General features: G+C 41.0%; 1 protein-coding gene across 1 annotated transcript; it reads left to right on the forward strand.

Annotated features, from left to right (window-relative positions):
- The first annotated feature begins 8,567 nt into the window (after positions 1 to 8,567).
- CYB5B (cytochrome b5 type B) lies at positions 8,568 to 48,336 on the forward strand. The gene is made up of 5 exons (XM_007993808.3): positions 8,568 to 8,831; positions 31,754 to 31,882; positions 32,717 to 32,746; positions 43,294 to 43,322; positions 46,951 to 48,336. The coding sequence occupies exons 1-5, from the start codon at positions 8,658 to 8,660 to the stop codon at positions 47,039 to 47,041; spliced, it is 453 nt and encodes a 150-aa protein (XP_007991999.1). The 5' UTR covers positions 8,568 to 8,657; the 3' UTR covers positions 47,042 to 48,336.
- Positions 48,337 to 59,145: the final 10,809 nt, after the last annotated feature.

A 59,145-nucleotide genomic window follows, 5' to 3' on the forward strand; every position in this document is an offset into this window, starting at 1 on the left:
GGGAAGGGCTGTGGAAGGGATAAACAAAATACAAGTGAATTGTATTTATTACCTATTAAAAATAAAGTAGTAAACACTGGAAGGAAGAACAGCGAATGTTCTGAAGCCAGGAAAACCAACCCAGGGTGGAAAGCATCCTTGCCAATGGCTGTTTGCATCAGCCTATAGTTTCTTTCACTTCTAGAAGCTGGGCTGGGCTGGTGGGGGTTGGGCCTCACTGACATAAGACTGACAAGATGTTCTTGGGTGAAACTCCAGAAGAGGCCACCTAACGGGCCAGGAAGATCTGGCTGACTTGGGGGTGGGATCTACACCAGAATGCTGACAACCAAACACCCTCTGAGGCTATACCCTGGAGGATATAGGTTCCTAACTTTGCAAGGAAGCCTAACTTTCCTGAAGCCTCCCAAACACTGGATGACTCAGGCCTGGCCCTGGGAAGGGAAAGAGTGTTGGAGTGTTGGAGTGTGACAGCTTTAGAAGTTTGTCTTCCCTCTGGCAGGGGCAAAGAGTAGGTTGCCAGAGAACATAATATCTTGAGAAGGGCAAGAAAGATTGGAGGGCCATCTCATTGTATTTCATTCCTAGAAGAGGAAAAAGGAACATTCCTCTCCGCTGCCACCTCAAAAGGGTAATTGAGAACACAGGGCATGCCTGATGACTGCAGAAACTGGGACAGCAACCTTGCTTCTTGCTCTGTTCTCAAAGAGCATGCACAATGTTTGCCTTGACCATTTCCTGTTTATACAAAAGCAGTAAAATGAGCCTGCAAGGTAAATAACAACTCCAGGCCAGGCGCGGTGGCTCACACCTGTAATCCCAGCACTTTGGGAGGCCGAGGAGGACGGATCACAAGGTCAGAAGATCGAGACCATCCTGGTTAACATGGTGAAACCCCATCTCTACTAAAAATACAAAAAAATTAGCCAGTCATAGTGGTGGGCGCCTGTAGTCCCAGCTACTTGGGAGGTTGAGGCAGAATGGCATGAACCCGGGAGGCAGAGCTTGCAGTGAGCCAAGATCGCGCCACTGCACTCAGCCTGGGGGACAGAGCAAGACCCCGTCTCAATAAATAAATAAATAAAATAAAATAAAATAAATAAAAATAACAACTCCAGTGGAGCAGTGTCTCACATGCTAAGGTAGTGTTATCTGAGATAAGTTACAGAATACACACTGATTATCATCCAGCCTGGGGAGAGGATTTTCTAACTTGTAAAAACAGCAATAGTACAATGTTCATGTTAAAATTGTTTTATATGGTAAGTGCCATCTTCCTTGTAATTTTCCTTAAGAACTGGGTTTCATTTTTCAGCATCTAGAAAGAATAGCCCCCAAAATAGCCAGCATTTACTGGTGACTCTCTGTGATAGGCAGTGTGCTAAGAATTTTGTTTAATTCTCATGTCGCCATAATGCTTTACTGTAGCTACCCAGTAAATTTTTGTCAAAGAGCTTGAAAAAATCTATCAAAGACCTTCAAGAAGAGAAAATTACAGACCAATACGCTTCATGAATATAAATGCAAAGATCCTTTTAAAATATTAGCAAATTGAATTCAATAAATGAGATTAGCATCATAACCAAAGTGGGATTTATCTCAGGAATGCAAAGATGGTTAAGTTTTTTTTTTTTTTTTTTTTTTTTTTTGAGATGGAGTTGAAGGGGTGGCCTGCCCCTCCAAACCTGTGGGCGTTTCTCGTTAGGTGGAACGAGAGACTTGAGAAAAGAAATGAGACACAGAGACAAAGTATAGAGGAAGAAAAAGTGGGCCCAGGGGACCGGCGCTCAGCATTCAGAGGACCCGTGCCAGCACCGGTCTCTGAGTTCCCTCAGTATTTATTGATCATTATCTTTACCATCTTAGAAAAGGGAAGTGGCAGGATAATAGGATCATCATAGGGAGAAGGTTAGCAGTAAGACGTAGGAATAAAGATCTCTGACATGAAGAAGTTTAAGGAAAAGTGCTGTGCCTTGATATGCACATGCAAACATCTCCATAAACCTTTTTAGCCTTCTTTCCTCTATTACTAATCCTCCTCAGCACAGACCCTTCATGGGTGTCAGGCTGGGGGATGATCAGGTCTTTCCCCTCCCATGAGGCCATATTTCAGACTATCACGTGGGGAGAAACCTTGGACAATACCTAGCTTTCCTAGGCAGAGGTCCCTTCGACCTTCCCCAGTGTATGTGTCCCTGGGTACTTGAGATTAAGAGAACGGTGATGACTTCACAAGCATACTGCCTTCAGGCACTTGTTTAAAAAAGCACACCCCGCACAGCCCAAATCCGTTAAACCTTGAGTCACCACAGCACATGTCTCTTGCAAGGACAGGGTTGGGGGTAGGGTCACAGATTAACAGCATCTCAAACACAGAACAAAATGGAGTCTCTTATGTCTACTTCTTTCTATATAGACACAGTAACAGTCTGATCTCTCTTTTCCCCGCAGGAGTCTTGCTCTGTCACCCAGGCTGGAGTGCAATGGCACCATCTCGGCTCACTGCAACCTCCGCCTCTCAGGTTCAAGTGATTCTCCTGCCTCAGCCTCCCAAGTAGCTGGGACTACAGGTGCATGCCATCATGCCTGGCTAATTTTTTGTATTTTTAGTAGAGGCGGGGTTTCACCGTCTTAGTCAGGATGGTCTTGATCTCCTGATCTCATGATCCACCCACTTCAGCCTCCCAAAGTGTTGGGATTACAGGTGTGAGCCACCAAGCGCGGCCAGATGGTTAAGTTTTTGAAAACCACTCAGTGTAGTTCACCATATTAACAAAATAAAGGAGAAAAAGAATATGATCATTCTGATAGGTGTATAAAACATATTCAACAGGCCAGGCACAGTGGCTCATGCCTATAATCCTAGCACTTTGGGAGGCTGAGGTGGGTGTATCACATGAGCTCAGAAGTTTGAGACCAGCCTGGGCAACATGGCAAAACCGTGTCTCTACAAAAAATACAAAAATTAGCCAGGTGTGGTGGTGTCAGCCTGTGGTCTCAGCTACTTGGGAGGTTGAGGTGGAAGAATTGCTTACGAGCCCAGGAGGTCGAGACTGCAGTGAGCCATGATCATGCCACTGCACTTCAGCCTGGGCCACAGAGCAAAATCCTGTCTCAACAACAATAACAACCAAAAAAAAAAAAGCGAAAAATATTCAACATGATTCAACACCCTTTCTTAATAAAAACAAAATAAAAATAAAAGAAACTCAGGAAACTAGATCCTCAAGATCCTCAAGCTGATAAAAGGCATCTACTGAAAAATTCTATTTAATTGTGAAAGACAGAATGCTTTCCTCCTAAGATTAGGAACAAGACAGGGATGCTCACTTCACCATTTCTATTCAATACTGTACCGAAAGTTCCAGCCAGTGCAATAACGCAAGGAAAAAAGCGGCATACAGATCGGGAAGAAAGGTGGAAGCAAAGCTGTCTCTATTAGCAGTTGACATAATTATTACATAGACAATTCTAAGAAATCTACAAAATAATTACAGGAACTATAAGTGAATTTGGCAAGGTATAGGATACTAAGTCAATGTACAAAATCAATTATATTTATCTAGACTGGCAGCAAAGAATTGGAAAACGAAGTAATTTCATTTATAGGGGCATTAAAAAACAAAATATTTAGAAATAAATTTAACAAAAGAAACTAAAGATATCTACATTGAAAACAAATTTTAAAAAACTGACGTAAATGGTTTATGAAATGTAAGGTTTTTAAGATGCCTTTTTTTCTGTAAATTCATCTATAGGCCCTTTTGTAAAAATTAAGAAGCTGACTTTTTTTTAGAAATAGGGTCTCACTCTGCCAGCCAGGCTGGAGTGCAGTGGCACAATCATAGCTCACTGTAGCCTCCAACTTCTGGGTTCAAGCAATCCTCCTGCCTCAGCCTCCCAAGGAGCTGGGACCATAGGCGCCCACCATCATGCACAGTTAATTTTTACATTTTTTAAAGAGATGAGGTCTTGCAGGCCAGGCGTGGTATCTCACACTTGTAATCCCAGCACTTTGGGAGGCCGAGGTAGGCGGATTGCTTGAGATCAGGAGTTCGAGACCAGCCTGGCCAACATGGTGAAACCCTGTCTCTACTAAAAATACAAAGAAATTAGCTGGGAATGGTGGCGGGTGCCTGTAATCCCAGCTACTCGGGAGGCTGAGTCAGGAGAATTGCTTGAACCCAGAAGGCGGAGGTTGTAGTGAGCCGAGATCACACCACCGTGCTCCAGCCTGATTGACAGAGCAAGACTCCATCTCAAAGAAAAAAAAAAAAAAATAGATGAGGTCTTGCTATGTTGTCCAGGTTGGTCTTGAACTCCAGAGCTCAAGCAATCCTTGTGCCTCAGCCTCAAAAGTGCTGGGATTACAGGCATGAGACACAGTGCCTAGCAAAAAATAATAACCTTTATTTTTATAATAATTTTAATTTATAGAAAAGTTGCAAAAATAGTACAGTGAGTTTCTGTATACTCACTCAATTTCCCATAATGATAACATTTTACATTACCAAAATATGTTTGTCAAAAGTAAGAAGTCAACACTGGTACCTTACTGTTTTATTTGGATTTCTCTAGTTTTTCCCTAGTGCCCTTTTTCTGTTCTAGGATCCTGTCCAGGATACTACACTGCATGTAATTGTCATGTCTCCTTAGTTTACTTGAGTCTGTGACAATTTCTCAGTCTTTCCTTTTTTTTTTTTTTTTAATGAGCTTGACAGTTTTGAGGAGTACTGGTCAGGCATTATGTAGAATGTCCCTCAGTTTGGGTTTACCTGATGTTTTCCCATGCTTGAACTATGGTTATGGGTTTTGTGGAAGAATGCCACAGTGGCAACATGCCCTTTTCATCACATCACACCAGGTGCTGTCAACACGATTTATTATGGAGATGTTTTAATTTGATCACTTGGTCAATAAGCTGATTTTAAATAGTATGTGGGGCCGGGCACAGTGGCTCATGCCTGTAATCCCAGCACTTTAGGAGGCTGAGGCGGGTGGATCATCTGAGGACAGGAGTTTGAGACCAGCCTGGCCAGCATGGTGAAACCCCCTCTCCATTAAAAATACAAAAAACTAGCCGGGCGAGGTGGCGGGCGCCTGTAGTCCTCGCTACTCGGGAGGCTGAGGCAGGAGAATGGCGTAAACCCGGGAGGCGGAGCTTGCAGTGAGCTGAGATCCGGCCACTGCACTCCAGCCCGGGCAACAGAGCAAGACTCCGTCTCAAAAAAAAAAAAAAAAAAAAAAAAAAAAAAAAATACAAAAATTAGCCAAGCGTGGTGGTGGGGTCCTGTAATCCCAGCTACTCGGGAGGCTGAGACAGGAGAATCTTTTGAACCTGGGAGGTGTAGGTTGCAGTGAGCTGAGATTGCACCATTGCACTCCAATCTGGGTGACGAGAGTGAAAAAAAAAAAAAAAGTATGTGGAAATACAAAGAATGTAGAATAGCAAAAATAATTTTCAAAAGTTAAGAGCAAAGCCTTAAGACTTATATTACCTGATATAATGCCTTACTACAAAGTTACAGTAATCAAGACTGTGGAACTGGCATAAGGATAAACAAATAAGTCATTGGAACAGAATAGAAAGTTCAGAAAGAGAACCACACTTAAATGATCAATCAATTTTCAACAGAGACAGGAAAACAATTCAAGGGGGAATTGTGTTTTCATCAGATGGTGTCGGAACAAGTGGGTAGTGGGTATCTACATGGAAAAAAAGAGGCTAAGAAACCTGCCCAAGGTCACCAAGTCTGTGAGTGGTAGGGACAGGTATTCCAAGCCAGACTTTCTGGCTAACATGTGCTATAAATTGTGAATATAAATTTATGACCAAAACATTTAGGTCACAATAATTTTTCAGTGTAAAATTCAATTTGAGGCTATACTATTTAAAAATGTCAATGTCATGAAAGCAAAAGCAAAGTTAAGGAAATGTTCCAGATTAAAGGAGACTCAAGAGACTTTGCTAAGTGCAATACATGATCCTCAACCGGATCTTGGATCATACAGACACACTAAAATTCCACAAAGGACATGAATGCAATAATGGAAAATAATACGGAGAGTATGTTAGAGAATAGTTTTGTGTGAATGTTAAATTCTCTGAATTTGAAAATCATACTGCAGTTATGTAACAATATGTTATTTTTAGAAGATACACGTAGAATTATTTGGCTGTAAAGGGTGGGTGATGTCTGAAATAGTTCAGCACTATTAACAACAACGATCAAAATATATATGGAAAAAAATAAAATATTGAAAAATGTTAACAATTGGTAAACCGAAGCTAAAAGTATACGGTCATTCATTGTGTTATTCTTGTAACTTACTTGTTAGAAATTCTAAAAAAAACATTTCAAATAAAATGCTACATGTATATATCACTTAAGTGCTAGACTTTGTAATTTTTTATTTTTTATTTTTATTTATTTGTCTTTTTTGAGACAGGGTTTCGCTCTGTCATCCAGGCCTGAGTGCAGTGGTGTGATCACACCTCACTGCAGCCTCGACTTCCCAGACTCAAGCCATCCTCAGATCTCAGCCTCTCAAATATCTGGGATTATAATTGTGTGCCACCATGCCTAGATAATTTTTGTATTTTTTGAAGAGACAAGAGCCTCACTAGTTGCCCAAAGTGGTCTTGAACTCCTGGGCTTAAGCGATCTGTCCACCTCGGCCTCCCAAAGTGCTGGAATTACGGGACTTGAGCAGTCGCATTCAGCCTGTAAATGTTTTTATTTCTTTCAGAGATTTTGTTTCTTATGTTATCTCTCTACTCCCAATGCCTATCCTAAGACTTGTAACGGTAAATAGTAAACGTCTGGAATAAATGTAAATATTTGAATCTGGAGTTTGTGGAGGATCCTAAGAATCTTGTGAAATTGCTCTCATCGTGTCAGTCTACTAGGGAAGTAAATTCTGTAAAGTTAAAATTTACAGATGCAGCAGGTTTCCCAAAATAGTAATATGCTTTTTTAGGTACTACAAAGGAATGGAACCACTGGAGCTCAGAACGGTAAGAGAAGAAGTTTGAAAATAGAAGAAACTGAAGAGGAACTTGAAAAGCCAGTGGCGTTGGAAGGAAGAGGAGTCCTTGGGACAGCAATTGCGGGTAGAGCGTGGAGTATCCCATGTTTCTACCACCATTCAGAATCCGATTTTCGAACGAATTCTGTGATGATCAGGATCAATCTGCATTATTTTCGTCTCTCCGTGATCTGAAATTAACTTGGTGGACCTGGAATGACCACAGATGTGGTTTTAAACCAGCAGGTTTCGGAGTCAGGGCTGGTGCAACAGGCTTATAAAGGGAATGGTGGAAAATATGATATGTTAGTGAAAGAGGTTGCGAATGGATTGTGGAGACCTCTGAATGGTAGACTGCGAGAGTGACAAGATGAAAATGACATTATAGGAAGAGCAATCTGTCAGTTATAATGGCAGTTAAAAAGTGGCGCACAACACTGCACCTTAACCAAATTTGGAATTCCAAAGTGCCGGGACCTCTATTGGAGAGCAGTTAAATTCAATTCTATTTTAGATCACGTAGAGACTAAAATAGTGCAGATTGATCCTGATCATCACAGAATTCGTTTGAAAATCGGATTCTGAATGGTGGTAGAAACATGGGATACGTGGCACGCTCTACCCCCAATTGCTGTCCCAAGGACTCGGGACAGCGATTGCCTCTCTAATTGGCTACCCTGTTTAGCGATTACTATGTGCCAAGCGCTTACAGGCACGCTCATTAAAATAGGCAAACCGGGCCAGGCGCAGTGGCTCACGCCTGTAATCCCAGCCCTTTGGGAGGCCTAGGCGGGCGGATCACCTGAGGTCAGGAGTTCGAGACCAGCCTGGCCAACATGGTGAAACCCTGTCTCTAGTAAAAATACAAAAATTAGCCGGGGTGGTGGCGGGTGCCTGTAATTGCAGCTACTCGGGAGGCTGAGACAGGAGAGTCGCTTGAACCTGGGAGGCGGAGGTTGCAGTGAGCCAAGATCTCACCATTGCACTCCAGCCTGGGTGACAGAGCGAGACCCTGTCCCAAAAAAGAAAAAAAAAAAGGCAAACCCATTTGTAAGAGAGAGCTTATCAAGCCCATTTTACTGATGGAGAAACTGAGGAGAGACGGGATTGGCCAGACCACGACCTGGAGGCAGCAAAGATGTAAAATCAGGGCTGGGATACAAGCTGTGCCGGTAGTGTAGGGGAAACGAGCTTCCTGAGACTCAGGAGAAAGCCACAGCGATGGGAAGGGAAGCGGAACACTGGAGACCCTAAAGGGCCACAGGCTGAGCGAAGGGGAACCTCTCCTGAGGTGACAGCTGACAGCACATCTCTTTTCGGCGCCAGTCCAAAAATCGCGGTATCTGATTGGCGAGGTTGGAGGGGCTGAACGACCCTAATTGGTTAGTTCGACCTCGAACCAGACTTTCACCTGGAGGATCTGGCGAGGAGTGGGCGGGACTTCTAACTGAGTCACTCGTTTCATTGGTGAAAAGAAAACGAACCAGGCACTATTCGGAAGTGTGATTGGCTGTTGCTAGGAACCGTCTCAAGGCCTTATGGGCCCTGGTTACGGAAGCCGAGGAAGGCTGAGAGCGGGCTCTCCAGGAAAGTAGTCGCGGAATCTCAGTTAGCGGTGGAGAGGCGGTATGTCCGGTTCAATGGCGACTGCGGAAGCTAGCGGTAGCGATGGGAAAGGGCAGGAAGTCGAGACCTCGGTCACCTATTACCGATTGGAGGAGGTGGCAAAGCGCAACTCCTTGAAGGAACTGTGGCTTGTGATCCATGGGCGAGTCTACGATGTCACCCGCTTCCTCAACGAGGTGGGGCCTGGGAGGTGGGAGGCCTCTGGAGCTGCTGGGGCGAGGGGTGAAAAGGCTGTGTGGAGGGTATGTGGGAAGGAAGGGAGGCTTGGCTGGGGGCGATAAGGCGTACGAAAGGGATCACGACCCTCAGAGGGAAACTGGGGTGGGATTGGGGGGAGGGCTTTAGTTTGCATGCATTTCCAGTCAGCTCCGAGTTCTGGTGCCTTATGTAATATCATGTATTACTTATGTGTCGAGCACTTGCTGTGTGCTCAGCTAAATTCTAAGCCATCATTATCTTTATTTTACAGAAAGGGAAACTGAGGCACACAGGTTGAGAACTCTCAAGGCCATGCAGTTAACGGCCTAGATCCGTTGAACCTAGGTCTGAAGTGCACCCACGTCTGTGCTTTTCCAGTGTGCCTTCTGAAGTAATACCGTTTTTGGTTTTTGTCTTCTAGAGTAGAAGCTGAGATTTCTCTCCAGACGCTCCCCCATCTTGATTATGCCTTCATTGTCTTTTTTCCCCCCTAATCTGAGTTGACCTTGAGGCCAGAAATTCATAAATCAACCTTTTTTTTTTTTTGTCATTGGCTCATGTTTTGTCATTTTTCTTAAATACTCAAGCCTGTTTTATTTAATCTTCAAGCCTGTTGCATTAGATCTCATTTTAAAAATTATCTTTGAGACCATGGTGCAACTAATTTTTTTTTTTAATTAAGGAAACAGGATAGACTTTTAAAAATTTAAACTAACTTTATTGAGGTGTAATGTACATACGTAAATTGTGCCTAAAATGTACATTTTGCTGAGTTTTGAAAAATGTATTCATCCATGTTAAGACATAAACCATTTCCATCACTCTAAAAAGCTTCCTTTCCCTTTGCAGTCATTCTCTCCCAACCCCAGGCAAGTAGTGATATGCAACCACTAAAGATTGGTTTGAAGCTTTGATTGTGTGTGTGTGCGCGTGTGTGTGTGAGATCATTTTATTTTGAGCAATAGATTAATGACTTGTGAAAGTTCACTTCTATTTCTCTGAAGCAAATATACTAGTGAAATAGTTTTTCGATTAATTTGGGGCCTAAAAGAGAAATCTCTGCATCCTGACTTTTAATTCTAAAAACTTTTAAAATGTAAAAGTTTCCCCCAAAGAGCATTATTTTAAATAAATCTTAATAGTGAATAATAACAAACTCAGAATTTCGTAACTTCTTGCATTTGTATGGTGTATGGCATTTTATGCTTTTAAAAGTGCTTTCCGGCCGGGTGCAGTGGGTCACCCCTGTAATCCCAGCACTTTGGGAGGTCGAGACGGGCGGATCACGAGATCAGGAGATCGAGACCATCCTGGGTAACACGGTGAAACCCCGTCTCTACTGAAAATACAAAATATTAGCCGGGAGTGATGGCGGGCGCCTGTAGTCCCAGCTACTTGGGAGGCTGAGGCAGGAGAATGGCGGGAACCCGGGAGGCGGAGCTTTCAGTGAGCTGAGATCTGAGATCACACCACTGCACCCCACTGCACTCCAGCCTGAGACTGTAGTCCCAGCTACTTGGGAGGCTGAGGCAGGAGAATCACTTGAACCAGGAAGGCGGAGGTTGCAGTGAGCCAAGATCGCGCCATTGCACTCCAGTCCGGGCGATAGAGTGAGACTCCAAAAAAAAAAAAAAAAGGGAGGGGGGCTTTCCCATTATTTCATCTTCAGAACAACTAGTCGAGGGTGACTTGGATAGTGGTGATTTTTATTTTAACAGAGGTATGAGTAATAGGTTCAGAGAGACCCTGGTCATACAATCAATTAATAGCAGATTTGACAGATCCCTTGATTTCTCTTGTCTGCATAGCATTACTTCAAAATTCTAGCCTTAGCTATGACTTCTGGTATTTGCTTCATAATAAGTTTCATGCTAAAGCATGGTTCATAATGGGTAGAAAATAAAGTTTTTTGGCCGGGCGCAGTGACTCATGCCTGTAATCCCAGCACTTTTGGAGGCAGAGGCGGGCATATCACCTGAGGTCAGGAGTTCGAGACCAGTCTGACCAACATGGTGAAACCTCATCTCTGCTAAAACTACAAAATAAAGCCAGGCGTGATGGCACCTGTGATCCCAGCTACTTAGGAGGCTGAGGTAGGCGAATCGCTTGAACCTGGGAGGCGGAGGCTGCAGTGAGTTGAGATGGTGCTGCTGCACTCCAACTTGGGTGACAGAGCGAGACTCTGTCTCAAAAAAAGAGAAAAAAAAAAAAGAAAATCATGTTTTTCATTTGTGGTTTTATTTCCCCCCATTTTTTTTCTTGATTGATTCAGAATAGATGGTGAGCTTGGAGGGAACACTCAGCCCTTACAGAGAGAATTAATTCAGTCTCAAGTAATAGTTGCTACCTGTTTCTTTTTTTTTTTCCTCTGTGAAGATTCCAGAAGTAACCTGTTTCAACCACATGCTGATATAGCCAGAGACATCACTAATGTGCCAAGGTTTCCCTTGGAGCTTGAGCTGCAGATCTTTACCTGCAGTTTTGTTTTTTTATTTGTTTTGTTTTTTGAGACAAGGTCTTACTTTCACCCAGGCTGGAATACGGCTCCCTATAGCCTCAGTCTCCTGCGGTCAAGTGATCCTTCTATTTCAACCTCCCAAATAGTTAGGAAAAGGTGTGCACCACTGCGCCTGGCTAATTTTTTAAATTTTTTGTAGAATTGGGGTCCCACTATGTTGCCCAGTGTGGTCTGGAACTCCTGGGCTCATGGGATCCTCCTGCCTGGGCCTCCTAAAGTGCTGAGATTACAGGTGTGAGCCACTGCACTCAGCCTAATTAGCTATTCTTATTTATTCTGTTTTCTTGTTCATTCCAAGCCTACTCATTCATTCACTTATTCAAATATTTATTAAGCCTTTACTGTGTTCCAGACACTGTTCTAGGTGCTGGGGATTTAGTAGCGAATAAACAGGTATGCCCTCATGGAGATTACATGGCATAGGAGGCAGACAATAAGAATAAATAACTAAAATATATACTGTGTTAGGTAGTGGTGAGCACTAAGAAGAAAAATAATACAGAGGACTGGACACGGTGGCTCACGCCTGTAATCCCAGCACTTTGGGAGGCTGAGGCGGGTAGATCATGAGGTCGGGATCCAGAGCATCCTGGCCAACATGGTGAAACCCCATCTCTACTAAAAATACAAAAATTAGCTGGGTATGGTGGCATGTGCCTGTAGTCCTATCTACTCGGGAGGCTGAGGCAGGAGAATCACTTGAACCCAGAAGGTGGAGGTTGCAGTGAGCCGAGATTGTGGCACTGCACTATAGCCTGGTGATACAGCGAGACTCCATCACACACACACACAAAATAATGCAGGGAAGAGGACTGTGGAATGTATATGTGGTGTGAGGAGGAGGGTTTGAAATTTTAGCAATGGTGACGAGATAACTTTATGAAGATGACTAAGTAAAAGCCAGGAGCAAAGTGAGGGAGCTAGCCATGAGGATATCTATAGGAAGAGCATTCCTGGCAGAGGAAACAAATTCAAAGACCTTAAGATGGGAGGATGTCTGGTGTGTTTGAGGAACAGTGAGGGAGGCCACAGTGGTTGGATAGTTGCAGATGAGATCAGAATGATCAGGGGAGGGCAGATCACATGCAACTTTCTTTTAGGAAGGACTTTGGCTTTTATTTTGAGATGGGAAATCACTGGAGCAGAAGAGTGACATGATGTGACTTAATGGCTTAATGGGATCATTCTGACTACATTGTTGTGAAAGACTGAAGGAAGAGTGTGTCTGGAGTTGGTTCCTTCTGGTGGGTTCTTGGTCTCGCTGACTTCAAGAATGAAGCCACGGACCTTCACGGTGAGTTGTTACAGCTCTTAAAAGTGGCACGGACCCAAAGAGTGAGCAGCAGCAAGATTTATTGTGAAAGGTGAAAGAACAAAGCTTCCATAGTATATAAGGGGACCCGAGCAGGTTGCCCCTGCTGGCTGGGGTGGCCAGCTTTTATTCCCTTATTTGTCCTCACCCACATCCTGCTGATTGGTCCATTTTACAGAGTGCAGATTGATTCATTTTTTACACAGTGCTGATTGGTGCATTTACAGTTCTTTAGCTAGATACAGTGTTGATTGGTGTGTTTTTACAGAGTGCTGATTGGTACATTTACAATCCTTTAGCTAGACACAGAGCACTGATTGGTCCGTTTACAATCCTCTAGCTAGACAAAGAAGAGTTCTCCAAGTCCCCACTCGACCCAGGAAGCCCAGCTGGCTTCACTGTCTTAAGAGGACAAGGGCAGAATTGAGGAGCCTGGTTAGGAGGCTGTTTTAGTAATTAGGCAAGAGATAGTGGGTTGGACCAGAACAAGTGTCAGATTTTGGATGTGTTGTGATGGAAGAGCCAATAGGATTTAATGGTGTGCCAGATTTGGGGAATGAAAGAAAAAGGAGTCAACGATAACACCAAAGTTTTTGGCTTATGAGTCTTCAAGAATTGGGTTGCTATTAGATGAGAGAGGGAAGACTTACAGTGGTGTTCATCCTTCTCTTTCCACTCTGATGTCACTTTGGGGCCCCTCCTTTAGCAAGGGGTTGCTAATCTAAGTGTCCTGTGTCTGTAGGTTACCATTTTTTTTGATTGATGACTGGTTAGAGTGTGATACTGGAGTTTGAATGTGGTAGTTTAGAATTGGTAATATAATTGAATTATCTTTCCCTAGCAGATTAATTTTGCATTGTTTGAATCAGTGCATTCATGAGTTGTTGAAATCATGAGTGAAAGTAGTACACATCATTATCTTTCCACTATGTAGTAGTTTAGAAAAATCACATAAAAATGATTATAATATTTTATGACATTGAATAGAAAATATCAAAGTGCATCTCTCTTATCAAGGGTAAAATTTTGTGAAACTTTGTTCAGTTATATATAATGTCTTTTTTTTCTTTTTGGAGACAGTCTGGCTCTGTTGTCCAGGCTTGAGTGCAGTGGTGCCATCTTGGCTCACTGCAACCTCTGCCTCCTGGGCTCAAGCAATCCTCCCCACTCAGCCTCCCGGGTAGCTAGGACTACAGGCATGTATTACCACACTCAGCTAATATTTTTTGTATTTTTTGTAGAGATGGAGTTTCATAATGTTGCCCAGACTGGTTTCAAACTCTGGGCTCAAGTGATCCTCCTGCCTTGGCCTCCCAAAGTGTTGGGATTACAGGCATGAGCCACTGTGCCTGGCCTATGATGTCTCATGTATATGGTATTTACTGGATTGCAGTGTAAAATTATTTTCTTACTGGGTATTACAAGTGAAAATTTGGAAGCCATTGTCTTGTGTATAAATAACCATTTGTCAAAAGAGTAACTTGAAATAACATTGTGATATTTTTTAACTTTTTTTTTTTTTTTTTGAGATGGAGTTTCGCTCTTGTCACCCAGGCTGCTGTGCAATGACATGATCTCGGCTTACTGCAACCTCCGCCTCGCAGATTCAGCAATTCTCATGCTTCAGCCTCCTGAGTAGCTGAGATTACAGGTGCATGCCACCACGCCTGGCTAATTTTTCTATTTTTAGTAGAGATGGGGTTTCGCCATGTTGGCCAGGTGGGTCTTGAACTCCTGACCTCTGGTGAACCACCTACCTTGGCCTCCCAAAGTGCTGGGATTACAGGCGTGAGCCACCATGCCCAGCCCTATTTTAAAACTTTATATGCATATTTATTTATTTATTTTAAGATGGAGTCTTGCTTTGTCACCCAGGCTGGAGTGCAGTAGCATTACCTTGGCTCACTGCAACCTCTGCCTCCTGGGTTCAAGTGATTCTCCTGCCTCAGCCTCTGGAGTAGCTGGCACTACAGGTGCCTCCCACCACATCTGGCTAATTTTTATGAGATGGGGTTTCACCATGTTGGGTAGGCTGGTCTCGAACTCCTGACCTCAAGTGATCTGCCCACCTCGGCCTCCCAAAGTGCTGGGATTACAGGTATGAGCCACAGCACTGGCCTATATATGTTTTTAGAAACTATCACCATAAATGAGAATATTACTTTAGGACCCATCTCGTAAATGGGATAACATTTTATTAACCCAACAAATATTTGTTAAGTTCTGTGTAGTGGTAGGCCCTGGTGGTGTATAAAAATAAACATGGAACCCCAGCCTGGGTGACAGAGTGAGATTCTGTCTTAAAAACAAAACAAAGCTGGGTGCAGTGGCTGACACCTGTAATTCCAGCACTTTGGTAAGCCAAGGTGGACAGATCACTTGAGCTCAGGAGTTTGAGACCAGCCTAGGCAACATGGTGAAACCCCATCTCTACAAAAAATACGAAAATTAGATGAGCATGGTGGCATGAGCATGTAGTCCCAGCCACTCAGGAGGCTGGGGTGGGAGAATGGCTTGAGGCCAGGACATCGAGGCTTCAGTGAGCCGAGATAGCACCACTGCACTCCAGCCTGGGTGACAGCGAGACCCTGTCTCAAAACAAACAAACAAAACAAAAAAATCCCATGATACTGCCTTCTTGAAGCTACCATTCTAGAGGAGTCAAAACAAAAACAGACAGATGAAATAATTTTAAATCATGGCACTTTTATGAAGAAAACAAACGAGAAAGAAAAATCAGGAAAGATTTAATTTAATAAGAGTGATCTGGGAAAGCCTCTGTGAGAACATAATTTTTAATTGAGCTGATGGTCATGAACCTGATTTGGAAAGAAGACAGAAAAGAGCATTCCAGCAGCATTTGAAGTCAAGCAAGAGTTTGGCACATTAGTGGGACTGAAAGAAGCTGTGTCTATAGTGAATGAAGGACAAGAATGGCCAGAGAGCTAGGCGGGAGCCAGGACATGCAAGGTCTGGTAGGTAGTTTGGATTAGATCCAAAAGATAATAGAAAACCACTGACATGTTTTAAGATGAGGGATGGCATGGAAGCAATTTACAGACTGTCCCTGACTTACTATGGCTTGACTTAAAATTTTTTGACTTTACCATGGTGTGAAAGTGACATGTTAGTACCCATACAACCATTCTGTTTTTCACTTTCAGTATGGTATTCAATAAATTACATGAAATATTCAATACTTTATTATAAGTTAGGCTTCATGTTAGATGATTTTGCCCAACTGTAGGTGAACGTAAGTGTTCTGAACACATTTAAGTTAGGCTAGGCTAAACTCTTTCAATCCCAATAATTTGACTACATCTTCCGTGCATATACTTATATGTACAAACATGTATATACTTATATATACAAATACGTACAAATATATACAGAAATAGAGTCATAGTATTCTGTTAGTTGATTTACCCTAGTAGTCGTCATAGTATTTATTGGGTGCTTATTATTCTAAGTGCTTTACATGTAATTTCTCTCTTAAGCCTCCCAAAAACCCATTTTAGAGATGAGAAAACAGGAGCAGAGGAGGAACTTTCACAGTCATAAAGTTAGGTGACATAGGTGAGGTTTGAACTCCAGCACTGTGACCCTATAGCCTGTACTCTACTCTTTTTTTCTTTTTTCTTTTTCCTTTTTTTTTTTTTTTTGAGACAGTCTTGCTCCATCACCCAGGCTGGAGTACAATGGTGTGATCTCGGCTCACTGCAACCTCCATCTCTTGGGTTCAAGCGATTCTCCCTGCCTCAGCCTCCCGAGTAGCCAGGATTTCAGGCACCTGCCACCATGCCCGGCTAATTTTTGTATTTTTTTCTTTTTTTATTATACTTTTAAGTTCTAGGGTACATGTGCACAACGTGCAGGTTTGTTACATATGTATACATGTGCCATGTTGGTGTGCTGCACCCTTTAACTCGTCATTTACATTAGGTATATCTCCTAACGCTATCCCTGTCCCCTCTCTCCACTCCATGACAGGCCCCGGTGTGTGACGTTCTCCTTGGGTTTTGCCACGTTGGCCAGGCTGGTCTCGAACTCCTGACCTCAGTTGATCTGCCCGCCTCAGCCTCCCAAAGTGCTGGGATTACAGGCCTGAGCCACCACGCCCAGCCTATGGCCTGTACTCTTAACCATACCCTAGGATCTGCCTCAATGTTTTTCATGGCTGCAGAGTATGGAATTAGGTCTAATTTTTAATTTTTTTTAATTTTTTTTTTTTTTTTTTGAGACGGAGTCTCGCTCTGTCGCCCAGGCTGGAGTGCAGTGGCGCAATCTCGGCTCACTGCAAGCTCCGCCTCCTGGGTTCACGCCATTCTCCTACCTCAGCCTCCTGAGTAGCTGGGACTACAGGCGCCCGCCACTGCGCCCGGCTAATTTTTTTCTATTTTTTAGTAGAGACGGGGTTTCACCATGGTCTCGATCTCCTGACCTTGTGATCCGCCCGCCTTGGCCTCCCAAAGTGCTGGGATTACAGGCGTGAGCCACCGCGCCCGGGTCTGTTTTATAGCTTTGTTCACATTTTAGATACAATTTGGAAGGATTGGGAATGTGGTATAGGGAGTTAGAACAGTTACCCCTTTCCTGGAACCTAGGTAATTTTTTCATTTCTTAAGTACGTCAAACAGGTATATAGTGAAAAGCCACCTTCCCCTCTGCCCAGGTTCACCACCTCCTTAACTACTGCTGTTTGTGTACCGTTGTTTGTGTAGTTTCTTTTTGCATATACAAGGCAAGGTGAATATAGTTTCTCTTTTTTTACACAAAAGATAACATACTATGCACACTGATCTGTGTCTTGCCTTTTTCACTTAACTGAATATCTCAGGGATCTTTCCATAGCAGTAACTGGCATCCCTCCTCCTCCTTCACCACAGCTGCATAGTATTTATTGTATGGATCATAATTTATTTAAGCAGTAGTCTATTGATAAACATTTGGGTTTATCAATCTTTTGCTGTCACTTTTTCTCTAAATCAACTTAATTGAAATCAAATGTAGGGACAATAAAATGTACAGATTGTGACTGTAGAGTTCAGTGAGTTTTGACAAATGTCTCATCTGTATAATCACCGTCACAATCAATATACGGTCATGGGTCACTTCACAATGAGGGTACATTCTGAGAACTGCATCATTAGTTGATTTTAAACCATTATGAGCATCACAGAATGTATTTACACAAACCTAGGTGGTGTAGCCTACTACACACCTAAGCTGTATGGTATAGTCTCATGTTCCTAGGCTACAAACCTGTACAAACCTGTAGGCAGTTGTGACACAGTAACAAGTATTTGTGCATCTAAACATAGAAAATGTGCAATAAAAATATGGTATTATAATCGTATGGGACCACCATCATATATATGGTCCATTGTTGACCATATTGTGTGGCACATGACCATACAGAACATTTCTACCAGTGTTGTCCCCATACACACTGATTTTATTTCTAACACTATAGTATGTACTCTTCTGTCTAGCTTCTTTTGCTTAGTATATCTGTGAGATTCATCTATTTTTTCTGTATTATCAGTGATTTGTAACTTCTGATTTCATTGTGTGAACATGCCAAGATTTGTTTATCCGTTCACCTGTTGATTGACATTTTAGTTGTCTCCAGTTTGGGGCTATTATGAATAAAGCTGCTAGGAACTGTCATGTACAAATCTTTGTGTGGCCGTATGATTTTATTCCTCCTGGGCAAATACCTAGTAGTAAAATTGCTAGGAGTGAGATTACTAGGTTATGTGTCTGTTTAACTTTTTAAGCAACTGCCAGAGCATTTCCCAAAGTGTTTATATCATTTTATACTCCCACCACAATGTAGGTTTTCCAGTTTCTTCACATCTTCATTGACACATTGTATTTGTCAGTTATTTTACTTTTAGCCATTCTAATGGGTGTGTGGTGGGCCAGGCGCTGTGGCTCATGCCTGTAATCCCAGCCCTTTGGGAGGCCGAGGTGGACAGATCACGAGGTCAGGAGATTGAGACCAGCCTGGCCAACTTAGTGAAACCCCGTCTCTTCTAAAAATACAAAATTAGCCACGTGTGGTGGCGCATGCCTGTAATCCCAGCTACTTGGGAGGCTGAGGCAGGAGAATGGCGTAAACCCGGGAGGCGGAGCTTGCAGTGAGCTGAGATCCGGCCACTGCAGTCCAGCCCGGGCTACAGAGCAAGACTCCGTCTCAAAAAAAAAAAAAAAAAAAGCAATTGTAATGGGTGTGTAATGGTATATAATTGTGGTTTTAACTTGCATTTTCCTGATGACTAATGATGTTGTATCTTTCCATGGGCTTATTGGCCATTTATATGTGCCTTTTTATGAAGTATCTGTTTGGTCTTGCCGTTTTTAAAATTGGGTTGTTTGTTATTTTTGACTTGAAAGCGTTTTTTTTTAGTGGCTGGGTGTTAACTTTGGGGTCCAAGTGTCTGGCTGAGCTTTCTACTTTACCACTTAATAGTTGTGGAACCTTGTAAAGGGCTCTGTAAAGGCCCTTTTCCCTCTGTAAAATGGAGATAATAGCACATACTTCACAGGGTAGTTGTGGTTGTGACAAGTAATTTAAATAATGCATATATAGATTTACTATGGCATATTACCTGGCTTAAAGAGCTCAGTAAGTGTTAGTGATTATTTTGTTTTTAATACAAAATTGCATTGTTTCCTGCAGCATCTTTTGAGTACCAAGTGGCAAGTGCTTTGAAGGATTGGAAGATAAATTAGATGACTTGGATTTGCAGGGAAGATCTGTGCCCAAGCAATTGTTGTGTGAGGTATAGAGTGGCCTTGCCTTAAGACTGCTGGGAATGCAGGCTGTATTTGGTACAATCCTAGGGTATTTCTTGAAAGCTTTGGAGTTTGACTAATAATTCCTGCTGGATTTCTCCAAGGCTGGTCAAAAGAAAGTTGATTGTTGCCTGGCCATTGGAATTAACATTATAATTAAATTAATTAATTAATTTATTTTTGAGATGGAGTCTCACTGTGTCTCCCAGGCTGGAGTGCACTGGCGCAGTCTCTTTACAACCTCTGCCTCCCGGGTTCAAGCAATTCTCCTGCCTCGGCCTCCCGAGTAGCTGGGATTGCAGGTACCCACCACCACGCCTGGCTAATTTTTTGTGTTTTTAACAGAGACAGGGTTTCACCATGTTGGTCAGGCTGGTCTCAAACTCCTGACCTCAGGTGATCCTCCCAGGTCAGCCTCCCAAATGCTGGGATTACAGGAGTGAGCCACCGTGCCCGGCCTCACATTATAATTTTATAGAAAGAATGCTCTCTGCCAAGAGTGGTTCCAAGTGGTTAGTTCTAGGGAAGGTGAGAAATAAGATGAGGCAGAATTTATTTATTTATATTTATTTATTTATTTATTTATTTATTTATTTATTTATTTATTTATTTATTTTTTGAGATGGAGTCTTGCTCTGTTGCCCAGGCTAGAGTGCAGTGGCACGATCTCAGCTGACTGCAAGCTCCGCCTCCCGGGTTCACGCCATTCTCCTGCCTCAGCCTCCGGAGTAGGTGGGACTACAGGCGCCCGCCACCACGCCCGGCTAATTTTTTGTATTTTTAATAAAGACGGGGTTTCACCGTGTTAGCCAGGCTGGTCTCAATCTCCTGACCTCGTGATCTGCCCACCTCGGCCTCCCAAAGTGCTGGGATTATAGGCGTGAGCCACTACGCCCGGCCGAGGAGGCAGAATTTAACCTCTACCACTGCCCAGGTGAGGTGACCTGATCAAGGAATCTACTTTCATTTATGTATTCATTTTGCCCAGGGGCATGGCATGCACTTTAACAGTGTTAAAATACAAAGCAAATCCTAGAACACACAAGTGTGTGTTCGCACTTGTGAGCTGTGTGTGTGCTCACTCCCTAGCTCCCATTATGTTCCAGGCACCATGCTGTGTTCTAAAACAGCCATGAATGGGACAGATGTGGTGGTCTCTGTTCCCAATGGAGTTTATCTAGTCTGACGGAGAAGAAAGATACTAAATAAATAATTGCAACTGTGGTACATAAATACCATGAAGGAACCTATGGCATTGTGAGAATCAGTGCAGTGGGACCCCATCTGGTGGGGATAAGGATGTCAAGTTATGTTTGGATCTGCAGACCTGCACTTCAGACCCTGCCAAGGTTATACCATTCCTGGCAGGCAGCTGGTTTGCCTCTCTTAGGTGACAGCCTTTTCTTATCAGGCTCATTCTAACCCAAATGCAAATACCTGTAGACCTGCACCATTTCCTCCTGTTCGCCCCCCAGGTCTGTTATCTTTCTCTGCCCTGCAGACTGTTTTTTAGGAAGTAGTTTTTGTCCTCTCCAAAATTTTAACCTCCATGTTTTATTTTGATGAGGTAACGTGTTTGGCTAGAGGAACCCCCTTTTCATCACCAGGCCTAATTTTGCACTTCCTCAATCTTAATGTTTCTAGATTTAATTTTCCAAGTCAGGTGGTCTCTAGTATATCTCCATTGTTATATTTTTATTACATCACTATGGAATTTCCACCCACAGAGAATTTGTGTAATTTTTTTTCCAACAAGATTTTTATTCTGTAGCTGCCATTCTTCACATTCTCCTCTTTTCTGCCCATTAGTCCCCTATTTCCGTAGAATTAGTAATCTGGAAGTATTATTTTCCATAAGGAATTTGTCCTCTTTCTCTGTTGAAACAGATTTTCTGTCTGCGTTCCAATAGTACTTAGTAAAGTAAATGAACTTAAGGAAAAGTCAATAGATTTCCCCTATTCCTATCACATATTCTTTGGACAGTTGAACTGGATAAAATTTTTCACAAGAGGACATTGCGACATTTCCTTTGTAGCTGTAAAGTATTTCACTTGATTATTATTGCTTGACTTAGATAGAAATGAATAGATCGCAATCATTGTTTTGTCTCTTTTGGCAGTTTATAATCTCGTTGGCAGTATAGTTTATTTGAAACATTTCATTTGTAATACTGTGTAACTGTGTACATAATATTAAGTAGACACAGAGTCCATTAGTGTTAAAGTACAAGGCTATTCAGGTTAGAAGAATGTTTTTTGCAAGTTCACACGAGGTTTAAATACAAAGCAAATCCTAGAAGAAAATGGGAAATATCTTCTGTCTTACTAGGTTTACTTAATAAAAAGTAGGGAGGAATTTTTGAGTGTCTAGTGGATTTGAATAGTATAGACAGCTAATCTAGACTACTGAGCATAAAACCTCCCATATACTTCTGTCTTGTTACGATTCAGACAAAAGCACATTTTTAGTTTATATTAATTGTAGATATATAAACCTAACTTTCTCTTTTATTGTGGTGAAATATAGATAACAAAATTTGCCATTTTAACCATTTTTAATTGTATAATTCAGTGGCGTTAATTATGTTTACACTGTTATGCAGTCATCACCACCATCTATTTCCAAAATTTTTTCATTACCCTCCCAAACAGAAACTCTAACCATCAAGCCATAACTCCGTATTCCTCTCCCCAAACTCAAGCTAATGTCTAATCGACTTTCTGTCTCTATTGAATTTGCCTTTTCTAGGTACCCCATATAAATGGAATCATATAATATTTGTCATTTTGTATTTGGCTTCTTTCACTTAGCATAATGTGTTTTGTTTTATTTTTATTTGTAAAATATATATAACATAAAATTTACCATTGTATTAATTGTTAAGTGTACAGTTCAGTGGCATTAAGTACATTCACATTGCTGTGCAATCGTCACTACCACCTATCTCCAGAATTTTTCATTACTCCAGACTGAAACTCTGTACCTATAAGTCCCTATTTCCCCCTCTTCCAAGCCTCTGGTAATCACAGTTCTAGTTTTTGTTTCTATCAGTTTGACTACTCTAGGATATAAATGGAATCAACACTATTTGTCCTGTTGTATCTGGCTTATTTTACTTAGCATAATGTCTTTAAGGTTCATTCATGTTGTAGTATCAGAATTTCATTCATTTTTAAGGCTGAATAATGTATATACCACATTTTGTGTGTCTATTCATCTGTTTATAGGCATGGGTTGTCCACCATTTGGCTGTTGTGAACAATGCTACAGTGAACATTGGTGTACAAGTATCTGTGTGAATCTGTTTTTAATTCATTTGGACATATCTAAGAGTGAAATTATTGGGTCATATGGAAATTCTATGTTTGGCTTTTTGAGGAACCTCCAAACTATTTCCCACAGCAGCTGCACTATTTTATATTCCCACCAGCAATATACAAAGATCCCATTTTTTGATTTTTGTTTAATTGTAGCCATCCTAGCAGGTGTAAAGTGGTGTCTCGTTATGGTTTGATTTTCATTTCTCTTTTTTGGTTTGGGGAGTCCCTTTCTGACAGAATTCATTTCCTTAATGACTACTGATATTGCACATCTTTTCATCTTCTTATTGATCACTTGTATATTTTCTTTGGAAAAATGTCTACTAGAGTTCTTTGCCTTTTTTAAAATTTGCATGTGAGAAGGAGAGAGTGAGAGAGCTCTTTCTCTGCCCACTTTTTTTTTTCTTTTTCTTTTTTTTTTTGAGACGGAGTCTCCCTCTGCCACCCAGGCTGGAGTGCAGTGGCATGATCTCGGCTCACTGCAAGCTCCGCCTCCGGGGTTCACGCCATTCTCCTGCCTCAGCCTCCCGAGTAGCTGGGACTACAGGCGCCCGCCACCAGGCCCGGCTAATTTTTTGTATTTTTAGTAGAGACAGGGTTTCACCGTGTTAGCCAGGATGATCTCAATCTCCTGACCTCGTGATCCGCCCGCCTCGGCCTCCCAAAGTGCTGGGATTACAGGCGTGTGAGCCACCGCGCCCGGCTCTCTGCCCACTTTTAAATTGGAGTGTCTTTATTGTTAGGTTACAGTTCTTTATATATTCTGGATATTAATTCTTGATCAGATATATGATTTGTAAATATTTTCTCACATTCTGTAGATTGTCTTTTTACTCTTAATGTCTTTTGATGCTCAAAAGTTTTTATTTTGATGGAGTCCAATTTATCTGTTTTTTGTTGTTGTTGCCCATGCTTTTGGTATCATATCTAAGAATCCATTGCCAATCTCAAGGTCATGAACATTTACCCTTATGTTTTCTCTGAGAGTTTTATGATTTTAGCTTTTATATTTAGGTTATTGATCCATTTTGAGTTAATTTTTGTAATATGGTGTGGGATAGGGGTTCAACTTCTTTCCTTTGCATGTGGAAATCCAGTTTCCCAGCATCATTTGTTGAAAAGACTGTTCTTTCCTCCACTGAATCGACTTGGCATCCTTGTGAAAAATCAACTGAGAGCTCGATCTCGGCTCACTGCAACCTCTGCCTCCTGGGTTCAAGCGATTCTCCTGCCTCAGCCTCCTGAAGAGCTGTGACTACAGGTGCCCACCACCACACCTAGCTAATTTTGATATTTTTAGTAGAGATGGGGTTTCACTGTATTGGCCAAGATGGTCTGGAACTCCTGACCTCATGATCCGCCCGCCTTGGCCTCCCAAAGTGCTGGGATTACAGTCGTGAGCCACTGCGCCCAGCCTATTTCTATTTTTAATTGTATTTTACTTAAAAGTTTATATTATGGTAAAAACAGCATGACATCTACCATCTTTTTGTTTTGTTTTTGTTTTTTTGAGACAGTGCAGTGGCGTGATCTCTCCTCACTGTAACCTCTGTCTCCTGGGTTCAAGTGATTTTCCTGCCTCAGCCTCTTGAGTAGCTGGAATTACAGGTGCAGGCCACCACACCAAGCTGATTTTTGTATTTTCAGTAGAGATGAGGTTTCACCATGTTGGCCAGGCTGGTCTCAAACTCCCAACCTCAAGTGATCTACCTACCTCAGCCTCCCCAAGTGCTGGATTACAGGTGTGAGCCGAAATCTACCATCTTAAACATTTGTTTGTTTTAAACACACGGTCTTGCTCTGTCACTCAGGCTCGAGTGCAGTGGTGTGATCATAGCTCATTGCAGCCCCGAACTCCTGGGCTCAAGCAGTCTTTCTGCCTCAGCCTGCCAAGTAGCTGGGACTACAGGTGTGTACCATCATACCTGGCCAATTTTTTTTCTTTATTTTTAATATAGATAGGGGTCTTGCTGTGTTGCCCAGGCTGGTCTTCAACCCCTGGCCTCTACTGATCCTCCTGCCTCAGCCTCCCAAAGTCCTGGGATTATAGGCCTGAGCCACTGCACCTGGCCTATCTTAAACATTTTTAAGTGTACAGTTCAATTGTTTTGAATTTTGAATATTGAATATTGTTGTGAATCAGGTTCTTCAGAACTTTTACATCTTGCAAAAATGAGACTATACTCATTAAACAAATTCCCATTTTTTCCTTTCCCCAGCGCCTGGCAGTCACATTCTACTTTGTGTTTCTACGAATTTGACTACTTTACATACTGCCTATATTTTTGAGATTTAGCCATAAGATGTCACTGTAGTAAGTGAGCACACTTGTATAACCACCATCTGGTTCTCCCTCATCCCCAGAGGTACCCACTGTATTACCATAACAGCATAGATTCATTTTGCCTGTGTTTGAACGTTTTATAAATGGAAATTTCACAGTGTATATTCTTTTGTGTCTGGTTTCTTCAGTTCAACATATTGCATTCTCATGTGTTGTGTATGTGGCAGTGGTTCATTCTTTTTCATTGCAGGTTAGGATTCCATTGTATGATTATATCTCAATTTATACATAGTCTGCTGTAGACGTTTGGGCTATTTCCAGTTTGGGACTGTAATGAATAATGCAGCTATGGCCTGTGTGTTGTGTGTGTGTGTGTGTGTGTAAATACATATATCTGTTACACATTTGAGTATATATTTAGGGGATCTCATTTGATTTTTTATTTATTTTTTTTAAAGAGATAGCATCTCACTTGTTGTCCAGGATGGTCATGAACTCCCAGGCTCAAGCAGTCCTCCCACCTTGACCTCCCAAAGTGCTGGGATTACAAGCATTAGCTGCCGTGCCTGGCCTTCATTTGGTTTCTTTTTTAATGGAAATTTTTATTGAGATAATTATAAATTCATATGTAGTTGTAAGAAATGATAGCGATCCTTTGTACTCTTCTCCCATTTGTAACATTTTGCAAGACTTTAGTACTGTATCACAACCAGGATATTGACATTAATACAGTCCACAGATATTCTGATTTCCCAGTTTTACTTCTCTTTTTTTTTTTTTTTTTTTTTGAGATAGAGTCTTGTTCTGTTGTCCAGGCTGGGGTGCAGTGGCACGATCTCGGCTCACTGCAACCTCCGCCTCCCAGGTTCAAGTGATTCTCCTGCCTCAGCCTCCTGAGTAGCTGGGACTACAGGCACATGCCACTATGTACAGTTAATTTTTTGTGTTTTTAGTAGAGACGGGGTTTCACCATGTTGGTCAGGATGGTCTCGATCTCCTGACCTTGTGATCCGCCCACCTCAGCCTCCCAAAGTGCTGGGATTATAGGCATGAGACACCACGACCGGCCTTGCTTCTCTTTGGTTTGTTTCTTAAAGAGAAAGCGAGGTTGTTTAATTTGTAGTCAAGAGTCACTTCTTTCTTGATTACAGTGCTCATTATACAAATTTCATCTACCTGTTGATACATAAATGGTACCCTGCCACTTCCCTGGACATTTATTCCAGACAGAAAAATTCCTGTACAACCCCCACCTATATGTCTGCCAGCAGTTGATCTCTTTGCCTTCTTAAAAAGTTATGTAAACTCTTATCTAGAATATTTGGGGTTTTTAGTTCAACTGACTGGACATATACAGTATAGAAACTCTTTTTTTTTTTTCAGTGGGTTTGATAATATTCTCAACTCTAGATCAAGAACTTCCCATTACTTAACCTGTCTTTGATGGTCCTGAAAGTTCCCTAGATGGGAAATAGATCTAGCAGTATGTCAGGGTCACTAATTTTCCCTGGATAGTATTAATGTATATAGAAGGTTTGCTACGTCTCCTGGCCCTGGATAATCTGTCTGAGAAGAGTTTGTGTGAATGAAGTTTTCACGTATTTGCTCTTCATGTCATCCTGTAGGCTCAAAATGAACAATATAGGGAGATTCATTTTGCTTATCTATAGTTTCTAAATTTTTGATAATGAAAATTATTACTTTTGTAAAGAAAGTTATAAAAATACTAACACAATTAAATATAAAAATGCAGGGTGCTTGGATCCTAAGAAAATAAGAGCTTACTGTCATTAAAAGTCAGACTGCATATAATAATTAGTTATAATTAATAATGCTTTTTTTTTTTTTTTTGAGAGAGAGTCTTGTTCTGTTGTCCAGGCTGGAGTGCAGTGGGGCAGTCTTGGCTCACTGCAAGCTCCACCTCCTGGTTTCTTGCCATTCTTCTGCCTCAGCCTCCTGAGTAGCTGGGACTACAAGTGCCTGCCACCACGCCCGGCTAATTTTTTGTATTTTTAGTAGTGACGGGGTTTCACCATGTTAGCCAGATGGTCTCGATCTCCTGACCTCGTGATCCGCCCGCCTTGGCCTCCCAAAATGCTGGGATTACAGGCGTGAGCCACTGCGCCCGGCCTTTTTTTTTTGGTTTCCATGAACTCTTTCAGAAAATAATAATGCTTTTTCAAAGATTGAATTTTTGGTAAACATTTATATTTTGGCTAGCTTAACTTTTCCCCTTTCTCTGCGTTTCCTTTCTAGAGTCACCAGAAGGAAAATGTAAAACATTTTTAAAATGGCACTTTGCCTATAAATCATCCAGCACACACCCTTCATTTTTTCTAGTTTCAGGCATAAAGGGAAACCTGGCTCAGATAAGAATGATCCTTGCTGTATGCTGAGAGGCTCATATATCTTTCTTTTTAAATTATTATTTTTTATTTTTTAATATTTATGTATTGTATTTTTAATTTTTTTAGACACAGGGTCTCGTTCTGTTGCCCACAGCCACAGTGGCGCCACAGCCTTGAATTCCTTGGCTCCTGGGTGATCCTCCTAATTCAGCTTCCTGAGTAGCCAGGACTATAGGCCACCATGCCTGGATAATTTTTTAATTTTTAAATTTTTTTTTGTGGAGAACGGGGTCTTGCTTGGTTGCCCAGGTTGGTCTTGAATTCCTGGCCTCAAGCAATCATCCCGCCTTGGCTTCCCAAAGTGTTGGGATTACAGGTGTGACCCATTGTGCCTAGCTATCTTTTCTTTTTTTTTCTTTTTTTTAATTCTGAGAGGCTCTAGCTCAAACACAAGTTAGCAGGTTAAGGTCTACTCCAAGTTCTGGCAGAGCTAATCTTTACTGCTTGGTCTTCAAAAAATAGAGGTTTGTAACTCTTTATTTATTTATTTATTTATTTATTTTTTTATTTAGTGACAGAGCTTCACTCTGTTGCCCAGGCTGGAGTGCAGTGGCGTGATCGTGGCTCACTAGCAACCTTCACCTCCCAGGTTCAAGGGGTTTTCGGAATAGTTGGAATTACAGGCGAGTGCCAGCATGCCCAGCTAATTTTTGTACTTTTAGTAGAGACAGGGTTTCACCACGTTGGCTGGACTGGTCTCAGACTCCTGGCCTCAAGTGATCTGTCCTCTTCAGCCTCCCAAAGTGCTGGGATTATAGGCGTGAGCCATGGCACTTGGTCTTGTAACTCCTTTTTGGACTTCCTTCAAAGTGAAGGTCTTTGCCCATGAGCTCTTTGACATCATCTGGTGTCCACTGGTAATGCGTCAGCTCCAAAACTTTCTACTTTGTCTTGGAAGATTTGCTGGTGTCTGTGGGCATGGGCATGGCTGCTCTGGTTATCTGCTCCTGCCTCATTTCTTATTGGTCAATTGCCATTATCTTGGCCCAGAATCACAGTAAATTCTCTGAAGCCCAAATATGTTGAGGAAATACCAGGATACAGAGCTCATTCAGGGTAGATCTAATGTGAGTAGTTTGATAACTTGCTGCAGGATAGGCTTAAAACCAGAGGGTCGGCTGGGCGCAGTGGCTCACGCATGTAATCCCAGCACTTTAGGAGGCCAAGGCGGGTGGATCACCTGAGGTCAGGAGTTTGAGACCAGCCTGGCCAATGCGGTGAAATCCTGTCTCTACTAAAAACACAAAAATTAGCCGGGCATGGTGGCAGGCACCTGTAATCCCAGCTACTTGGGAGGCTGAGGCAGGAGAATCACTTGAACTTGGGAGGCGGAGGTTGCAGTGAGCCGAGATGGTGCCATTGCATTCCAGCCTGGGCGACAGAGCTAGACTCCGTCTCAAAACAAACAAACAAACAACAACAGAAAACAGAGGATCAGTGGAAATAGGACCTTGGTTGCAACAATGCCTGAATATGTCATGTTGACCCATTCACAAGTAATCATAGGGATGACATTTGTTATATTTCCTTTCATCATGCCTGAGAGCATAGTGGGAGGAAGTGGTGATATTTTTATCCTCTGGGTTGTCGATGTAATATTCTCATGTCAAGAAAATACTTTTTGGGAATGTAATTTCCATTTTCACTGAAGGCTCTGCTTCAAATTAGGACTTAACTGTTCAGAAACTTGCTCCTGGGTGAGCTTCTTGTCGCTCTGTACCAGGGTGAACATGTAGTGGCAGATCATGTCTGAGAAGAAGGAGATGATAAATATGGGCAGGACCATCCAGTGGCTGATGCTGGAGTTGAACAGTAGCTCCTTCACTGAGAGTTGGTCTGGCTTCTCCTGGGGTGCTGGGGCTCTTTGAGTTCTCCTCGATGCCTTCTCATGCTCCCTCAGCCTGAGTATTATCTTGACCTAAGACTGGCCAGGACCCTACTACAGCCTTGGGCCTAGTGCACTGATTTCAGCTCCTCCAGCTGGGCTGCCAGTGGCCCACGGCAGCCCTCTGTCCGTTTGATTTTCACTCACTATGTCTGGAGACTATGGAGTTCTAAACAGAAACCAAGAGCTCCCTGACATCTTTTTGCTTGTTCTAAGCCATCTCTATTAAGATCACATTTTAGAGTGAAAAGTTATTAAACCAAAGAATTTTGTTTGATCACTCTGACCCCCACTTGCTTCAGTGAAAAAAAAAGCAGGCTATAAAACATTATGTACTATATGAATTCGCTTTGTGAGAACACAAAAAACTTCTATTTATTACTGCCTACCACACAAAATAGCAAGGATTCAATAAAACATTGTAGACTAATGGCTGAAATGATTGAAAGAATACACAGGAAATGAAATTTTATGCACCAAATTGTTAACTGGACTTATTTCTGTTCCAGGACTCTAGTTGATTATTCTTTTTTCCAGATTTACCACAGTGAATATATAATTTTTACTTGATATTTTTAAAAAGTGTTGTGATTTCTCTTTTTTATAAGTGGCGAGAGATTGATGAAAGTGAAAGTACTTTCTAGAAAGAACTGTGTAGCAAGTCATAAATTCAGTCATTCCCTGAAATGTCGTAATCTACTACAGAGCTTTGTTGTCCTTTTACTTTGAAAGGCAACACAATAGTTGGGATGTGTCAAAATGAAAAAATATCGTTCATAGTTTAGATATATAGAACAAATTGGGACATAATTCCAGAACTGATGACTTAGTTCCACAACAAAGAACACACCACACCTGAGAGTTTCAGATATAATAACAAATGAATGGTAGCTGTCTTACTCTTGCTTTAAAATAGCATTCTTAAATACTAGGATGTGAGACCCACTCATTGGGTGGAGACCTTTTAGGAGATAAAAATAGAAGTTATCCTTATCCTCAGGGAGCTCATTGGCTAGTGACTGTGACTGGGAAGTAACATTTACAGTTTATTTATTTTTTATTTTATTTTATTTTATTTTATTTTTTGAGATGGAGTCTCGCTCTGTCACCTAGGCTGGAGTGCAGTGCCTCCAGTGTGGGCAACAAGAGTGAAACTCCGTCTCAAAAAACAAACAAACAAACAAAACACAATTTCAGAAAAGTATGTGGTTAAGTCTTCCTTCTACCCTATCTCCCAGCCACTAGGTTCTTTCACCATTTCTAGAGATATTTTATGCAGGGGTATAAATATGCATATATGTATCTACATTTAAAAATCGTAGATGGTGTTATATTATGCTCTTCTGGAGTACAAAGTGTTCTATATGCTTATCTCATTTAATATGTACAATAGTTGTCAAGACAGGTACTCTTACTAACATTTCCATTTTATAAGTAAGGAACCAAAGACATCTCAATTTCTCAATAACTTGTGCAGGGTCACATAGCTGATAGTTATAGAATCTGCTTCCTGAGGCACTACTTTATATGGTTAACTTATCTATTTCTTCACTTATTTTGAGTCAGAGTCTCGCTCTTTTGCCCAGGCTGGAGTGTAGTGGCGTGATCTTGGTGCACTGCAACCTCCCCCTCCCAGGTTTAAGCAATTCTCCTGCCTCGGCCTCCTGAGTATCTGGGACTACAGGCACCCGCCACCACCACGCCTGGCACTTTTTGTATTTTTAGTACAGAGAGGGTTTCACCAAGTTGACCAGGCTGGTCTCGAACTCCTGGCCTCAAGTGATCTGCCCGTCTTGGCCTCCCTAAGTGCTAGGATTACAGGCGTGAGCCACCACGCCTGGCCTAGTTAACTTTTTAATTTGAAACAATTTCAAAGTTACAGAAAAGTTGCAAGAATATAATAAAGAATTGCATATACCCTTTGCCTGGAGTCCTCAGTCAGGTTTCTGCAGTTATCTTAATAATATTGGCAAAAGGAACCAACCTAGGATTGCACATTGTTCCCAGTTGTCATGTCTCTCTAGCCTCCTTCAATCTGGAACAATTTCTTCACTCTTTCTTTTATTTTCTCATGATGGTGGTATCTTTAGAGATCACAGGCCAGACCTGTCCAGAGAGATTTTGTATAATATTTCTAAATTTGTGGTTGTCCTAGGTGTCCTCACAGTAATCCCCATATTATGCATTTTTGACCACAGTATCACAGAAGTTATGCTATGTTCTTCCCATTGCCTCTTACCGGGCAGCACACAGTGTCAATTTGTTCTATTATTTCTAATAAAGGGAGAAAGGAAGAAAGGGGTATGGGAAAGTAACTCGTTGGTTTGCTTTTTAGAGAACCCTCGGTTCAGTAAATATATTTTCCTTGTAGCACCCTGGAGGAGAAGAGGTTCTGCTGGAACAAGCTGGTGTAGATGCAAGTGAAAGCTTTGAAGATGTAGGGCACTCCTCTGATGCCAGAGAAATGCTAAAGCAGTACTATATTGGTGATATCCATCCGGTAAGAACTATCAGTGCTAGCAACCCTTATGCAGAGAAAACTACTCAATAGCTGCAGAACAGGATGAAGAAATGAATTATTGGCCGGGTGTGGTGGCTCACACCTGTCATCCCAGTACTTTGGGAGGCCAAGGCAGGCGGATCACTTGAGGTCAGGAGTTCGAGACCAACCTGGCCAACATGGTGAAACCCTGCCTCTACTAAAAAATACAAAAATTAGCCGGGTGTGGTGGGGCACCCTTGTAATTCCATCTACTTGGGAAGCTGAGGCATAAGAATTGCTTGAACCTGGGAGGCAGAGGTTTCAGTGTGCCAAGATTGCACCACTGCACTCCAGCCTGGGCGACAGAGTGCAACTCTGTCTCCAAAAAAAAAAATAAAAAATAAAAAGATGGAAATTCATTCAACCTAGCCATCAGGCTAAATTTTCTCCAAAATTATCCAGTCTTACTGTGTTAGGATATAGCTTCTTTGCCAGGTAGCACATGTAGTATCTCTAAAAAGCTAAGGGAACTGATTGTGGATTATTTTTATGTGTTGATTTATTTTTGTAACGCAGTTAATAGTACCTCTACCTAAAATAGTGGTTTGCTTGTTTTTGCAAGCTCCTTGCTAAAGGTAGTAATTATGGACTTTTAAAACTGTCTGTATATACCATGCTAACAAGGGACCGTGATATGCTCAGAGTAGGGGTATCTTTCTATGATCCTCAAGTCTCCCAGGGAATTCACTATCACCAGAATATAGTCTCATATTCCAAAGTTAGAAACAAGCATATAATGAGAATTCATTTGGATATGTCTTAAAATATTATTTGTTTTCCTTTTTTTAACAGAGTGACCTTAAACCTGAAAATGGTAGCAAGGTAAGAAGTCATCGGTTTGTCTTCTGTGCTTATATTTCTGTTTACTCAAGTAGAACTGCTTTTTGAAACATTTTTTCTTAACAAGAGAAGTTACAAAGTATTTACTTTTTCCCCAAGCAAAAATCCTATTTTTCAGGAATTTGGACTTGGTGTCATCTCAGGAAAAAAGAATAGCTGAGTCTTGAACAGCAGGAGACATTTTGCTAATGCTTCTATACGCTTTTTTTTTTAAAAAAACTGAAACTCGGCCGGGCGCGGTGGCTCACACCTGTAATCCCAGCACTTTGGGGGGCCGAGGTGGGCAGATCACAAGGTCAGGAGATTGAGACCACGGTGAAACCCCGTCTCTACTAAAAATACAAATGAGCTGGGCGCTGTGGCAGGTGCCTATAGTCCCAGCTACTCAGGAGGCTGAGGCAGGAGAATGGCATGAACCCGGTAGGTGGAGCTTGCAGTGAGCCGAGATTGTGCCACTGCACTCCAGCCTGGGCGACAGAGCGAGATTCTGTCTCAAAAAAAAAAAAAAAACCAAAAAAAAACTTGAAACTCCAAAGCTATGCCTTGTGTGGTTTTGAAAGACATTAGTTTATGGGTTTAGTTATAGAAAAATACCTTACTTTTACATTATGTAGAACAAGTGATAATAATTGTTTCTGTGTTGGAAAAAAATAATTTCAAAGTTGTTTTGTTTCTTATAGTTTATCTTCTTTATCTGTAACACAGAGGCCTTTCTGTACTTATTTTCCAAATTTAATTCTTTTATCCTGTAGGCTCAAATAGGCTCACACCCTTCCCGGTTACTTAGTAATACAGCGAAAACAAAAGACTAAGTATTTGAGTGTTTGAAAACTTTAATGTGTACTGCATTGCATACCAGGAAGAAAATATGGAACCATTTTCTGCCTCCCACATGCTAGATGGTTCATTTCCCTTATTCCCTAACACTTTTCCTTAATTTCTGTCCTTCAGATAGCTGTTACACAGCACTCTAATTTAAAGGGACAGCAGTTTAGGTGTCGCCTAGAACATAGGAAAGTGATGCTACCTCCCTCCCCTTTTTCTCCTCCTTGCTGCTTGCTTCCCATTCCTCATTGAGCTGGAATTACTGAATAGGTTTGACACAGCAATTAAAGTTGGCCTAGACACAAGAATTCTATTAACTCAAGAGATTGCTTGCTTAACAGTGTCTGCCATCTGTTGCCCTGCAATCCAGAGTGTTTGTGTAAATTAACTCTTCCATCTTGGTAGACTGCTACTCTGAACTATTGAATTGTTTCTGAAAGGGGAATGAAATGGTTCTTAAAACACTTTGTAACAACTGTTGGTTGTTTGTCCTCTCCTCCTAACACATGTATTATCCATTCTTGAATCCTTTAAAAAAAATATTAAATAGTTCAAAACAGTATTCTGTAAAAAGTTTCCTCCTATCTCCAGCTCTCAGTGTCTTAGTTCCCCTTCCCTGGAGGTAAGCAGCTATCATTTTTTGTTGTTGCTTACTCTTAATAACTTGTGTTATTATGGTAAAATTTGAACTACGCATGGCCTTGATATGTATATCGAACATGTCCAGAAAATACCACTCTCAGAGGTCAACATCTGATTCAAGGGATATAGGAGCCGTAACACATTTCTGCACAGCAACTATGAGAGCATCTTTTATATTAAAACAATAGAAAAAATATATTTGCAATTACAATGTCTTAGAAGTCTACAAATTGCATCTTATTGCTGTTTTTCTTTCTCGGTAGTATAGTTAAGACCATTCTTAGGAATGTAGAACAATGTTCTCCAAATTCTGTTCTTGTATCACCTCAATTGGAATCCTTGGCATGTACATGAAAATATATAGGAAATGTTTATTTCTTGGGCTTCCACTCCTACTGATTTGGAATCTCTGGAGATGGGGTTTAGGAATTTGCAGTTTAAGTAATCTAGGTGATAAGTAGGTAGCTAAGCCCAAACTTTTTGTTGAATGATATACCCATCTTTTCATTTGAAAACTTAGGAAAATTTAATTCTCTTCAGGGATAAGCATTGTCTGCCTTCTATAGGCCAAAGAATTAGAAATTTCTCAGCTGAATTAAAACTATTGAGCCATCCAGGTGCAGTGGCTCACGCCTGTAATCCCTACACTTTGGGAGGCTGAGATGGGAGGATTGCTTGAGCCCAGCAGTTGGAGACCAGCCTGGGCAACATGGTGAGACCCTGTCTCTATTTTTAAAAAATCATAAAATTAGCTGCGCATGGTAATGTGTGCCTCCAGTCCCAGTTACTGGGGAGGCTGAGGCTGGAGGATAGCTTGAGCCCAGGAATTTGAGGCTGCAGTATGCCATGGTAACACCATTGCACTTCCATCTGGGTCACACAGCATGACCCCATCTCAAAAAAAACAAAACAAAACAAAGAAACCAAAACAACTATTGAACCTTAGATTTTTTTGTAAGAAATATAGAAAAAGCATTTAAGCTCACCGAGTTCTGTAATAATTTAGAAGTCTCCAAATGTAGTTTAGCCCCTATCTGGGTTAAAAAGTGACTAAAAGCAGTGTTTTCAATCCAGTTTTCCTCATGTCACTGTACTCAGGGGCCATGTCTTCATCAAGTAAAGAGTCTGGCTATTGTGTCTCTAGTCACTCTGCTCTACTTTAGGCAGATCAGGCAAGAAAGGCCTTTTGGAACATTTTCAAGACCACCTACTTAGGTTTTTATAGAGCGAATATTCCAACCTGACTTCAGTTCCAGGAATAAATTCTTGATCTCTCACATTTATTTCTTACAGAGGTTTAAATAGGCACTTGGTGTCTAGGATGTAGCTGTCTCTTCTCTTCATATTTTATCTCTGGTTTAACCATTCATCATTAAGAAATGGAAGTGGAGTTCATTTCATTGGTTACCTTCCTTTCTCTTCGTTCAGGGTTTCTCAATCTTTATGAAGAAGTGATGTTTAAAAGTCGAATTAAAGGTATCTTCAGCCTATGGGGGGGAGTTTTCATTTCCATTTTCCTTCTTCTCCTTTCCTCTATTTCTACCTGTCTCCTCTCCCACCTCCACAACCCCGTATCTACTTCCTGTCTGAACCGCACTTTCCCTACTGCCCCCCAAGAAACACTCAAAATGTTGCTATTCCAGTGTTTAAGTCAGTAACCATTCCCTAATTCTTTTAGAAAACACCTTTCATATTACTTTTATAACACAGGTAAATAATTAATGGTCACCATTGTTTTATTGTTAGATGGATAGTACCTGAGTTGAAGGCCCAGAATTATTATACTAAAAACCTAAAGACTTAAAAACTTAAAGATCTATGAACAGATTTTTGTTTTACCTGCTTCAATAAAAAATAACTAACTAGAATTAAAAACCATTTGTCTTTGTGAATCTCTTCCTTGCTGGATTAACCCTCATGCTGAGAGCCGTCAATCTTCTACTTATATTTGACTTAACATTTTTCTGGTCTGTTTTTGGTTATGGAAACTCACCTTAGAAACAGACTTAGTGCTCTCTGTGCCAGTTTGCCTGCCTACTTGCCTGCTCTTTAGCAGGTAACCTATAAATATTCGTGGTCTGTGAATTCTCTCTTTTGATGATGTATTTACTTCTTGGTTAGCTGTTTTATCACTTAAGCTGCCATCAGTTCAAGAGATAAAGTGCATACAAATCCTAACCTGACTTAAAAAGTGGGCACCATTTCATTCATTTATTCAATAGATATTATCTAGATAATAGTTCAACTGCTTTACTAGTCAAATCTTGTAGTCAAATAGGTCTAGTAACTTGACCAGTTCCCCAATACATTTTTTTTGAATGAGTAGTTTAAAATGTACATGGTAAAAAAAAATTTTAATAGTTCGAAAGTATACTATAAAAAACTTTGACCAGGCGTGGTGGCTCACGCCTTCAATCCCAGCACTTTGGGAGGCTGAGGCGGGCGGATCACGAGGTCAGGAGATCAAGACCATCCTGGCTAACATGGTGAAACCCCGTCTCTACCAAGAATACAAAAAATTAGCTGGGCATGGTGGCGATCACCTGTAGTTCCAGCTACTCGGGAGGCTGAGGCAGGAGAATTGCGTGAACCCAGGAGGTGGAGCTTGCAGTGAGCAGAGATCGCGCCATTGCACTCCAGCCTGGCGAGAGAGCGAGACTCTTGTCTCAAAAAAAAAAAAAGATCTTTCTCATTTTTTAAGTAGATATTTAGTATTCCATAGATGAAAGTGTTGATGTGATGACATTTGCTTTCAAAGGATTTGATCTGTTTTTTTAAAACAAAGAAAATTGTCTCCATAGAGGCTTAACGTGTTTTTTTTTTTTTTTTTTTTTTTTTTTTTGAGACGGAGTCTCGCTCTGTCGCCCAGGCTGGAGTGCAGTGGCCAGATCTCAGCTCACTGCAAGCTCCGCCTCCCGGGTTTACGCCATTCTCCTGCCTCAGCCTCCGGAGTAGCTGGGACTACAGGCGCCCGCCACCTCGCCCGGCTAGTTTTTTGTATTTTTAGTAGAGACGGGGTTTCACCGTGTTAGCCAGGATGGTCTCGATCTCCTGACCTCGTGATCCTCCCGTCTCGGCCTCCCACAGTGCTGGGATTACAGGCTTGAGCCACCGCGCCCGGCCGGCTTAACGTGTTTTTTAAACTTCATTTTTAACTTAAGAAGCTTAACTTTTGGAATCTGGTAAATTTTACATGTTAGAAGTAGTCTATTAATTGCATTTAAAGTTATATTTTCTTCTCCCAGATGCTACTGAATTTTATTATACATACAGTTTTCTGTTATATAATGTATTATGTAACATACAGTTTACCTCTTTTATGGGAGAGAAACTAAAAAGAATATATTGTTTATAATTATGAAATATAGTTGATTATATTAAATTAAAATTTTTATTTTTAAGAATTATTTAATATCCCTTCCATACCTACTACCTAATTTATTAAAGTTTGGAATAGGATCCTAATGCCCTTTAGACAAGCAGTGATTGCTATTTACCAAAGAATTTTGTCTGGTTATTTCCTGATTTCCTGTGCGTTGTGTTGGGTTGTTTTGTTTTGTTTTGTTTTTGGTGGGGGAAACGGAGTGTTGCTCTCTCACCCAGGTTGCAATGCAGTGGCGTGATCTTGGCTCTGCAACCTCTGCCTCCTGGGTTCAAGCGATTCTCCTCCCGCCTCAGCCTTCTGAGTACCTGGGATTACAGGCGCCCACCACCATGCCTGGCTAATTTTTGTATTTTTAGTAGAGACGGGGTTTCACCATGTTGGCCAGGCTGGTCTCGAACTCCTGACCTCAGGTGATCCGCCTGCCTTGGCCTCCCAAAGTGCTGGGATTACAGGCCTGAGCCACCAGCTACTGCGCTTGGCTTATTTCCTGTTTTTGTATAACACTTACACTTTGTAACATAATCTTTTGAAAGAAATCGTAGAATGTGATGACAAAATTACTCTTAAAAGACAAAATACCCTTTGCTGAGAGTTCTCAAGGACTAATGTCTTCTATTGGTAAAGCTCTACTTAGAAATGATGTATAGTTTTGCAAAACAAGGGATCAGAAGGGCAAGGAAACATTCTTTTCAAATCAGTCCTCCAATGTTAAATTTTTCACTTCTTAAGTCCCAATAGAGATCATCCTGTGAATGTGTTAGTTTTTTTTTTCTTGAGCGAGGTGTTACATATTTTATCACAATGAGTTCTTAAGAGAGTTTATAGCAATTTGTTTTAGGAGCTGTTTTTCTATCTTTGAATTTTGCCATATCTACAGGGAAATTTTTTAATATAACCGTTCGACTCTAGGATTACATGCTTTGCAAGGCAGTAATTGTTAAATTATATTCATATCCAGAAAGAAATGTTTCTTATTGACTTGTATATTTTAGTATATTGGAGCTTGATGAGAAGGCTGTCCTCAAGATCCATACCACATGACTGTGTCATAGTTGGGACTATAAAATGCTGAAATCATATACCTTCAATACTCAAACTTTTAGGTGGTAAAATGAACCTAATGTTAAAATTCATATAGTGGTAGCTCATACTGTAAGGTCCATGGTATTATGGGGGGAAAATCCTTTCCAGTTTAGAATTTGAAGCCAGAAGTTCCCAACTTGTTTTTCATAAGTTACTGGCTACAGAGATACCAAAGTGTTCCAAATTCAAAGCTACACAATCTCTACCAGGCCACCTAAATACCCATTAAATTTGCCAAAGATGTCCTGTGGCTTAAAATCTGCTTTTTCCAATTTTAACTACTTAGAATCCTCTTGGAATAGCAATGTAGGAATTAAAACATAAGGTCTTTATATATACCTCATATTTTCCTTTTAAACTTTTGAAAGCCTAAATGTAAGCTGTATAGGTTGAAGGTATAATGCCCTGTTTTTTTGTTTTGTTTTGTTTTTTGTTTTTTGTTTTTGAGACGGAGTGTCGCTCTGTTGCCCAGGCTGGAGTGCAGTGGCGTGATCTCGGCTCACTGCAACCTCTGCCTCTCGGGTTCAAGCTATTCTCCTGCCTCGACCTCCCTGCCACCATGCCCAGCTAATTTTTTTGTATTTTTAGTAGAGATGGGGTTTCACTGTGTTAGCCAGGATGGTCTCGATCTCCTGACCTCATGATCCGCCTGTCTCGACCTCCCAAAGTGCTGGGATTACAGGCATGAGCCACTGTGCCCGGCTGCCCTGTCTGTCTTAATGCATCATAATCATGATTCTGGTTCATTCTTTCCTACATTTATGTCCTGATGACAAAGTATACTCCATTCCTTAAGTGTGTGCTCTTCTGTCATGTTTTCTCATAAACAAAGTTCATCGTGAAATCCACCCCCCATTGACCCCCACATCCTTTCCATGTAGTTGCCAGTTGTGACATTTCTTTGTCATTCTCTCTCTCTTTTTTTTTTTTTTTTGAGTGGAATCTCACTCTGTCACCAGGCTGGAGTGCAGTGGCCCTATCTCGGCTTGCTGCAACCTCTGCCTCCTGGGTTCAAGCAATTCTCCTGCCTCAGCCTCCTGAGTAGCTGGGATTACAGGCATGCGCTGCCACACCCAGCTAATTTTTGTATTTTTGGTAAAGACGGGGTTTCACCATGTTGGCCAGGACGATCTCAATCTCCTGACCTCATGATCCGCCCACGTTGGCCTCCCAAAGTGCTGGGATCACAGGCGTGAGCCACCACGCCCGGCCTCTTTGTCATTCTCTTAATCTTAGCAAATTGGGTCAATGCTTATGGTGCACTGACGCTATACTCTCGGATGAATATCTGGGAAATCACTCCTTTATGTAGCTGGTGGAAGAGAGAAAAATCTACCTATGGTAGTGCTTCTTCAGTCTTCCTAGACGTGAGAGAATGGTGTTTTCTTCTCTCTACCCTTTAGAAGCCTGCTCCTGTAGGTTTTGCCACAATGTCCTTGGCTTAGAAAATTGTGTTGAGATAATTGAATATGACTTTAGAATTCACATTTATTTGATCTGAGCCTTTCATTTTACAAATTAGGAAACTGATTTATAACATTGGGCTTGAAGATATTAGATATAATTTTAGTTATGAGCAGCTTTATAAAAATTCTATTAAGGTATTACAAAATATTTCCTTTTTCCCTAAAAAGTCTGTCTTTAGTGTTTATATGTATATAAATATACTTATTTATTTATTTATTTATTTTTGAGACAGGATTTTGCTCTGTCCCCCAGGCTTGGAGTACAGTGGCACAATCCTAGCTCACTACAACCTTGAACTCCTGGGCTCAGGCAATCCTCCTGCCTCAGCCTTCCCAAAGTGTTGGGATTACAGGTGTGAACCAAGTGCGTAGCCCTTACTTATTTATTTTAGTGGAGAAGAAAAGCCTTAATGAACCTTGAACTTGAGGAACCAGTTTTATTTAAACAGTTAATTTCCATGAGTTTTGAGCTAAAGTCAGAGTAGACTTAACAGCAATTTTTTTTTAGAACCTATAATACCAAAAGTCACAGCAATTTTGTTGTTTGCCAGTGTATTCTAAGCTTTTTGAAGAAAAAGAAGCATGCATATTAATTGCTTGGTAGGGGTTATGCTGGAAGAACTGTGGATTTGATTCGTTCTTGTAACTAAAGTCATAGTATTGCAATTATTACTTTCCATGCCAAAGGTTGAGAGCATTAAAATCTGGGCATGGACATAACCAGGTAGATATGCCTCAATACCTGAAGGGATAGATTAAAGTCAACTATAAACTGTACGAATTTCCCTTAAGCATCCATTAGATTTAGCCCAGTGCTTAACTGTGGAAATGAAGATTGGGGGGAGCTGTGCCTAGGGAAGGGAGGTTATGTGTTAATAGAACTTTTTTTCATTTCAGTTTAAAAATAACCGATTTGGCTTATTTCCAAATTTGGCTGAGCGTCTTGGCTGCTAAGAGCTGTGCCTTCAACATCTCTTTGATTATTATGTATTTGATTAAAAGTGGGGTCACTATGGTTTGCATCTCCTTGGCTGTCAGTATCCTAGAGGGAGTGTATGCCTCCTTCTCTTCTCTTTCCTTTAATGAGTTAGACAACTTGGTCTTTTTTTTTTTCGGCCCCAGGGATGGATTGATCTTAAAACAGGCACATTTTGCAGTACTTAGTTCAAAGAACACCATATGTTTTAAATTATTTATTGTTTAGAAATTTTTACATTTCAGCATAGTACAGTTTTGGCTCTCTCTGTTCTCTTTCTTCAGTTGCTTATTACCTTTTTCTAAGGCTCACCTTACTTAGCAGACATCCAGGGCTTTTGATCGTAAAAGAGGCTAAAAGCTTTGAAATCTAGAGAATCTGTTTATATGAAGTATATGATTTTTACTCTAATTATAGATTAAGCATCATAATACACATATTATGCTGTGATGCTCTCATATAAGCCTTTCAAATTATCCCTTTTAAAAATAGTAACTACATTTTTTGTCTATAAATCATTGGTATTTATGTAGCTAAAGCATAAAAGACCATGAACATTTTCTTGATGGAATTCAGTTATTTCTCAGCTGCTGTGGTGGAATATGTATTTTAAAAGGCAACATTATAAATTAACTTGATGCACACACTACCATCGCTACCACTCCCACCTTCTGAATCTGTAAAGTAGAGAGTAACATTTGTTGTATTTTTCAAAGACTGATCTGTAACTCATTTTAATTAATCAGATCCTTACTAGACTAGCTGAAATGTCCCAGATAACAATAATCATTAAAGTCTTAAAGAAGTATAGTAGTATGTTAGTATGGTTTCTTTAAAACCTTTCATTTGACTTTTTTCTTGTCTACAGGCTAATTTCTTTCAGGTTTGGGGCATGTATTCATTTGCATGGCAGTGTTTTGGATATGTGAAATTAAAACTCATTTCATGGACTGCTCTAAAGTATATTGGGGCCAATGTGATTGGTTTCTGGAAATTCTTGGAGATTATTGAAAACGGTGGTTAAGCAGAGCTAATATTCCATGTTCATACCGTGAAGTACTTCTACATTTTGCAAAGATGGTATTTTGGGCAGCAGTAACCTATGCTAAAAGTGTTATTGTCCTCTGGCAGTAAGTTAGCAGGCCTTTTGTACTATACAGCTGATTAATGGAATCAGTACCTCATTTGATACTTACTTAAATTGAGTAAAAAAATTTTAATAACAACCTTATTGTGATACAATTCACGTACCATACAGTTCACCTATTTAAAATGTACAAGTCAATGGTTTTTAGTGTATTTACAAAGCTGTGCAGTCTATTTGAGAACAATTTCCTCACTCCAAGAAGGAACCGTTTTCCACTTCCCCACAACTCGTCCTCCTCATGCCAGCCCGAGGCAACCACTAATCTACTTCCACCTCTATTGATTGTCCTATTCTGAACACTTTATAAAGCAGGTTTATATAATATGTAGTCTTTTGTGTCTGCTTTCTTTCACTTAGTATAATGCTCTGAAGGTTGTAGCAGATATCAATACTTCAGTACCTTTTATTGCTAAGATTTATATTTTAAGGTTATTTTGTCATTTTTTTTCCTTTGACTCTGTTTTTTCTCTTTTCATTGTGAAATCAATTCTAAGGTCTCCCTTCATAATTATTATGATTTCAAAGAGTGAACCAGTATATTTTTGTGATCTACAAAGCAATCATCTATGTGATCTAGAGGATTTCACAGTTGATCTACGTGTTAGAAGAGCTTTTTGGGCTTTAAAAAAGGTTTTTAGAAAGTGTGATGTTAGCTACTGCCAGTGGCAAGCCCAGCTGAACCAGGCACATCATCATGACCACAAAGTAGTCCATTTCAATGTAGTTTGTATTATTAACATTTTTTAACATCTAAAAAAGTTTAGGTCATTTCTATGCTTTCATTAGTGATTCTTCAATAGGAAGGAACCTAGCAAAGTGCCAGTATGTTATCAGAAATAAAATTCCCAGTCCATCCATTGCTTATATATTTGTAAACACCAAAATGCATGAAAAGTGAAGTTCTGGTATCAGTTACAGGGTTTATGTAGCTATTCAAGAAAATGTATATGTGCTATGTTAATCTTGTTTCTTTTTGTTTGTTATTTTTGAATGTGTCATTTTCAGGACCCTTCAAAACATGATACATGCAAAAGGTTAGTATCCCCTTAACAGATTTCCTTATGTTCAAAGTAATGTCTAGCAAGAGACTCTTCCGTAAGTATATGTATGTAACATAACTTATGAGTGCAGCTTGACAACTAATTCTTTTTTGGCCCAAATCACTGCAAATTCAGTTGTTCCTTGACATTAGCAAAATTAACTTTTATAGTTTTAGCTGTTTTGAATAATCTAAAAGGTTCATGCCTTGAGTAATTTTTTAATCTTATTGTGACACAAATTGGAATCACACTCAGTAAGAGGGCCAGTATGCATGGACAGGTAGCTACTAGTGGGTCAGCCTTCAGTCTCTGCAGTTCAAACCAGCTACACTATTCTACTTAAAACTTAATCTCATTTACTTCTCACAACCATTCTGTAAGATAGGTGCTATTATTACATTTTACAGAAGAAAAAAACACTACAGTCATATTTAGGAATTTGGATTTTCTCAGGTTTACTTACAATATATTCCTTGGCATTAATATTAGTAATTCATTAGTATTAGCTCTGAAAGTTATAAATTGCCTTCCCTTAAGTGCCTCTATCTAAAATGACTGTGGAATCCTTGGCCTGTACAATATATTTGTGGAGATTATATAGAGCTAGCCATTCTATCTTTTGGACATCTCAGGGTATTTCAGAGAAAGAAAGTATATCTTTTTTTTCCCATAAAATATCAGATCTATTATTTGAGGTAATGGACACAGTATAAAAAAGTACAAACTATTAGTAAATTTAGTTTCCTTAATATTGAGGGCTTAGGGTCAACAAAATGCTGCATAAAATTTTGAAAATACAAGCCACAAAATTGCAGATTTTAAACATAAAACTTATGCTTATGCAGGGCGGGGAGCAGTGGCTCACACCTGTAATCCCAGCACTTTGGGAGGCTGAGGCGGGTGGATCATGAGGTCAGGAGTTCGAGACCAGCCTGGACAACATGTTGAAACCCCATCTCTACTAAAAATACAAAATTAGCTGGGCATGGTGGTGTGTGCCTATAGTCCCAACTATTTGGGAGGCCGAGGCAGGAGAATTGCTTGAACCTGGGAGGCGGAGGTTGCAGTGAGCCAAGATCTTGCCATTGCGCTCCAGCCTGGGCAACAAGAATGAAACTCCATCTCAAAAAAAAAAAAAAAAACCTTATGCTTATGCTATAAAACTTAGACTTATGCTAAACATAAAACTGATTAAGAATTATCAGGCAGAAGATATAAAGAATCCCTACAAATCAGTTTTTTGAAACCTCAGTAGAATATGAGAAAAAGGGCTGGGCACAGTGGCTCACGCCTGTAATCCCAGTACTTTGGGAGGCCGAGGCGGGTGGATCATGAGGTCAGAAGATCGAGACCATCCTAGCTAACACGGTGAAACCCCGTCTCTGCTAAAAATACAAAAAATTAGCCGGGCGTGGTGGTGGGCGCCTGTAGTCCCAGCTACTTGGGAGGCTGAGGCAGGAGAATGGCGTGAACCCAGGAGGCGGAGCTTGCAGTGAGCCGAGATCGCGCCACCGCACTCCAGCCTGGGCGATGAGCAAGACTCCATCTCAAAAAAAAAAAAAAAAAAAAAAAAAAGAATATGAGAAAAAGATTTAAACACTTTACAGAAAAGGAAACACAAATGTAAACATATGGAAATGAGGTTTAATCTCATTCATCATTAGTGATATGTGAATTAAAATCATAGGTATATTTCATACCTAACCAGATTGATAAAAATTTAAAATTTTGCAAATAAGAGTTGGTTGGAAAGTTTATCCCCCAACTCTTAAAAACACTCCTAGGGTAATGTAAATGAGTATAATCAGTTTGGAAAGCAGGTTGGCATTATCTAGTAAATTTGACAGGATGAATTAACTTTTGACCCAGCAATTCCATTTCTAATGATATACTTGATAGAAATGTGTGCACAAGTACACCCAGAAATATGTACAAGAATGTTCACAGCAGCATTATTCGAGATATTCAAACATCAGAAACAACCCTAATAAATCGTGGTATATTCATACAATGGAACACTACAAAACAATAAAAATAAATGAATCACAAACATGTAGTAATCTGGATGAATCTCCAAGAAGAAAAGTCTGTCTTAGGACAGGAAGTTATTGTTGAACCTGAATCTCCTGTGATGCAGTATAAATGTGTTTCGTCTGGTTCTCTCTTCAGTCGCAGTTAAGTATTAGGAAAAATTATGTGAGTATTGGTGTCAACCATTCTCAGTCTTTTGTACTAAAGAAATTTTCTGGCCAGGCACGGTGGCTCATGCCTGTAATCCCAGCACTTTGGGAGGCCTAGGCGGGCGGATCCACCGGCTGAGGCAGGAGAAGGATGTGAACCCGGGAGGCGGAGCTTGCAGTGAGCCGAGATCGGGCCATTGCACTCCAGCCTGGGCGATAGAGTGAGACTCCATCTCAAAAAAAAAAAAAAAAAAGGCAAATTTTCTTCTTCAGTGTTTTCTTAAGGATCCTACTTTTGGATTCTTTAGGCTTTTGTGGTTGCTCTTCAAGGAGTCTGAATTCATTACTCTTATCAGGAGATTACTTCAGAGTTCCCAGTGCATATTGCTGTTATACATGCCGTATTGCTTGGTATTTTAAACAAAACTGCCTGGCTAACATTCCAAACTAGTCCAGCATAGCTTTCTGCCATACGTAAGCATACAGAGTGCTAGGCATGTTTAGGCAAAGAATCATTTTTCTTATGAACTTCAGCTCGTTTTATTGACTTCAAAACCTTTTAATACCAAGACTCATATGTTTTAAGTAGAGGGGCAGCCGGGTCATTTGGATCATGGAAGAATTATACTTTAAAACTAGTGTGCTAATAAGTTCTATTAAAGAATTATTATGTTAAGGAGAATGATGACTGTTCTGAAGCTCCTAAGGAAAGGCTCTTGCAGTACTTTTGAAGCTGCCATTTGCTTTACCCTATTAGAACTGTATATACTTTTTGTGTATGTGTATCCTTATTAGTGTCCAAACTTAACTAGGGATTAAGAAGAGGAGTTTGAAATCACACTGTCCAACTCCCTTACTAGCTTTGGGATTTGGGGTGCAAAGCTTATGTTTCTCTTGTATGAGATGAGAATAATAACCCTATTTCATAGGGTGTTGTAAGGATTAAATCTTTAAAATACATATGAAGTAGATAGGATATTTCTGGTAGTTATATTAGATATGATTACTTCCAAATTTATATTGGGATGGATTTTTTAAATCCATATATGAAATGTCACATAAGGGTGTTTTTTCCTGTTTAAAAATGTTAATTGCAGAATACGTGAAAAGCAAAAGCACAGAGAAGACAATGTGAGAGTATCCATAATCCCTAACTCAGAAATAACCACTATATGACTTTGTAGAAACACATATAAAGGCATGGAAAGGCATCTTATTTGATATCATACTATTGGTTGTTTTTAACCTTTTAAAAAATTACTTTGTAATTTTGTCACTCTAATCCAAATATTTTTTCCCCAACTACTTTGTGATAAAAGCAGTTAAATTTCCCAAAGTAAATAAAAACTCCTTGCCCATATAAAAACATGTGAAAGCTGAAAGATAGTGAACATTTGTCTTAAAATATTAACAATTTTATTGCTTTCTCCCCCTCCTCCTAGTTGCTGGTCATACTGGATTTTACCCATCATAGGCGCTGTTCTCTTAGGTTTCCTGTACCGCTACTACACATCGGAAAGCAAATCCTCCTGAGGAGGCCTTGCTGAAGTTGGAAAGTGCATCCATTTTGGGGTGAAAACTAGAGACTTGCTTGGGGGCTGCAGAAGTGCCCTCTCCTCAAATCCTGCCAGTTGCATTCTTCCCCCTTGGAGCCGAGACGATTGGCCAGACATCCACCTCAGATCTAGGACCAGCGTCCTCCATCTCTCAGAGCCTTACTCCCAAAGTACCTGCTCACTGTTCTGTGTCAAATGATTGCCGGTGTTTCCTCTCTTCACTGGTTTCCATGAGTACCCTTATATTTCAAAACTTCGTGTTCATAAGTTATAGTGACATTGCTCTTTCGTAAAAATGCCTGCTTTCCAATACTTTGATTGCACATTAGATATTCTTAACAGGGCGGCAGTCTAGTGTTGAAACTTTTATTTTTTCATTTTTCTTTTAAGTAAATTTTTTAAAAAAATTTCTTATTTAGGGCTGGGTGCGGTGGCTCAGGCCTGTAATCCTAGCACTTTGGGAGGCCAAAGTGGGAAGATTGCTTGAGGCCAAGAGTTTGAGACCAGCCTGGGCAACATCGCGAGACTCTTATCTGTTTTTTTTAAAAAAAAAATCTGATTTAATTCTGTTATTTATCATAAGGGGTTTAATTCCTGAAGTAAAGGTATGCACCTATTAAACTTAAAACTGCCAAATGAGTTTTGTTCCTTTTATGTGCATGATAAAGCTACAAGGAATGGTGTGGCCACCTCCTCCTCCCTTTCAAGCTAGGGCAGCGGGTAGCTCTTCCCACCCCCTGAGCCCAGCCCCTTCCCAAGTGGTGCCGGACAAAAAAACTACATGGCCCTTTTATATCTTGGGGCTGGAAAGGGAGGGATGAATTGGGGTGATAGAACCCTGGTGAATTCAGAGTTATCTTTCTTTAGAAAAATACTGAAAAACACTACTTCAGGATAGGAGTTTAGAAAAAGCACCAAAGCTTTCACTTTGGTTTGGCACCAGTTTCTAACCATCTGTTTTTTCTACCCTAGCTATCTTTTATTGGTAAAATATAAATGTATAATTATGTCTGTAGAGCTTTACCAAGGATTTTCCCTCCTATTTTGTTTGTTGATTAGCAAATTTTTGATTCTCCATTTTGCAAAAGTAAGAGACTCCAGCATGGCCTTCTGTTTGCCCCGAGTAAAGTAACTTCCATAGAAAATGGTATTTGAAAGTGAGAGTTCATGACAAGAGCCCGTTTTCCATTTCTTCTGTATTTTACCTCCATGACTCCAACTTGTGGGTTTGTTCTGTTTTTCCATGAGAATAAAATACTGGCAGTTTTTTTCTCTGATGTGTGTTCATTGAGAAGTAGGTTACTAGAATTATGTTACTGTGTCTTATTGGTTCAGTGATGATTTCTCTGGCATATTAGACTTATTTTTTTCCCCATAGAAGCACCTGAGGAAATAAATAGTACACTGGCTGTTTTCTGCCAGCAACTGTGGTGATTTTTCTCCCTGTCCTTTGAGAATTGCTAGTCTGCTTCTGAGCCATTGTCATATCCGGCAGGGAGCAGCTTGGTTCAAGAAGGACCATAGAGGCTGCTCAGCATCTCCTCCCTCCCTCCCAGCTTGCCAGGGATTTGATGAGACAGGAAACTGCCCAGCAAACCAGGGACTGCCCATGCAAACTATTTAAGAAAAAGTTCAACCCAGGTCTTGTATCCTGTGATTTAGCAGTTGAATGAATACAGAATTCATCAAAATAATATTAACCTTGTACTTGCACACTTGGATATATTTGGGAGTAATTTTAGGAGATTTCTGGCTGAGTTTTACAAAATGTCAGGGATATGGGTTTAGTAAAACTTTTATCTTTAGAAAAATGTTCGTATGCATTATAAGATGCTACTTTTAAGACAATATTGATAAAAACCTTGGTTATTATTTAACAACAGTGGTATGACTTGATGCTTTTCTATTTAAAGGCAAGGAAGGATTGGTATATGATTGCCTGTAATAAATAAATTATGTGATTATTGGAGTACATTGGGGTAAAAGTAAAGAACAGAGGAGTATTGAGGAGCTTGAAATGGAACATTCAATCTAAAGCCAAGCCTGAAGATAACTTGAATCAGTTGTAAAAGTGTGTTGGCAATGTCCAAAATTGAATGAGAAACATCTGGCTTATAAGCAATGTTAGAGAACTACCATCTTAAGTAAAATTGGTGTTTTTGTTATTTTTAAGGTAAATGCCAGTGCAAAAGGTATGTTTTTCTACTTCACATTGGTTTTCTTTTCCTGTTTACATCTGGACTTGTTTTTTACTGAGAGCCAGAGGAAAAGATAATTAGACTTTGTCTCTTCCACCCATGAAATCCCTGCAGTACCCAGGGCTGCTTCTGATGTGCTTCTGAGCTACCGCTGATGTGATGTCACTTTGTATTAGAAAAACCACTTGGGGGTCCATTTACTATTATTCTGTTGCCTACAAAAACAGCCAGGTGAAAGGTAAATCTTGTGTGAGAGTTTGCGGAGGTTTTTCTAAACAATAAAGTAATATAGCACACTAGCCAAATCCATCCAAAAGGACTTTTTTTTAAGGAAGTAGACTTGAATTCACAAAACAGTCTTGACATGGGTAGGTGGTGAAAGTCCTCTGGAGAGCAAGTGGAGCCAGTCCCCATTGGCTGACAGTGCCACCTGGAGCTGGTCTCCGGGGTGTTTGGTTGTTTATTCCTGAGGAGGACTAACTGCTGCTGCTGCTGCAAACTGGACTGTACACATCATGGCTGCTGGACACGAAGGAGGAGGTAAGAGAAGTTTCGTGCCACCAAAATAGAGGGTGTTGGTACCACTGCCCCTGGTCTGAGAGTCAGGGTTTAAACCTCCCTCAGTAGAGACTAGTTTGAAATGACACCAAAATTCCCCAGCCCCTACTCAGCAATTGGTTTTGGTTTCCAAATGACTTCCGCATTTGTAAAGATAACAGAGTGGTGGGGTCAAAGTTTATCTTGTGTTTAGATCTCAAGACTCCTTAAGCAAAAACAAAAATCCCTTGGAACCTATCTTTTGAGCCTGTAAAGTTCTTTTAGCAGTTGTCATAAATGCATATGTTGTGAAATCAGAACACTGTCGAGTTTATACTCATTTAGCTGCAATGTGGGACAATGAAAAATGCTTTACAGGCCTTAAATCATTACTTATGGTATCTCCTGCTTTAAAATCTCAAGCAATATCTATCTGGTTAAATTCCATTTTAGGAGATTGAGATGCAGAACGTTGATGTTCATGACCTCCTCCTACCCCAGGAGAAATGGATTCAGACATGTCTTGTCTCAACAAGAAATTGATTTTTCTTTTTTTAACTATCTCATTCTGTTGCCAAATATCACAGAAGTAATGAGGAGTTTAGTTACATTTGGCTGTTGTGCTCTGAAAGAGCCAGGTTTGGAATTTGTGGGGGTGATCTAGGAAGAAGGTTCCAAAGAAGCAGAGGCATTTGCCAAGTTACCTACCCTATATCCAGCATCCTCCTCGTGAGCTTCAGTAGCTGCTCTTTGCCCACGCTTGTATCCTACGTTTGCTATTTGGGCAAACCATGACTTCAGTTATTTAACTTCCCTTTTTTTTTAACTTCACCTTTGACTGTGAACAAGTAACATTAACATTCCTTTTGTATATTCACTAATGGCGTTAGTTTACCTATTTTATTTCAGAATATTTTGAACGAAGATCTTTGTCTCTTTCTGCTGGAATGCACACACAGTGAATGTTTGTTAGAACTACACACAGTAAAGACCCTGTTTTCCTTTTCTTGCCCTGACTACACTTATTTTTTTTTTAAGTAGAAGTGTTGGTTTTGTAATCCTCAGGTGTTCTGGAAGAGAAGGATTTGAGAAGCATGACAGTCTCCCGTGTCTGTGCTAACGATGTGTTTAGCACAATGTGGTGGGGAGTTCCGTGGTTCTCCAGGATTCTGCTCACTGTTCTTTTCGTGAAGTGAATCGTTCATTTGATAATCGTGAAATGCAAAAAGTAAGGCTGTGTTTTAATGGATGTGAAGTGGGAACGGGGTAGCCAGGTTTGAGGTTCTGTTTCCACTGAAACTACCTACTGAAAGAGAAGCCAGTACCAGGTAATACTGTTTTGTTATCTGCAATGCCAGTCTTCAAATGATTGTTTTTCTTGGAAATAGCTAAACTGTTGGGGAAAATTAAACACTGAGATTGAAGTTTAGTGACTGTGTTAATAAAACAAGGGAAATAAACCATTTTTATAATTACCTTTAAAACATACTGATAGCCATCTACCATTACTAACGTATCAGATTTCTGTTGAGAGATCGTTCATTAGGGCTTGGCTATTTCACTATCACAGGAACTGAGGATTACTAACAGGAAAGGATGCCCCCATTCTTGTTACCGAAGTTTGAATTTAATATTTAATCTTCGATACTAATAAGAATTTATTATCATAGCACTCTCCCTGATGCTGCATAGTTGGTAGGTGCTTGACAAATCCTGGTCGATTCATGAAAACCTGAGGTAGAAGACTGATTCCAATTATGTAAATCTAAGGGAAGAAATATCCACACAATCTGTTAAGCTGCTGGTAATTGATAGCATAAATGTAACGTTAATTAGTGAACTAGATTGCTATGTATGTGCAAAGCCCAGTCAGCCTAATCACATATGTGCCAGCATTTTAAAAACAAAATTATTTGATGAAGCAGTGAGAGACTAGAGTGGCTTTCCAGGTGAAACATGAGAATGCACTTGTAATGCTGTCATTTCTCTGACACCTACTATGTGCCATGCAATGTGGTTTACAAACCTTGCTGATCTGTCCCTGTCTACCTTGTAAGGACACTTTTATGGCAACTCAGAGAGCCACCTGACTTGACCACAGAGCTAAGAGGACAGCCAGGGTTTTTCTGTTTTGTTTTGTTTTGAGGCAGAGTCTCTATCCTCCAGGCTGGAGCACAGTGGTATGATCTGGGTTCACTGCAACCTCCACCTCCTGGGCTCAAGCAATCGCCTCACTCACCCTCCCAAGTAGCTGGCACTTCTAATTTTTGTATTTTTTTGTAGAGACGAGGTTTCACCATGCTGGCCAGGCTGGTCTTGAACTCCTGGTCTGAAGTGATCCACCCGCCTTGGCCTCCCAAAGTGCTGAGATTACAGGCGTGAGCCACCTCCCCTGGCCTGAGAGCCAGGGTTTAAACCTGCCTCAGTAGAGACTAGTTTGAAATGACCCTTGAATCCCATGCAAATGGCTTAGTTTCTTGAAGCCAGTTAATGAGAATTTAGATCTGAACTATGTTGCTGAAAACAACTTTTCATAAGAGGCAAAGGATTGGGAATTGAGGACGACTGATGAAATCCTTAAGCAGCACATATGAGAAGTCCTTGCATTTCATCAGTCTAGGATCCTGGATAAAATTTAACATGGAACTATGTATGTAAATACATAGTTTTTGGTTTTTTTTTTTAAAGAAGGTTTTGCTCTGTCGTCCAGGTTGGAGAGCAGTGGCATGATCGTAGCTCACTGTAGCCTCAAACTCCTCCGCTCAAGTCTCAGCCTCCCAACTAGCTGGGACTACAGGTGTGTGCCACCATGCCCAGCAACGTAAAAAAAAATTTTTTTTTTGGTAGTAGTAGAGTCTCACTATGTTGCCGAGTCTGGTCTCAAACTCATGGCCTCAAGCCAGTCCTCCTGCCTCAGCCTCCCAAAGTGTGGGATTACAGGCATGAGCCACTGTGCCTGGCCCCATTTTCCTTTTTTTTTTTTTCCTTCCCTGTTTTTCAGAAATTGAAGTGGGATTGTCTTCCCAGACAATACAATGATGTTCATAATAAGAATCTTCTGACAGACCTACTCACTCTGATTTTAATAACCTAAGAAATCTAATCAGAGACAAATAGAGATAGAATCAGGAGAGGCTAAGTCATGAACAGCACAGGAAAATGAGCTTCCGAGACTCCCAGTCTGACCCCCTTTTTCTCTTTTGTAACTTTTTTTTTCCTACCTCTCATCCTACCTCATCTTGCCCTCTTGCTTTGCCTCGTGTTTTATTTTATAAAGGACAACACCTCAGCTATGCTCCTCTTTTCTTTTTCTTTTATTTTGGAGCTGGGATCTTGTTATGTTGCCCAGTCTGGACTAGAACTCCTGGGCTCAAGCCATCCTCCCACCTCAGCCTCCCCAGTAGCTGGGACTACAGGCATGCACCACTGCACTGGCTACATCTTCATTTTTGTGTTGTGGTACAAAAATGTACTTGACGCTCTGTCCTAAAAACAATGGGAAGAAATAATTTACTTATAAACTGGACCATCCAGAAAGAATGCAGTTCTGTTTGAACATCTCTATTCACCTTTGTTTAAAGCTACATCCTAGCTCTGGGCCTTTCGTGTGAATCAAATTTGCCTTTTCAGTTACTTAAAATTGGGCTTCTGAAACCCACATATCTTGACAACTATGGTCTCTGTAACTTATCTGACCGTAAAACACTTGCCTGGGTAATGTCCTTGTAAGAGTTCTTCCTTTCTGGCCGGATGCGGTGGCTCACGCCTGTAATCCCAGCACTTTGGGAGGCCAAGGCGGGTGGATCACTTGAGGTCAGGAGTTTTGAGACCAGTCTGGCCAACATGGTGAAACCCTGTCTCTATTAAAAATACAAAAATTATCTGGACGTGGTAGTGCATGCCTGTAATCCCAGCTACTCGGGAGGCTGAGGCAGGAGACTCTCTTGAACCTGGGAGATGGGGGTTGCAGTGAACTGAGATCGTGCCACTGCACTCCAGCCTGGGGGACAAGAGTGAAACTCCATCTCAGGGAAAAAAAAAAAAGTTCTTCCTTTCCAAGTATACCTAAGTTCCCATAAGACAGAAAGTCACTTTTTTGGTTGTTAATTTTTTGAGATAAGGGTCTCACAATGTCACCCAGTCTGGAGTGCTGGAGTATCATCATGGCTCACTGTAGCCTCCACCTCCTAGGGTCAAGCAATCCTCTTACCTCAGTCTCCCGAGTTGCTGGGACTGCAAGTGCCTGCCACTGTGGCCAGCTAATTTAAATTTGTTTTAGAGACAGAGTCTTGCTGTGTTGCCCAAGCTGGCCTTAGCCTCCCAAAGCGCTGGGATAACAGGTGTGAGCTACTGTGCCCAGAAACTCATTTTTTATTCCATGCCAAGTCTCAGTATCTCTGGAAAGAAGAAACATTCTTCACTTTAAAACACCTACAGATTATTATTGTCATAGAGTAAGATACAGAAACCCGCTTAAGCTCACATAGGTAACAGAGAAATGACTTGCTGTGAATCAGTAACAAATGAGTATCTGATGGAACACAAGGGTAGAAATCAGCTGGCCCTCCTGAGGATCTAGGAACAGGAACCAGAAACCCATAGGAACCAAAGTGGTTAGTTTCCTGTCCAAACTTCTAAAGGAAATTAATAATTAGAAGTGAAAATGTGGTTGACTGGGTAATATGAGTGTCTACGTTTGGTCCCATCAAGGGAATGGGAACCCATCCCCCAGCCTTGAATGGGAAGGGGATCATAGGGAAAGCAGTTTCCCAAGGGAGATGCTGTAATTGCATACTTTGTGTATATTTAAATGTCTTCATTAATTAACTAAACGCCCTCTGAAGGAAGGCACTTCTGCACTTCTCAGGGTGCCCTGCATTGGGCTGGGCCATAGGGAGGGCAAGGTGGATTCAGTATGGCTTACCGTGCTGTGCCTGCATGGCTACAACTATAGCCATGCTGTAATGAAGACAGTATAGTCCAGGCGCGGTGGCTCATGCCTGTAATCCCAGCACTTTGGGAGGCCAAGGCAGGCGCATCACCTGAGGTCAGGAGTTTGAGACCAGCCTGGCCAACATGGGAAAACCCCATCTCTACTAAAAATACACAAAAAAATTAGCCGGGTGTTGTGGCATGCACCTGTAATCCCAGCTACTCGGGAGGCTGAGGCAAGAGAATTGCTTGAATCTGGGAGGTGGAGGTTGCAGTGAGCTGAGATGGTGCCACTGCACTCCAGCCTAGGCGACAGTGGGACTCCATCTCAAAAAAAAAGAAGTAGAGTTCCCATAACCAGTTTCCCCTATTATTAACATCACATGTTTATATGCGACAGTTGTTACAATTAATGAACCAATATTGGTACGTTATTATTGAAGTTCTTATGCTAGTTCCTTAGTTTTTGCCTGATGTCTTTTTTCTTTTTCTGAGATGGAGTCTCAGCTCAATCTTGGCATACTGCAACCTCCCCCTCCGGGTTCAAGCAATTCTGCCTCAGCCTCCCGAGTAGCTAGGAATACATGCGCCCGCCACCACGCCCAGCTGATTTTTTGTATTTTTAGTAGAGACAGGGTTTCACCATGCTGGCCAGGCTGGTCTTGAACTCCTGACCTTGTGATCCGCCCACCTTGGCCTCCCAAAGTGCTGGGATTACAGGTGTGAGCCACCGTGCCCGGCTGACCTTGACAGTTTTAAGGAGTACTGGTCAGGTACATAGTAGGATGCCCTCTGTTAAAATTTGTCAGATGTTTTCCTCATGATTAGACAGAGGTTATGAAATGGGGAGAGGAGGACCACAGGGATAAATTGCCATTTTCATTATATCATCTCCAGAGGACACACTGTCAACATGATCTGTGACGGTTGATGTTGACCTTGATCACCCGGCTGCGGGACTGTTTATCAGGTTTCTCTACCCTCTAGTCACTCTTCAGGAGGGACTTTCCATATTGTTCCACACTGTGGCCGGAAGTCGCTGCACAGCCCACACCTAAGGAGTGGGGAGTTATGCTCCATCTCCCTGAGAGCAGAGTGTCTACATACATTATTTAGAATCTTTCTGGATAGGAGATTGGTTTCATAGATTGTTTTATTTCTTTTTATTTACATATTTATTTTTAGAGACAGCATCTCACTAGGTTGCCCAGGCAAGAGTGCGGTGACTCTTCACAGGTACAATCAATCACTGCACACTGCAGCCTCAAACTTCTAGCCTCGAAGTGATCCTCTCTCCTCAGCCTCCTGAGTAGTTGGGACTACAAGCACATACCACCATACCACGCATGCTCAGGTTTCACAGAATTTTATAGTGGATTGATATGTAGCTTTTTTTTTTTTTTTTTTTTTTTTTTTTTTTGAGATGGAGTCTTGCTCCGTTGCCCAGGCTGGAGTGCAGTGGTGCGATCTCGGCTCACTGCAACCTCTGCCTCCCAGTTTCAAGTGATTCTCCTGCCTCAGCCTTCCAAGTAGCTGAGATTACAGGCATGTGCCATCACACCCATATAATTTTTGTATTTTTAGTAGAGACAGGGTTTCACCATGTTGACCGGGTTGGTCTCAATCTCTTGACGTTGTGATCCGCTCACCTCGGCCTCCCAAAGTGCTGGGATTACAGGTGTGAGACACCGTGCCTGGCCCCAAAAGGTGTTTAGTAACTTGCCTAAACGTGGATAGCCAAAGGCCATCGACTATTTTTGGAAAGCCTTCCCATGAAAGATAGAGACCAAAACAAAATAGGAAAAAGAAAAAAAAATAGAAAGAAAGAAAGAAAACAATGCAGAAGAAAACTAAAGGGGGAAACAAAACAACAAGCTGATAACATCAAAAAGATGAGAGATGACATTGTCTCCATGAATACAATAGGATGCTATTTTAGAAAAGGAACATTCAGCCGGTTCATACCTGTAATCCCAGCACTTTGGGAGGCTGAGGCAAGCGGATCACCTGAGGTCAGGAGTTTGAGACCAGCCTGGCAAACATGGTGAAACCCCATCTCTACTAAAAATACAAAAATTAGCCAGGCGTGGTGGCAGCTGCTTTTAATCCCAGCTACTCGAGAGGCTGAGGCAGGAGAATCACTTGAATCCGGGAGGCAGAGGTTGCAGTGAGCCGAGATCGCGCCACTGCACTCCAACAAAGTGTAGTGTGACAGCAAGATTCCGTCTCAAAAAAAAAAAAAAAAAAAAGAAAAGAACATTCAGAGAATAAGACTTCTAGAAATTATAAGCAGCATTGTAAAGAAATCCTTGTCTGAAAGCCTTTTCTTGGCTTTTTTTTTTTTTTTTTTTTGGATCAATTTATTGCTCTGAGGTTATTCAGTCTAAAGATATGTATATTGTTAAGTCTGTGGATCACTTTCTAACTACTTTCTAAGAGTGGCACAATTTACCATCCCACCAGCAATATCTAAGAATGCCTGTTTCACTGTGGAATTGGATACTTTGCATCTCAGATCCAATGCTGGTGTACCTTTTCTTAGGTACCTGGAAAGTAGAAATCATTTTGGTCACATAATTCTTTTAAAATGAATCCAGTCTATTTACCTAAAAAATTATTTGCTCATAAGAGTTATGAATTCTCACTCTTTTTAAATTTTTTTTGAGATGTAGTCTTGCTCTGTTGCCCAGGCTGGAGTGCAGTGGCACAATCTCAGCTCACTGCAAGCAAGTCTGCCTCAGCCTCCCAAGTAGCTGGGACCACAGGCACGTGCCACCACACCTGGCTAGTTTTTTGTATTTTTAGTAGAGACAGGCTTTCACCATGTTGGCCAGGCTGGTCTCGAACTTCTGACCTCAGGTGATCCACCTGCCTTGGCCTCCCAAAGTGCTGGGATTACAGGCATGAGCCAATGTGCCTGGCCTCCAAGCTATTTATTAAACATTGTTTGAGAACTACCTGTTTTTCAATAGCTTCTACGAATTGACCCAATACTACCTATCAGCTTTTATTACGTAGAGAACCTACTTTCAGCTGGCCGCATCCACCGTCTTCTGCTCCCACCTTGTTCTTTCCTACCCCTTGTACTTTTGAGTGTTGTTTTCCATGAGCCAATATCCAATATCCGCTCCCACCCATTTCTGTTGGCAAATGAATTTTGTCATGAGTCTGGCTCCAGTGGATGGGCTTGGGTTGCCTAGAATACTGTGTTGGGTCTGAGCTCAGTAGGAAGTGGAACCACATTGGCATGAAGAGAGTGGCTATAGACAGCATATTTACCATGTCAGCCTAGCTAAGTCATATCCAGGCTTCAAAGACCAGCCTAAGTCGCAGTTTCTCCATGAAACCTCAAATCACTCTCATTCACTCCAACTGAATTCTCCATCCCGGAGTCCCTGTCACACTTGTGCCATGTCATTTTTTGGCATCTGAATAGTTTTTGTGTTAGTCTTCCCAGATAGACCGGAGTCTCCTTGCGGGCAGAGATTGGGCAGTGTTCTTACTCTGTGTTCCTTCACTATACCAGTGTGTATTAATCTGTTTTCACACTGCTGATAAAGACATACCTGAGACTGGGCAATTTACAAAAGAAAGAGGTTTAATTGGACTTATAGTTCCATGTGGCTGGGGAAGCCTCACAATCATGGCAAAGGCAAGGAGGAGCAAGTCCCGTCTTACATGGATGGCAGCAGGCAAAGAGAGAATGAGAAAGACACAAAAGCAAAAACCCTGATAAAACCATCAGATCTCTTGAAACTTATTCAATACCACGAGAACAGTATGGAGGGAACCGCCCCCATGATTCGGTTATCTCCCACTGTGTTCCTCCCTCAACACGTGGGAATTATGGGAATACAATTCAAGATGGGATTTGGGTGGGGACACAGAGCCAAACCATATCACAGTGCAACACCCTACACGTAGAAGATGCTCAGAATCCATTGGATTGCTTGCGTGGGGGTAGTTTTAGCAAAACAGAAGTGAAAAATGTGCACTCTGCTGGCATGGTAGAAAAGAGCATTCCTCTTAAAATCTCTACAACCTTCATCTGACCTTCATAGAACAAATGAACAGAGGCTTCTTTGTGACATTGAAGGCCCTCATTGGAGGATTCTTGGCTACACTGGATCTTGACATCATGAAATACTCAACTTCTTTCAAGAAGGCCTAACCTACACTGAAAAGCAAAGCGAAATAGTATTGAGTTACAAATAAAAGATACATTTCTTGTTGACCTAAGAAAGAACAGCAAAATATATATGACTCCTATGTTATTCTTGAAAAGGATTTGGAATTCTAACAAGAATGAAAATTGAAACATCCCAGGAATACTGAAAGGCTGTTGGATATCATAAAAACAACCAAAATATTTGATGATTGTGCAATATTGTATTTTTACTTTGTAAAAAGGAAT

This window comes from Chlorocebus sabaeus, chromosome 5 (assembly GCF_047675955.1).
Source record: "Chlorocebus sabaeus isolate Y175 chromosome 5, mChlSab1.0.hap1, whole genome shotgun sequence".
NCBI classification, from domain to species: Eukaryota; Metazoa; Chordata; class Mammalia; order Primates; family Cercopithecidae; genus Chlorocebus; species Chlorocebus sabaeus.

What these genes read in the sequence shown, in the direction of transcription:
- CYB5B (XM_007993808.3), top strand. Translation starts at nt 8,658, where the DNA reads ATGTCCGGTTCAATGGCGACTGCGGAAGCTAGCGGTAGCGATGGGAAA. An exon ending in ATATTGGTGATATCCATCCG is followed by an intron (nt 31,883 to 32,716) that starts GTAAGAACTATC and finishes TTTTTTTAACAG; the next exon opens with AGTGACCTTAAACCTGAAAA. An exon ending in AACCTGAAAATGGTAGCAAG is followed by an intron (nt 32,747 to 43,293) that starts GTAAGAAGTCAT and finishes TGTCATTTTCAG; the next exon opens with GACCCTTCAAAACATGATAC.